Source organism: Pelobates fuscus, chromosome 3, assembly GCF_036172605.1.
Source record: "Pelobates fuscus isolate aPelFus1 chromosome 3, aPelFus1.pri, whole genome shotgun sequence".
Taxonomy (NCBI): Eukaryota; Metazoa; Chordata; class Amphibia; order Anura; family Pelobatidae; genus Pelobates; species Pelobates fuscus.
This window is the reverse complement of record NC_086319.1, coordinates 52,999,790-53,058,302: the sequence shown is the minus strand read 5'-3', so window position 1 is coordinate 53,058,302 and position 58,513 is coordinate 52,999,790. Positions and strand designations below refer to the sequence as shown.

At 41.9% G+C, this 58,513-nt stretch overlaps 1 protein-coding gene across 1 annotated transcript; it reads left to right on the top strand.

Annotated features, from left to right (window-relative positions):
* The first annotated feature begins 10,286 nt into the window (after positions 1–10,286).
* GNS (glucosamine (N-acetyl)-6-sulfatase) lies at positions 10,287–53,420 on the top strand. Its single transcript, XM_063447064.1, has 14 exons — positions 10,287–10,565; positions 19,244–19,303; positions 20,217–20,420; positions 33,168–33,233; positions 36,063–36,161; positions 36,988–37,155; positions 37,683–37,765; positions 38,504–38,622; positions 43,607–43,710; positions 47,370–47,471; positions 48,133–48,240; positions 49,154–49,264; positions 49,496–49,656; positions 50,277–53,420. Exons 1-14 carry the CDS (start codon positions 10,416–10,418, stop codon positions 50,362–50,364), a joined length of 1,623 nt encoding a protein of 540 aa, XP_063303134.1. The 5' UTR covers positions 10,287–10,415; the 3' UTR covers positions 50,365–53,420.
* Positions 53,421–58,513: the final 5,093 nt, after the last annotated feature.

Below are 58,513 nucleotides of genomic sequence, written 5' to 3'. Positions count from 1 at the left end.
ATACACAGCACTCAAACACCCATCACAGTCAGCACTCTCACACCCATCACACTCAGCACTCTCTCACACATCATACACAGCACTCTCACACCCATCACAGTCAGAACTCTCACACACAGCATACACAGCACTCTCACACACATCGCACTCTCACACCCATCACACTCAGCACTCTCACACACATCATACACAGCACTCTCACACCCATCACAGTCAGCACTCTCACACACAGCATACACAGCACTCTCACACACATCGCACTCTCACACCCATCACACTCAGCACTCTCACACACATCATACACAGCACTCTCACACACATCATACACAGCACTCTCACACACAGCAGTCACACACATCCCACTCAGCACTCTCACACCCATCATACACAGCACTCTCACACACAGCACTCTCACTCACACCCATCACACTCAGCACTCTCACACACATCATACACAGCACTCTCACTCACACCCATCACACTCAGCACTCTCACACACATCATACACAGCACTCTCACACATAGCAGTCACACACATCACACTCAGCACTCACACACAGCACTCTCACACACATCATACACAGCACTCTCACACCCATAGCACTCTCACACTCAGCACTCTCACACACATCGCACTCAGCACTCTCACACACATCGCACTCAGCACTCTCACACACATCACACACAGCACTCTCACACACATCACACACAGCACTCTCACACACATCACACACAGCACTCTCACACACATCACACACAGCACTCTCACACCCATAGCACTCTCACACTCAGCACTCTCACACACATCGCACTCAGCACTCTCACACACATCGCACTCAGTACTCACACACATCGCACTCAGCACTCTCACACACATCGCACTCAGCACTCTCACACACATCACACACAGCACTCGCACACCCATCACACTCAGCACTCTCACACCCATCACACTCAGCACTCTCACACCCATCACACTCAGCACTCTCACACCCATCACACTCAGCACTCTCACACCCATCACACTCAGCACTATCACACACATCATACACAGCACTCTCACACCCATCACAGTCAGCACTCTCACACCCATCACACTCAGCACTCTCACACACATCATACACAGCACTCTCACACCCATCACAGTCAGAACTCTCACACACAGCACTCTCACACACATCGCACTCTCACACCCATCACACTCAGCACTCACACACATCATACACAGCACTCTCACACCCATCACAGTCAGCACTCTCACACACAGCATACACAGCGCTCTCACACACATCGCACTCTCACACCCATCACACTCAGCACTCTCACACACATCATACACAGCACTCTCACACACAGCAGTCATACACATCCCACTCAGCACTCTCACACCCATCATACACAGCACTCTCACACACAGCACTCTCACTCACACCCATCACACTCAGCACTCTCACACACATCATACACAGCACTCTCACTCACACCCATCACACTCAGCACTCTCACACACATCATACACAGCACTCTCACACATAGCAGTCACACACATCCCACTCAACACTCACACACAGCACTCTCACACACATCATACACAGCACTCTCACACCCATCACAGTCAGAACTCTCACACACAGCACTCTCACACACATCGCACTCTCACACCCATCACACTCAGCACTCACACACATCATACACAGCACTCTCACACCCATCACAGTCAGCACTCTCACACACAGCATACACAGCACTCTCACACACATCGCACTCTCACACCCATCACACTCAGCACTCTCACACACATCATACACAGCACTCTCACACACAGCAGTCACACACATCCCACTCAGCACTCTCACACCCATCATACACAGCACTCTCACACACAGCACTCTCACTCACACCCATCACACTCAGCACTCTCACACACATCATACACAGCACTCTCACTCACACCCATCACACTCAGCACTCTCACACACATCATACAAAGCACTCTCACACATAGCAGTCACACACATCCCACTCAACACTCACACACAGCACTCTCACACACATCATACACAGCACTCTCACACCCATAGCACTCTCACACTCAGCACTCTCACACACATCGCACTCAGCACTCTCACACACATCGCACTCAGCACTCTCACACCTATCGCACTCAGCACTCTCACACACATCGCACTCAGCACTCTCACACACATCGCACACAGCACTCTCACACACATCACACACAGCACTCTCACACACATCACACACAGCACTCTCACACACATCACACACAGCACTCTCACACACAGCACTCACACACACAGCATACACAGCACTCTGACACAGCATTTTTGTCTCCGGGTATCCATTTATAGAGACACCAGAGACAAATTGCAAGGAGAGACAGTGCAAGCATGTTATTAAATTTGCTTGCACTGTGCAGAACAAATACAGGGCTTTTTTTCTCATGCTAGAGCTCTTCAGCAGAGCTCTGTGCATGGTCGCCCTGGAAGAGCATTGAACCAACATGCTCACTTTGAGAGGGGGCGTGCTTGTCATTGGTGATGACAAAACACACCTTCTCTGCCCCGCCCCCTCCCCTTAGTGGGCCGCTGTGATAGAAAAATGCCCGGGCCGAATTTTTCTCCCAGTCCGGCCCTGGGCTGGTATATCAGCTGGTATACACAAAAGTTTTATTAATGTTTGTACATTAATTCAAACCAAAAATAAGCGATCCATAAAGTGTAACAGAAAACGGATTTAAATAGCAGTAAACTTGATTTGTCCTGATGAATCCATTGATGTAGAACAGATATCCAGACTGCTGCAAGAACAATTTGGATAAATGTATATGTATTTATAATGATCTCTGTTTTTGGGTATTATAGCAAAACGTGCAGCCTCAGATAATCATTTGATCTGAGTGCGTAATAAATTGGATAAATAGTTAGACACATTCTTCTAGAATTGTTGTATCATCCTATATAAGCAGTTGAGCAAATCCACCTTCTCTTTTCTGTATTTAGGGCAAACAGGTGAGTCATAGCGTTTAAGCTGGAATTGTTTTCAGTAGAATAGAATGCTTTACGTGCTGTATGTCGATTTATTTCCTGGTAATATGTGACTGGTAATAGTTTGGGTAAATTTAGTCTTGTGGTTAATATGTGCTCTTGTTTCAATAAAGGGATGAAGTCATAGATTTAACCATGTCTATCCCTATAGTAGAGGGATTGTACGGGAGCTCCAGTACTTTGGCTGAGAACCCCTGTTAAAAGTTCTCAGTGACTGGAGAATAAAGGGGTGGAGTGAATAAAGCCCTTTCCCTTAACACCAGACGACACTTGATGGGGAAGGGGAAAAAAACACATGTATATTGTCACAAAGCACACGTTCCTATAGGGACAATCACAACAGGGGGCCATCAACTTTTCTCAAAGTCCTTGCTGGACTAAAGACTAAAACGTCTACTATCAAGAAACTATTATTTATGAGGATTATCACACGGACGTATTTCTTGTTTGTTCCAAATATATATTTATTTTTTTATATTGTCTATTGGCGCAGCTCTTTTGTATCTTTTTATCTCAGTGAGCATTGATGGTTCTTCATCTTCCCCATATCCCCTCCATAAAGCACTCTCCTGGGCAAATGGGTAACTGAGCAGGGACGAGCGGTAAGTTGCGCCAGGCAGTCGCCTCGCACTTGGTCGATTTAGTTCCAGGTAGTTAGTGCCTAATCCAGTTGGAGAAGTCCTGGCTGCCTCGGTCCCACACAGCATAGAAAATTAGAGCACGTCGCTATATAGTAATGGAGGTGGCAGGGAAAGTGAGTCCTGCACCAGTTAGTAGCATGAACAGAGCAGGCTCCGCCAGAGTGATCACAAATTGTCCTCATCATAGCATAAAGAGGAATATCTAAGTCAGCTAACAGTGGGTTCCTTGCTATGAATGTGCCAATTAAGTGTAACCAGTCTTCATACTAACAGTAGGATATAATGGCGTGGATAAAGCAATGGATATCAAGATGTATATTGATCATATCTCCCCAGAGTGTTAATCTTATAGATAAGTCCCTAATTGGAACCTCAGTTCAACTACAAGATTACTTTAAGAGTTAATTGCAGGGCTTTACACCTATCGACCAATGTTGGCAGATATGCACTGATTTCTTAAGAAATTAAAATATTTCAGTCTTCTGCATCTTTGTTGTCTATTGTGCAATGATGTGTCAGGCTCTGTTGCCATCTGTATTTTCTGTCCTATGACTTTTGTTATATTATTTTGAAATCGCTGTATAATTAAATATTGTTAGAAAAGTTTAATTAAATAAAAAATATAGAAAAAAATATATGCATTGGTTTTGTTAGTCAAATTTTTATTGAGGTATTCACGTAAAATATATCACAGTGAAAGTGAGTATATATCTCAGTATGTGTACAAACAAGCTATAGCATAGCTAAGTCAAATGTATACAGAGTAGCAATACCTCATTTTTCAATAGGGAAAAAGGTTGTAGGTGAATAGAGACATTGCATAATGTGGCATAATAAAGTAGCCCATGAGGCAATAAACATATCTTATTTGTTAAAGACATCGTTGCATGGTGCATGGGCAGAAAAGCATGTAATAAACTTGTAGGCAGTAAAAAGGTAACCTAGGCTTAAAGAAAAAACTGAAAATAAACACAAAAGCTATATAAATGTTCTTGTCAGGTTAAAATAAGAGCCCCCTTATGATTTGCTTGGACCATCACTCATCCTATGCCACAACCAGGCCACTTTGGGAATCTTGCTCCTTGGAAAATGAATTGCTCAGCATTACCCGGCACAGGGGTGTTCCATTACTCCAACTCTCCTGACCCAGGCAGTAGTGAGAAGTGGTGCCAATAGTCTACTGATCGTCCCTCCTGGTGGTGGGATCACGGTCCTGTGAGAGTCCCATATTGCAGAGATCCTCCCGGGAATGTAAATGGCAGCATGGAGTTACTTCCATCTGGGTTCCCAGCCCAGAGAGAGAATATTTGGCTGAGATAGTGCCTGCAGCCTGCCGGTAACTTGTAAGGTGACCACTTGGGCACGATAAATATGTTGGAAAAATTCTCACTATGGCTGCAAATTTCATTGGAAAGGTTGATTCCCAACTCTGTTCTGCTTTTCCCGCTATTTAATGCAGTAGAGCTGACGATGAGACGTTCTTGGATCAGCCATCAGGAATGCTTGAGCGAGAGTGTGTAAGAGATGGTAAGTAAAGCTTCCCAAGTGGAAAACAGGATAACCCCCACCGATCCAATCAAGATGCCTCAAAGATCAGCCCACTTAGCCAACGAGACTAGGCTGCAGAATCACGGATGTGAGGATCTCTCAGACCGGTGCAATGCCAGACAAAGTAGCACATTCATAGGTACCAGTTGCTAAATTTAGTTATTACAGCATTGTAGTTGCGCTAGAATGGAGGAGCTACAATTTAGTGCATCCATTCATCTTGGCAGTCAGGCCCTGCCCTCCATACATTGACTTAAAAATAAATAAATTATTTTACGTATAGTTGTTTGCAAGCAAGGGTTTATTTGGGCACATTAGTTAATGGTTTGAGAAGGGTGAAGCAAGTATGGTGCCAGGAACACACTTCATGGATATATCAGGTTGTGTGATCAGTAAATAATTGGAAACCTGGGAATATGCGTCAGGTAGGAGACTGGAAACGTGCCACTTATTTCCAATCCCTGGAGCTTTTTCTTTCCTTTGTAGTAGTTGTTCAAACACTGATAAGTGTGCATTATTAGTTTTTTTGGAAGCAGTAAGTTGAGTTTTCTGTGCAGATCTTGATAGTGTTATTTGTCTTGGAACGTATTATGTACCGCAAATGACGTATTTTATCATTTATCAAAGACTTTTATAGATAATTTCTAACTTTATAAGAACTTAGATACCAGGAAATACTTAAAAACAAGAGAACTCAGGATTATTCACTAAAGTGAGAATTGTTGGGAATTCAAAGTGATTTTAAAATGTAAGGCCAAGTTAACCAATTGGAAAAAATCCCTCAATCAGCTATGCTTCCATCTAAGTTACTTTGTAGCAGCACACACAAGCATCTGAACCACCGTAGCGTGCTGAAGTCCTTTATGTGTGAAGAGTGTGTCCTCTTTATTTATTTTACAAAAAGTGCAGATTCCAATAGAAAGTGGCACTTATATGAATTAACATTGTTACATCCCCTGGCTGTCAATCAGACAACTGGTCTTGTTACTTCCTGGTAGCTTAGCTCAAAGCACCTACCTTGCAAAAAAAATTCTCATTGAGCTACATAGGGAAGTCTGTGATTGGACAGCCACAGAAAGTCTGGGCGGAATTAGAAGGAGATGGCTTGCTAATGCAGACAAGAGAACTGCAGCTTTTAAAGGCTGTTTTTAGACTTGCCACAATGAAAAAAATAAATTATAAAATGCATGCATGTTTTCATTGAAGGTATATCTACTAAATGTTTTTAAAATGATCTTCATGTAAGGGGTGTGGGGGAGACGGTGGAGGTTGGCACTTGAGTGTCCTTTTAAATTTGAAATTCCCATTGATTTCCCATCAATTCTCAGTTGAGTGAAGAATTCTGTGGATGTGATATATTCAATAACAAAGACATTGTGAAGAAATGACAAGTGAATAGAATATTTTAGGGCAAAATAGTTGAAATGGAAAATTCTCCAAGGCATTTATATTTCCAGCTAACTGAATATATATTTGCCATTCACTTCTCTTTTTTTCTACAACTTACTCATCATGAGTAACTCGAGTGGCGGTGCTGACCTCTGCGATGGACGGCATTACTGAATTATCATTACTCCAATATTAAGTCTTTTTGACAACCTTCTGGCGATAATCAGCTTTTTTTTGCCTTTTGGTGTGGGTCATTGACCTTGCACAGAGGCTGGTGCCATTTTCCAGGAAGACTAAACCCAGGCTTGGCCTGCAGCTCCTACAATGGAAGCCTAGCTGGAGACCAAGTGAGGAAGATGGCCATCCTCTTATATTGCAGCGCACTGGTCTTCTAGGCTCCTCAGCCTCCTGCTACACCAGGCCTTTGGACCTGTGGTGGATATCCTGGTCCTCGCAGTGGAGGCTGCCTGCTAGCTTAGGTGAAGGATTGTGTACTGAAACAGCGGTGCACATGTGCATGTTGCAAGATAGCCACGTGGCTGTGTGAACTGAGACCTTACCTACAGTCCGAAAATGTTTTATCAAAGTTTGACTTTATTTGTGCAAAATTCTGATCTTAACTGTTCAAAGACTGGTCCTGACAAAGCTTAAAACGTATTAAAGGGTGATAAAAGCCAGCAGGGAAGGAAGTCTTGGGTGCCTCTACTAGGCATATCTGCCACATTAAGCTGTGTTTTGCCACAGTGGAGCCCACTAGTGGGTTTTCACCATTACACCATCCACACCTGTGGAGGGTCTTTGGGAGTAGACAACAGAGACGCCAAAACTGGTGTTCTTGGTTCCTTCAAAGACCTCCTGGGAAGAAGGACTTGAGAACAAGTGGTGATAAAGTACTGGCTCATTTCTAGGCCTGGGGCTAGTAAGGTATCTTTCCTTCACTTCATCGCGCAATGATTCTTTATGGGTATTTTATAAGCTGGTCTTACCCCTACCTAGATTAGGAATTTGTTGACAGTTTGCTATCTAAGCCTCGCTGACCCATTTTTTAGGTCTTCAGTTAGTGCTTACATTTTTGCACGTTGGTTTTTCTTTTCTTCAAATTGTGCATACAAATTTCATATGAAGTCTTCCTGTGGTCTCCATATTATTCTCACAACTTTGTTCCTCTACTATTTTATATTCAGCAAATATTTGTTTTTGCTGTTTGGAGGGCTTTTATGTTTTATACAAAAAAAAACCTCAATTCCTGAGCTCGCTTCTCAATGTCACATTATATGTACACTGGTCAGTCCTATTAATGTTGATTTTTTTTTTATATCTGTGCTATCTGGCACTTTGCTTGTACGTGTGAATTGAACAAAAATAAAGTAAAAAAAAAAATAGCATTTATTTATATCATTGGACAAAAATACATGCAATACATCTGTAATTATCTGTTCAGAGCAACAAAGTGAGTTCAAAGTGATTTTTGAATTGTAACACCAAATAGCCAGTCTATGAACAGTTCTCAAATCAGCTATGCTTTCAGTATATTGAGCTAAAATGGGAAATTTACTTTGAACGATCTTTAAATTTAGTTTGGATCCTGACAGTTTGCACTTTATTGAAAAACCCTGATAATTATCTGACCTCCAGGCAAATACCACGAGTACTAGATTTTTTTTAAATTGATTCAACAATCATTTATCATCAAATACCCAAAGTAGCAACTGTCTTTTTTTTTTTTTTAAACAAATGAGTTCTTATCGTCTTAATTTTGAGAGATCATACTTGAGGAGAAAACTGCACAAAATATTCTAGGACGTGCTGCAGCAAAAAAATGTTTTGTACAGTTTGCCAAGTATCACAAGACCTCTTTTCTCATGTGGCATGGTGAGTAGCTCCCTAGGGCACCAGAGAGTTATAGTACGGTTGGTGAAAAGCCATCATAGGTAAACATTTTTTTCCTGTTCGCTATTGCCACTTTCTTGTTTTGCATAGACCAACATTTCTAAATTTGTCAGTTCTGCTTTTTTTTCGCCATAAATAAAAGAACATATATATAAGTTCTCTCTCACGCTCCTTGAATAAAGCTCTTTAATAACAGCCTAATTTCTCACCCACCCACATATAATATTACAATAAATAATAGCACAGCGCTTCCAGGATGTGATTTATTGTGTCAAACTGCAGACATGACACACACAGGTAATGTGCAGTTCAATGTTTTGACTCTACTGCCCAGCGTGCCCATGCCGAGAGACGGCCCTGCGTTTATTTTAATTTATATAAAACTGCAACTGCTTTCTAAATTTACACACAGCTGCCTTTTTTCTGCAGTGCTCCAAAATTCGTTTTCAGACTACTTGTCATTGCTCTTTTCGCAAAAAGTAATGGGAAAATAAAATGGATGGCAAAGGCAGAATAAGGAATATCTGGAGGCTAACAATAGAATAAATAGGCGCAGCAGACACTTATACATAAATCCCGCCTTTTCTAATTTTTCTTATTTTTTTTGACAGAGGACACAATAATGGAAACTGTTTTCCCAATATTTGTGGACATGCATGTGGCTGTAATGGTATTTTTTTTTTCATGTTATGCCGTTAGGGGTATATGTCTGCAATTACTTAATAAGTAAGTTTACTAAGCCAAAAACTATGTCACCAATGCTTTTTAGTCAGACGTAAGCTACACAATTCATAGTTATTTATTCTGAGAGTTGCAGGGTAACTAAGTTTGACATTTTGTAAATGAATGGAACACTATAGTGTCAGCATGGCAAACATGAATTCCTGACACTATAGTGGTAAAATAACTGTTTAGGTGACTGTCTCCCTTGCCTCCCTTTGAAGATGCGATTTTAGTCAACTTTTTCCAGCCACATGATGGTCTCATTGTGGCTAGCCTCGCCTCTGTGGCTGAGATCATCAAACTTGACAATCTCAGCCAATCCAATGCTTTCCTACTGCACCACTCAGTATCTCCTCATAGTGATGCACTGAATGAATGCATTTCTATGGAGACACTGTGCAGCACTGAAACAGGAAGCACACCTAGTGGCCATCTGAGAGACTGACACTAGAGGTGATACTAGGCAGTAATGTTAAGGTAAATGTAATGTAAACACTGCCTATTCACATTGAAAATCCTGAGGGGACTGACTATAAACACCAGAAAAACTACATTAAGGTGGAATTGTTCTGGTGACTATAGTGTCCCTTTAAGCAAACAAACTTTGAATTAAAACCCTGATTATTTTCTTTTTCCAGATCTATATACGCAAATCACAATCTGAATGGTAAAAAAAACAAAAACAAAAAAACTAAAATAGCTAAATTGTGATTTTAGTTGAGTTGGTGAATTATTCCAGATTAACTATTTTTGTTCAAAGATTGCGATTTAGATATTATGTTACTACCATTTGGTGTTCAGTGAGTTAACCCCCATGTGTTTTTACCGGTGTACCGAACCTGCTCTGCACTGATGTTGGCACGGGGTGATGGGAGTCAGTCCAGAGCAGGTAGGCACAGCAGGTCTCTGCGCTCACCAAACATTCCACACACAATACATTGTATCAAGATGGCCCGCCCACTCCTTCTGCCTCTGCTCTGGTTTTTCCTGTTCCCCTTTCTTCTCTCCTCCCTTCCTGTTTTCACCAAACATGTGACTGTTCTGTAAGAGAACAGCTGACCAGCAACATTTAACTTCCTCATTACCAGGAGATTCTGCAAGTCTCACAGTACTCCAGGCAATGGAATAAGGCAAAGGCAGGATTCCTGAGCAGCCCACCATGTCTCCCCCACCATGTCTCACTTTAAGGACCTGCTTGCTGCTGCTGCTGCTGTCGGTGTGCTCACTGGGCAGAGTGGAGGGGGCAGCTCGGAAGCCTAACATCGTGCTGATTCTGACAGATGATCAGGATGTCTCCCTGGGTGGCATGGTAACTAGTTTAGGAGATATTTTGTATCTGGTTTTTTATGTTGCACAGAGGGCAGGGGGTGTGGGGCAGAGCACATGTATCAGTTTATTACACTTCTGTTTACTTGTGTTCCTGTCCTTTCATTATCTGGACTGTGCATTTTATTTTTTGTTTTGTCAAGCATCCCCCAGTCACCATGTGCTTTAATAATACCCTACCTGGTTTGTCCTGTTGCTCAGTTTAATATGCCAGGGTTTATCACGTGATCAGATCTCTTCCTTGTTTATAGTGCATGGTCTGAAAACTACATTCCCCTTCATGCTCTGCTGAGCATTTTGGGAAATGTGCAGGCTTGGATTGTGCTGCTGATTTGTAGAATACTAGGCAAGATCATGTAACTCTGCCTTATGTCTACAATACTGATATTTTATTATTAAAATGTATTATTTTAGAGCCATATGTCATTATCACCGAATTAATTGCCTTTAATAAATAATTGTGCAAAAGTTTTAATCTGAGCCGGGTAAGCAGTATGACAGAATACAGCTAAACTATTGTTGTGGAAAATCTGTAGTAATGTATAAAGTGCGTGGGGGAAAAAGAACGAAGACATTAACCTAAATGTGACGTAAACGGATATTCCCTAAAGCTTGAATTGTTGGGAATACAAAGTCACCTTCAGATTTTAGGCCAAAAATAGCCAATTTAAGGGAAAAATTAAAACCTCAGTCCGCTGTGTTTCTAGTTAAAGGGACACTCCAGGCACCCAGACCACATCTGCCCATTGGAGTGATCTGGGTGCCAACTCCCACTACCCTTAACCCTGCAACTGTAATTATTGCAGTTTTTTATAAACTGCAATAATTACCTTGCAGGGTTAACTCCACCTCTAGTGGCTGTCTACTAGACAGCCACTAGAGGGCACTTCCTGGTCCATAGCACAGATTATCTGTGTTAGAGCGTCGCTGGACGTCCTCACGTCCTCACGCTTTTCAATGCTTTCCTATGGCGAGCTCTAATGCACATGCGTGGCATTGCCGTGCATGCGCATTAGGTCTCCGTGGCTGGCGGGCGGGATCAGTCTCGCCCACCGGACGACGTAATGAGGAAGAGGAGGAGCGGCGGCGACCCGAAACCACTGCTGAGGGACATCGGCGGGGGTCTCAGGTAAGTGACTGAAGGGGTTTTTACCCCTTCAGCAACCGGGGATTGGGATCCGTTTTCCAGGCACTGGAGTGTCCCTTTAAGCTATTTTGACCTACAACAGGCTTCCCCAAACTCCAGCCCTCCAGATGTTGCTGAACTTCAACTCCCATGATTCTCGGCCTATCTATTTCATTCATAGAATCATGGTAGTTGTAGTTCAGCAACATCTGGAGGGCTGGAATATGGGGAAGCATGACCTACAATTTGAAATTCACTTAGAAATGACAGAAATTAATTATTTAATAATCATGATGGCCTCAGCGTTTCCTCAGTGCTCAGCTCCCATGTATATACTATAAATACCAAGTTAGCTGAGACAGTCTTCTATGTCAGTGTTCCCCAACCCCCGGGCCGCGGACCGGTACCGGTCCGTGGATCAAACGGTACCGGGCCGCCCAGGGGTGTGCGAGCCTGCCGGCTAATGCAGGGCTGGCATTGCCCAAGTGCCAGCCCTGCAATGTGCCTGCGGACCGGAGGGGAGATCAGAGATCTCCCTCCCCGGTCCGCAGGCACTGTGCTGGCAGCCGGCAGGGGAGAGAGAGAGGACCCAGGAGCTCTTACCTGCAGCTCCTCCGGGTCCTCCTCTCGCGAGATTTGGAGCGTTGCCGCGGTAACCACGGCAACGCTCCAAATCTCGCGAGAGTGAACTCTAGCCCTGTAACTGGGCTAGAGTTCACCTCACCACCACCGGACCACCAGGGAATACCCACCGGACCACCAGGGACTAAGAAATGTCCCCCCTCCTCCCAGTAAAGGTAAGAAGGGAGGGGGGACATCAATATATTATTTTTAATTAAATAAATAAAAAAAAGCCTCCCTACCCTCCTTACTCCCCATACACACACTGCCCCATACACACACTACACACACAGCCCTACACACACTGCCCCATACACACACTACACACACTGCCCAATACACACACTACACACACAGCCCTACACACACTGCCCCACAAACACTGCCCCATACACACACTACACACACAGCCCCACAAACACTGCCCCATACACACACTACACACACAGCCCCACAAACACTGCCCCATACACACACTACACACACTGCCCCCATACACACACTACACACACTGCCCCCAAACACTGCCCCATACACACACTACACACACAGCCCCCATACACACACTACACACACTGCCCCCAAACACTGCCCCATACACACACTACACACACTGCCCCACAAACACTGCCCCATACACACACTACACACACTGCCCCACAAACACTGCCCCATACACACACAGCCCCACAAACACTGCCCCATACACACACTACACACACTGCCCCCATACACACACTACACACACTGCCCCCATACACACACTACACACCCAGCCCCACAAACACTGCCCCATACACACACTACACACACTGCCCCACAAACACTGCCCCATACACACACTACACACACTGCCCCGCAAACACTGCCCCCATACACACACTACACACACTGCCCCACAAACACTGCCCCATACACACACTACACACACTGCCCCACAAACACTCCCCCATACACACACTACACACACTGCCCCCAAACACTGCCCCCATACACACACTACACACACTGCCCCCATACACACACTGCCCCATACACACACTGCAAACACTGCCCCCATACACACACTACACACACTGCCCCACAAACACTGCCCCATACACACACTACACACACTGCCCCCAAACACTGCCCCATACACACACTACACACACTGCCCCGCAAACACTGCCCCCCATACACACATCGCCCCAAACACACACACACTGCAACTCTCACACACACTGCCACCCTCACATACACACTGCACCGCTCACACACACATACACACAATTTTGAGTCTATGTCTTTATGTGACTGTGTTTGTGATTTTCTGACTATGTATGTGTCTGCGTGTTTTTTTAATATATGTGACTGTTTTTTTTTTTTTTTGTCTTATTAAATCAAAACAAGCGGGCCACGGAAAAATTATCAAATGTTTACCGGTCCGCGGCGATAAAAAGGTTGGGGAGCACTGTTCTATGTGATTGGAACAAGCCAGTCGATGTAGTGTCCTAACGAGCCGTGCGCGAACATCTGCAATGTGCTGTTATTTTATTTTAAAACTTTTTTACTTTATTTTATTCTGCTGTTGTCCTTTGTGGGGAGAGAAAGTGCCTTATCACCAAGAACCAGTGGAGATAGCTTGAATAAGCTCATTATTCACGTGCTTTTACAGCCAGAGCCTGCTTCCTAAGGCTCTGCAGATCGTGAGTGACCCATTACCTCTGTTTTCACTCTGCTTTTTAAGTGTAACAGTATTATACTATGCTTTTTTCTTGAATTCTAGGTCGAAATCAGGATTCACTGAATATAAGTATAATCTGTTCATTATTTATTTTCTGTTGCACCTCCCTAAATCCAATTTGCTATTTTCTATATCTGCAATGTGCTACCCACAATAAAAATGCAGAAGTTTACTTAGACTTTACTGTAAATGTGAGTTTCTCTATGCTGCCAAGGTATCCAGGATAGAAGAACAAAATTAATTTGGAGATTAATGCAGGAGATATATTGTACCTGCTGCAGGCAATCTAATTACCATTTATTGTACTTTTCCTGTTTAGTGCAGGACATATTGATCAGAAGTAGAGGCAGACAATAAAAAGTGTATATGCTTCTTTACGTTATGCCACGGCACACTGTGCTTGGCCAGGGTTATTCCACTAAAGTGAGAATTGTCAGGATTCAAAGTGAATTTTTAAATTTAAGGCCAAAGCACCCAAACTGGAACCATAGGGGACTTCGAGAATTTTTGCAGTTCTCTATTTTGACTTTAAATTTGAAATTCACTTTGAATTCCCAACAGTTCTCACTTTAGTAAATAACCCTAGTTGTGTAGAATTGGGAAAAAGACAAAAGGGATGCATAGTAACAAAGTGTCCTAAATCTGCAGGGACAGTCCTAGTTTTGTCACAAGCCAGAAATAATATTTACCTGGTGTTCCTTGAAGGAACACCATAGTGCCAGAAATACATAGTGTTAAATACCCATTTTGCCCTGTTAAATAAAAAAATAAAGAAAATCCTCACCTTTATTCCAGATCCACATGGGTACGCCGGTGCTGGTTCGCCCCCACTTCACTTTCCTGGCTGAGATTATTAGAATTGATTATCTCAGCCAATCCAATGCTTTCCAACAGGAAAGCATTGGGAGGTTATTGCACATGTGCAGCAAAATATCAGGCTGCATCAATCAACAACTTTTCATAGAACCAGTGCATCTTTCATAGAACCAGTGCATCTCAGTGCATCTCTGTAAAGAAAGTTCAGCTCCTCCATCCAAAGCGTGGAGATGCTGAACGTCAGTGCTGCACTTTGTGTAGCACTGACCCATGATGCACTTCTAGTGCCCGTCTGAGTGACTGCCACTAGAGGTGTTCCTAGTCAGGTAGAATAGGCAGTGTTTACATCAAAAAGCCTGCAGGGACAGACTGTACTGTCCCTTTAACCCCTTAAAGGGACACTCCAGGCACCCAGACCACTTCTGCTCATTGGAGTGGTCTGGGTGCCAACTCCCATTACCCTTAACACTGCAACTGTAATTGTTGCAGTTTTTTTATAAACTGCAATAATTACCTTGCAAGGTTAAGTCCTCCCCTAGTGGCTGTCTACTAGACAGCCACTAGAAGGAACTTCCTGGTCCCTAGCACAGATTATGTGAGGACCTCCAGCGTCGCTCTATTCCCCATAGGGAAGCATTGAAATTAATTTTCAATGCTTTCCTATGGGGTGCGCTAATGCGCATGCGTGGCATTGCTGCGCATGCGCATTAGGTCTCCTCGGCCGGTGGGCGGGATCAGTCTCGCCCACCGGCCGACGGAGGAAGAAGGAGGAGCAGGTAGCGACGTGGGACATGTCGCTGCCTGAGGTAAGTGACTGAAGGGGTTTTCACCCCTTCAGTAACTGGGGAATGGGGGGTGGGAGGGAGAGGGACCCTCCAGTGCCAGGAAAACGGATTGTTTTCCTGGCACTGGAGTTTCCCTTTAAGGACACATGACATGTGTGACATGTCATGATTCCCTTTTATTCCAGAAGTTTGGTCCTTAAGGGGTTCAATTCAAGCATACAGGGAGTGCAGAATTATTAGGCAAGTTGTATTTTTGAGGATTAATTTTATTATTGAACAACAACCATGTTCTCAATGAACCCAAAAAACTCATTAATATCAAAGCTGAATATTTTTGGAAGTAGTTTTTAGTTTGTTTTTAGTTTTAGCTATTTTAGGGGGATATCTGTGTGTGCAGGTGACTATTACTGTGCATAATTATTAGGCAACTTAACAAAAAACAAATATATACCCATTTCAATTATTTATTTTTACCAGTGAAACCAATATAACATCTCAACATTCACAAATATACATTTCTGACATTCAAAAACATTACAAAAACAAATCAGTGACCAATATAGCCACCTTTCTTTGCAAGGACACTCAAAAGCCTGCCATCCATGGATTCTGTCAGTGTTTTGATCTGTTCACTATCAACATTGCGTGCAGCAGCAACCACAGCCTCCCAGACACTGTTCAGAGAGGTGTACTGTTTTCCCTCCTTGTAAATCTCACATTTGATGATGGACCACAGGTTCTCAATGGGGTTCAGATCAGGTGAACAAGGAGGCCATGTCATTAGATTTTCTTCTTTTATACCCTTTCTTGCCAGCCACGCTGTGGAGTACTTGGACGCGTGTGATGGAGCAGTGTCCTGCATGAAAATCATGTTTTTCTTGAAGGATGCAGACTTCTTCCTGTACCACTGCTTGAAGAAGGTGTCTTCCAGAAACTGGGAGTTGAGCTTGACTCCATCCTCAACCCGAAAAGGCCCCACAAGCTCATCTTTGATGATACCAGCCCAAACCAGTACTCCACCTCCACCTTGCTGGCGTCTGAGTCGGACTGGAGCTCTCTGCCCTTTACCAATCCATCCATCTGGCCCATCAAGACTCACTCTCATTTCATCAGTCCATAAAACCTTAGAAAAATCAGTCTTGAGATATTTCTTGGCCCAGTCTTGACGTTTCAGCTTGTGTGTCTTGTTCAGTGGTGGTCGTCTTTCAGCCTTTTTTACCTTGGCCATGTCTCTGAGTATTGCACACCTTGTGCTTTCGGGCACTCCAGTGATGTTGCAGCTCTGAAATATGGCCAAACTGGTGGCAAGTGGCATCTTGGCAGCTGCACGCTTGACTTTTCTCAGTTCATGGGCAGTTATTTTGCGCCTTGGTTTCTCCACACGCTTCTTGCGACCCTGTTGACTATTTTGAATGAAACGCTTGATTGTTCGATGATCAAGCTTCAGAAGCTTTGCAATTTTAAGAGTGCTGCATCCCTCTGCAAGATATCTCACTATTTTTGACTTTTCTGAGCCTGTCAAGTCCTTCTTTTGACCCATTTTGCCAAAGGAAAGGAAGTTGCCTAATAATTATGCACACCTGATATAGGGTGTTGATGTCATTAGACCACACCCCTTCTCATTACAGAGATGCACATCACCTAATATGCTTAATTGGTAGTATGCTTTCGAGCCTATACAGCTTGGAGTAAGACAACATGCATAAAAAGGATGATGTGGTCAAAATACTCATTTGCCTAATAATTCTGCACACAGTGTACACAAAGTACTCCTGCAGGACAATACATATGTCGCAAGCCTGATTGGCTGACTAGTAACTCTATCCAGTCGCACAAAGCTTTGAACTGGAACACCCGATTTGTAACCCACGCCTACCCCCCATCCTTCCCAGTTATTGGACTGTTCTGGGGACGGCCACACATTTGTTTCAATCAATTTAAAAAAAACAAAAAAACAAGTGGCTGCAAATTGAGGCCTAATTTTTTTTTTAACATTTCTGTAGCAACAATTAGGTAAATAGAAGTTCCAAATTTGGTTAATTATCAGGCAGCAGGTGATCTAAATCATACAACTGCAGTGGGATAACAGAGCCCTACACTCAAACATTAGTTAAAATCATTGATTACTTTATTATTTAATGAACAATACAACAGAGTTGGCTGGTATGAGCACAGGCTAAAGGAAAAATCTAATTATCTCCTTGTTTTGGGCTTTACCGCCCTTTATTCGTAGGCTTAATAAACACTTTTGCGTTTATTGACATAACTGTGAGTTAAAACTAATTTGCAAGTGACAGGTTTATTCTCTGAAGTGTGCATTTCTGGCAATATGATATTTTTAGGAAAAATGCTAGCCAAACTGAAAACATTAGCAGATTACGGACATTGTGACATAAAATCCCCCTTTGAATTTATGACCGTGCACACGTTGGTGAATACCAATGCAAGCAGTGAAAGGTATGCTAAGGCAAAGAATTAAGAAAACATAAATCTGTAAACCCCAATGATTTGTACCTTTTTTTTTCTAACTGGTAATATTTTAGCGGATATTTGCAAAGCAAAATGTATATGAAATTTTCCATTCTATCCATGAGGTTTATTTATTGGACTGGGAAACGAGGAATTTGGTTGTAGCCTAAAATAGCTAATCCGGAAACATAGCTGAGTTTTTATTTATTTTATTTTTCTAACAGTAAATTTAGCCTTCTTTTTTTGGCCTAAAACGTTCAATTCCTCCTCATTTCACCACAGCTCTCACAGAGTTATTTACTGAAATGAGTCAGCTACGCTTTCAGTTTAACTGCTGCGGCCTTAAATTTGAATTTCACTTTGAATTCTAACGTTAGTAAATAATACATAATGTCCTCCGTTCTATTACTGCTGAATAGACACATAAAATAACAATTGTGGTCAACTGCAAACCATAGTGCAAAATGCCTACTATAATATTAAAACTGTGACTATAACCACCTCGGAAAACCTCCATATCTGCTGTTTTTGTCTAATTTTTCACAAGTTCACTTTGACTCACAGTTTAGTAAATAGATCCCATTTTCTGTGTATCTCAGAGTTCACTTATGCCTCGTTTCCACTGAGCGGATTGGTTCGGTTCAGTTCGCTATTTTGGGTGTTTCCATTATGAAAGTGGTCCCTACAAGCGAACCGTACCAATCCATTCAGGGTCCTGCTTCCGATGTAGGGCCATAGAAAATGGAACGGTTCGGTTAGGGCGGAGCTACTATACAATCCATTGATTGGTGGACAGGAAGATTATTTTTTGTAAACCCAGCATGGCCCTGAAGGTCTGACTTGCAGTGGAAACGCTCACCAGAATGGGCTGGTCCATTCTAAACCTTCCAAACTGTACCGACCCGAACCGATCCGTTCAGTGGAAACGAGGCAATAGTTTGCTGGTGAGTAATCGTCTGTTTGCAGAGCCCCTGCATTGCTTTCTGCTTCGTGACAATACAATCTAGAAGGTTCTCTGAGTAATCCATCCGTGCGTCCATCACATTTAAATATATATATATATTTTTTTATTAATATTATTATTTATTAATTAATTTTTCTTGCCTTTCTTTTTGCAGACTCCATTAAAGAAGACCAAGGCGCTGATTGCAGACCATGGTATAACCTTCAGTAATGCAGTAAGTGCTTTCCAGCCAATAAAGAAAGTATAGTAAGAACACTTTACATTCCACAATAAACACCTTTTATTACTGCTAACTTGTAGGGCTTCACTTGTTTACTTTCCTTACTTTTTTTATTTTATTTTTTTAAGCAGTTCTAAAGGCAAAAATTAGTTTGTTTCTGAAACTGAATGTAAGTTCAGTATGTTCATATTTTACTGTAGAATGATCACTCAGATCGGACCAGTAATGGTTATTGTCACTTGAAGTGTCACAAACAGCACCATAACTACTGCTCTCAGCCTATGATTGCCACCCGAGGTTCGACAGATATGTGGAATTGTAATTTCCAAATTTTAATGCATCTGTAGAAGAGATACACTAATGGTGCATTTAAAAAAAAAAAAAAAAAAAAAAAAATTTTTTTTGTCAAATCACTACAAAACAGATCGACAAAACTAGTTTGCAGCATCTATAAGCCTCTGTAATGTGTTGTGGTTATGGTGCTTAAAGTTTACCTTTTTAAGCATCTGCAAGTTTTAGAAAACATTTTTTTGCATTCTCTGTTTTTCTGAACATTTCTTTTTTTTTTTTTTTCTTCATACGACTATAAAATGTGAAACTAATGCTACAAGACGAACATTTTGTTAATCAAAGCAATGGACCCTTTCTCCCATCTTCTAGCAAGTGCTCGTTAGTAATTTAGCTAATCACCGCAGTTGGCTTGGAATCCATATTTAACGGAGTGCTTGGTTTCCCTCCTGCAGCATTTGAATTTTACATATTGCAAAGCAGAACTTTTCATGTGCCGTAATACAGCATCATGCTGATGTCCTATGCGGGAAAAGTGGATTTTTAATATAAAGTTTCATGTTCTTTAAATACTCACGTGGCTTGTTTAACTGTTTATAAAATCTTTTCTCGTTTACAGTTTGTTGCCAGTGCCTTGTGTTGTCCCAGTAGATCTAGCATCCTGACTGGCAAGTACCCGCACAATCACCATGTGATAAATAACACCATAGAGGGAAACTGTAGCAGCAAAGCCTGGCAGAAGACTCAGGAGCCGTATACCTTCCCTGCATTGCTCAACTCCATTGGCTACCAGACATTCTTTGCCGGGAAATATTTAAATCAGGTACGCGTTTTATATGGATACAGAAACACGACATGAGCACTATAAGCAAGAGGGATGCTCCCCAAACTTCGGCCATCTTATTTGTTATCTATAAAACCACCAATAGCATTTATTCTCTTTTTAACGGACACACTTAACTGCTTTTATGCATGATACTTATGTGTATTGTTCCGTCAATTTTACGTTTGTGGGGAAAATTATGATTTGTTAAACCTTTTAGTGAATAGATATTCGTGTGATCTAGTTAAAGGGAAACTATAGCGCCAGGAAAACAAAGTTGTTTTCCTGCTATAGTGCCCCCATCCATCATAACCACCCCCTTCCCACCCATCATGGTGCGGAAGTGCTTTTAAAAAAAAAAGAAAAAAATAAACTTTTTAGCACTTACCAGAGCCCAGCGATGGTCCAGGCTCTGCCTCCGCTTTTTCGCTGCTGACGCAAGCCGGCGGTAGAGACCTAATATGCATGTGCGGCAATTGCTGCACTCGCATTAGTGTTTCCCCCATAGTAAAGCATGTACAATGACGCTGGATGTCTTCATCCTCACTAGTCAGAGTTGAGGGAAAGATGGATGGTGCTAAATATAGGGATATTCTTGAGCAAAACCTGTACCACTCTGTGTTATTTGAGGCTAGGACGGAGGTTCACCTTCCAGCAGGACAATGACCCCAAACACACTGCTAAAGCAACACTTGAGTGGTTTAAGGGGAAACATGTAAATGTGTTGGAATGGCCTCGTCAAAGTCCAGACCTCAATCCAATAGAAAATCTGTGGTCAGACTTAAAGATTGCTGTTCACAAGCACAAACAATCCAACTTGAAGGAGCTGGAGCAGTTTTGATACCGGAGAAACTGACGGAAGCCAAGCACAGAGAGAGGGACACAGGTTTCTTCAGGAAGGAAGAGATTCTTTATTGGATCACCGATCGGGACTCAGAGGGACTAGCGTCACCAAAATACAACAAGTTCTGAGCCCCGGACAATAGTGCAGGCTCCTTATATAGGCACATAACTCCTCCCATATTAAGCTCCACCCGCACATTCTCTTAACCAATCAACACAAATAAGAATTAACTTCCTGTTTGACCGCATGGCTTGTCCAGCACAATGGAGGAGGGGAATACTATATCCTGTATTCTTGCACATGCTCCGTACACTACTGATCGTATCTTGCCTCGTGCAACCAACTGATCGATACGTCAGCATCGTACACATGCCACGTGGTAATCTCGGCCTACTAAATTTATTTTTACCGAGATTCCACCACATTCCCCCCTTTGATGCCTCTTGATATTTTACAATTACTTGAGGCATCACTTAACCTTAGTTTGCTTACACCGCAAGTTACCTTGAACCAGACCAGACTTATCTTATGATGTGAATCTTCAACATTCATCTTCCTGCATTGGTTCTCCCTGATCTAGAGCCTTATATTTATATATTGCCATTATCTGTGCAGCAGCCTTCCTCTCTGCTATATTTCCTATCAGGCTTTGCACAGACCTAACTACTAAGGGTATAAGACACGGCAGGAGTAGACACAACATTAAAATCAGTAGGACTCCACCTACCACTGCCTTAAGCCCTCCAAACCACTCATACCAGCTACCAAACCAACTACTTGGATTGTACCCTTTCCATACCTGAGTAGGCACATGCGCTAGTTTAACCATATGGCTAGTAAGCTCAGCTATTGCTTGCCCTTCGTCATCTATTTGAAGACAGCAATTGCTCAGGTTAAACTTCCCACATACACCTCCCTCTACTGCCAAAAGGTAATCCAAGGCTAATCTATTTTGGTAGACTGCTGTCCTCATCCTGGTATTATGCTTCGCTAGAAGATTGAGCGCTTGTGATGTCTCGTTAGTAATAATCTCAACCACCGCCTGTAATCTTTTAATACGGTTGAGCATATAAATAGGGGTTCTATAACCAGAGGTACCATCTTCTGCCCACGTGGCTGGCCCATAATAATCTATAATACGCTGGGGAGGCCATTCATTATCTTCCCAGGCGCCCATCTCTATGGGTCCCCTTTTCTTCCTATGATTCACATCATACACTTTAACACCTAAAGTCTCACCTGTTTCAATAGGTAACAAGAAGAAGAATGGTTTGAGCATACCCAACACACATGCCCCTTCCCAGTCCTGTGGCAACTCCGAATAGGCTTTCTTACCACAGATCCAGTACAAATTTGCTGGGGCTCTCCAGGTAGATGTGATGGATAGGTCAAACCACACATCCTTTAAATTGGCGTATCTAGCAAACGGGTTAGATGGTTCTGAGACATTTGAAGCCGACCACCAAGTTGTATTCTTTGTATCATCATCATAAGCTTTTTGCCCTAGACAAGTTAATTCTCCTACAGAAGTATTATACATTATTCCTTTCCTTGCTATGCAAACATAACCTATGATGGAGGTCTTTAATCTCCACTCAGATTTACCTCTAACACTCATATGATAATCGGCTTGTGAAGATATTAATTGTTCAACTGCCTCAGAACCGGACATTACCTCCTTTGCTTCCCAAGGCCATTGGTCTCCCATGTTAGTACCTCCACACACATAGCAGTTGGTAACATTAAGACTACCGGCAATACTTTCAGCTAAATCAATGAACAGGTTTTTAGCGTTATGGGGGATCTTATTATCTATATTCATCTCTTCATAAAAGGAATGGTATACTTGATGAGTTTGGGAGGATACCGTATCAGTCTCTATCCCTATAAACAATACTGTCCCAGGATCTAAACCCGTCCCATATATTTGAAACCCAAATAAATTGCCATACTTGTCTAAGAACTTGTCGGGGTTATTTATAAGTATATGGACTGGGTTGCATTCCATAGACGTACAATATGGGCTAGTAGGCAACTTAGTCACTATCATGTCCTTGTCTACTGTCTGTCCCCAAGTTGCCCACCCCACACAAGACCAATATGGGCAAAAGTTATACTCTCTATTTGGGCATCTGGGACTCACATATTTATTTTTATTACTGGGACAAATATATTTATCATTAGACCCATACGTCCTCTCCCATCTAAGATCCCCACATACATTCCACGGCTTTCTACCACTTGATATCGCCTTACATGCATCAAATAGCAGAACACCCGAAGAATGTACGGATTCTAACACCGTCTTATTAATTAGGGTCCCCTGAGGATCTCCATTCCTGAGAGTCAACCAAATTGTACGAGGTTGATACTCCGGACTGAAGCACTTAGGTTCTCCTACTCCTAAATGGCACACACTATATTCTATATTAAGGTATCTACATCTTGATATATCTCCTTTACACTCGTATTGTGAATGCCAAATTAGGGTTTGGGAAATATGGTTACCTGTTCTCGTAGTCTTAATGCATACCTCACAGCTAGGAGTGTCGGTACCTCTACCTTCCTGAATATAAAAACACACATAAATAAACACTATCAAAAACACATCTTTCGCCGTCATCCTCAGTCTTCGTCCGTGCGAAGGCACCTCAGCTTCCAGGATGTAAGGGCTGCAGGGAATGGAGTTCTGCTCGTCTTCACAGGAGTCCCTTCGAGACTTTCCCTGGCTTATATACTATATGTCGGTGAGCGGACAGGCTTTATTATGGCCGTCTAAAAACACTCACTTCACCAAATCCCTGTAACAATAAAATTTGTAATCCACAAAAGTTCCTCGTTACTCCGACTGAGTAGTGCGTTTTAACCGGATCTTGCAGGGATTCTCTGGATCTGCTGTAACTTGCCAAGAATCGACTGCTGCTGGTTTAACCCTGGAGTGATGTATCCACGGAGTCACTTCGGCTACTTTTATCACTGTAGGGGTAGACAAAAGAACAACATAAGGACCTCTCCACTTGGGCCCTAACGGTACATTATTCCACTCTTTAATCCACACTTGATCTCCTGGATGGTAACTAGGAACTGGGGGATAAATATTCACAGGTAATCTATCTTGTACCCATTTCTGTACCTCCTCCATAGTCTTACCCAACTCTACAACCTGCTGCCGGGTAATTCCTTCTCCCAACTGACTCAAATCCCCCCTTAAGTTACCAAGTACGGGAGGTGGTCGCCCATACATGATTTCAAAAGGAGAGAGGCCCATCCTTCTGGTGGGGGTACTGCGGATTCGCAATAGAGCTATGGGTAAGAGAACGTTCCACTTAAGTTGGGTTTCCTGACACATTTTAGCCAACTGGTTCTTAATAGTTCTATTCATTCTCTCTACCTTACCAGAGCTCTGCGGTCTATATGCAGTATGAAGCCTCCACTTTATACCAAGCATATGAGTCAGTTGTTGTAGGCACTGATGAACAAAAGCTGGACCATTGTCCGATCCTATAGAGCAGGGTAGTCCATATCGGGGTATTATTTCTCGTAGCAGGAATCTCACAACTTCTCCTGCTTTCTCTGTACGAGTAGGACATGCTTCTACCCAGCCTGAATAGGTGCACACAATTACCAGCAGGTAACGATGTCCACCCGATTTAGGCATCACTGTAAAGTCTATTTGTAGATCGGACATGGGGAGTCCCCCCATAAACTGGACTCCTGGTGGCTTTACTGGTCCTTGTCTTGCATTATTTTTAGCACACGTTACACATCTGCGTACAATGGCCTGAGTCAAGTTGGACAATCTTGGTATGTAGAAATGTTTCCTGAGAGATTCTTCTGTACTGTCTCTCCCAGAATGTGTCCCGTTGTGATAATTTTGGACAATTTCTACCGCTAGTGATGCTGGAATGACTATTCTTCCATCTTCTAGCTGATACCACTTGTTCTCCAAATACTTTCCCGGTTCAGTCTTTAACCACTCCTCTTCTTGAGCTGTATAAACTGGAGTCCATTGAGACAGTGGAGTTGGTATAAGAGCAGCTATATGCCCCACATATTCCTGTCTTCCTGATTCAGCGGCACGCTTAGCTGTACTGTCTGCCATCCGATTTCCCTTGGTTACATCACCATCTCCTCTCAGATGCGCTCGACAATGTATGATACCGACTTCTTTCGGCTCCCACACTGCTTCCAATAGTTGTAGGATTTCAGCTGCATACTTGATTTCTTTGCCTTCTGAATTCAGTAGTCCTCTTTCTTTATACAAAGCTCCGTGGGCATGAGTGGTTAAAAACGCATACTTGGAGTCCGTATAGATGTTCACTCTTAAACCTTCAGCCAATTGTAACGCTCGTGTTAGTGCTATTAATTCTGCCTTTTGTGCTGATGTTCCTTTCGCCAGTGGCCGAGCTTCTATCACCTTGTCTATTGTTGTTACTGCATATCCTGCATAGCGGATCCCTTCTTTCACATAACTACTGCCGTCGGTGTAATATTGAACATCAGGGTTCTGGATGGGAAAATCACGAAGATCTGGTCTACTTGAAAATACTTCATCCATTACTTCCAAACAATCATGTTGACTTTCAGTAGGTTGTGGCAAAAGGGTAGCTGGATTTAAGGTGTTTACAGTCTCTAAATGCACTCTTGGGTTTTCACACAACATTGCTTGATACTTGGTCATACGGCTGTTACTAAACCAATGATTTCCTTTGTAATCCAACAACGTCTGTACTGCATGTGGGACTCGTACATAAAGTTCTTGACCCAGAGTGAGTTTATCGGCTTCAGCTACTAGCAGGGCGGCTGCAGCTACGGCTCTTAGACAAGGTGGAAGTCCGCTGGCCACTGCATCCAATTGCTTAGACATGTAGGCAACAGGTCTTTGCCATGATCCCAAGTACTGTGTCAATACTCCCACAGCCATTCTTCTTTGCTCATGTACATACAGGTAGAATGGTCGTGTGTGATCAGGTAGACCTAATGCTGGGGCACTCATCAAAGCCTTCTTCACATCTTCAAATGCCGTTTGTTGTTCTTGTGTCCATAAGAAGGGGTCGTGCTCTGTACCTTTGATAGCTACATACAGAGGTTTTGCCAGTATCGCGTAGCTGGGAATCCATATCCTACAGAAGCCCGCTGCCCCCAAGAATTCTCGCACTTGTCTTCTATTCTTGGGTATCGGTATTTGGCAGACAGCTTCTTTTCTCTCTGGCCCCATAATTCTTTGACCTTCAGAGATATGGAATCCCAGATATTTGACAGTTGGCAAACACAACTGAGCCTTCTTTCTAGACACCTTGTATCCTGCCTTCCAGAGAATGTGTAGTAGATCGTGCGTCGCTTGCTGACATATTTCTTTTGTAACTGCTGCTATCAGCAAGTCATCTACATATTGTAACAATACACACTCTCCTGGGATGGACTCGAAATCCAGTAGATCTTGACTTAGAGCTGAACCAAATAGGGTAGGTGAATTTTTAAACCCTTGGGGCAGTCTTGTCCAGGTCATTTGGCATTTTGAGCCCGTTACAGCGTTTTCCCATTGGAAAGCGAAGATACATTGACTTTCTGCGGCAATTCGGAGGCAAAAGAAGGCACCTTTGAGATCTAAGACTGTGAAGTAAGTAGCCCCGCCCGGAATTAAAGCAAGCAGGTTATATGGATTGGGTACAACTGGATGTATACTAACAACCGCATCATTGACTGCTCTCAAGTCCTGCACAGGTCGATACTCATCTGTACCGGGCTTTTGAACAGGCAGCAATGGGGTGTTCCAGGGGGAAGTACAGAATTTTAGGATACCATACCGTATGAACTTATCCAGATAAGATTGGATGTTCTTCTTAGCCTTCTGCGGGATGTGGTATTGTCTTAGGCTCACTGGATAAACCCCAAGTTTTAGTTCAATTTTAATAGGTGGAATATTGCGGGCCAGTCCTGGTGGGTTGTTCTCTGCCCAAACTCCTGGTATGTTGAATAAGGACTCATCACTCCTAGGGTTTTGGCTAGTCAACACTGTATAAAGTCGCCACTCTTCTTCCTTTGGTACGGATAATGTCATAATACCTGAAGGTCCATTAAACTTTAAAGATGTTGTTCCATTTGGTAGGAACGTAATCTGCGCTTGTAATTTAGATAGCATATCACGTCCCAGCAATTGGACTGGACATTCAGGCATATAAAGGAATTGATGTTTTACTACGTGGCCTCCCAATGTACAGAGTCGACTTTTAAGAACCGGTTTTTCAGCACTTCTTCCAGTTGCTCCTATCACAGTAATAGTCCTTCCAGATGGAGGAGCAACTAGATTAGTCACCACTGAATGTTCAGCACCAGTGTCCATCATGAACGCACTCCTTTTTCCCCCTATTGATACATCGACCATAGGCTCCGCTCGACCAAGGGGGATGGAGCCCGGTCGGTATCAATAGTCCTCCATGACCGTGTCAGCCAATCCTACAAAGTCCCTACCTTCTCTATCGCGGGACCTTTGCGCTGCTGGAAAATACCTGTCTTCCCTAACACTTCCTCTGTTCCCATTACTCCCTCTATTACCATTACTCCCTCCGGGGCCTCCTCTACCTCTCGCTCTGCCTCTAAAGTTTCCGTAGCCTGCCCTAGGTCTGTCTCTCTGACTGTTCTCTTCGCGGACACTCATTTCTCCAATGCCCTTCTTCCTTACAGTATGCGCACTGATTTCTACTTAGAGGTTCCTCATTCCACTTACTATCGCCTCTATCTGGGCCCCGTCTATCTACGCCTGCGATCGCTACCGCTAGCATATCTGCCTTTCTACGCATCTTGCGCTCTTCCTCTTTCTTACTTTCTGTTTCCCTATTCATATACACCTTATTCGCTACCTCCATTAGTTGGGTGATTGACATACCTGCAAACCCTTCTAACTTTTGTAGCTTGCGCTTAATATCTCCGTAAGCTTGGCTGACAAAGGCGGAGTTCACCATTCGGGAATTATCTGCGTCTTCCGGATTAAAGGGGGTATACAAGCGGTATGCCTCCAATAATCGGTCATAAAAGACACTGGGCGCTTCATCGCTTTTCTGAATCACCTCAACTGTCTTCGACATATTAATAGCTTTCTTTCCTCCGGCTTTCATGCCAGCAATTATAGCGTCTCTATAGGCTCTGAGTTGGACCATATCAGCACCGTTTACATTCCAGTCGGGATCGGTGTTGGGATAATGTGTTGCGGCCCATGCTGCTGGATTGGCTTGGTTCAAAGTACGGGCTTTATCCTCTAGCGCTTTAATGGCCGCTTGATTTATTCTTGTCCTTTCCTCATTGTTAAACAAAGTCATTAATAACTGCTGGCAATCAGCCCATGTCGGGTTATGTGTCTGTACTATTGAGGTGAACAGATCAGTCATAGCTTGTGGTTTCTCGGTATACGAGGAATTGTGGGTCTTCCAGTTTAAGAGATCGGTTGTAGTGAATGGGACATATACGAAGACTGGGTCAGCATGTGCCATTTGACCTGCGGCATCGATATAGGCTGACCCGGGATTCAGGCGAAGAGGCATCTGGTAATGTCTTAATTGTTGGGTACCGGTCAGTTGTCGGCAGGGCCGGCCTTAGGCATTTTGACGCCCTGTGCGAAAAATCTTCACAGCGCCCCCCCCCCGTCATCCATGTATGCTGTAATGTTTGTGTTGTCTGTGTATGTGATAGTAGGTGTGATGACTGTGTGTGATATGTATGCTATGTGTGATATTTGTAATGGGTGTATTAACAGTGTGTGATATGCGTGTATTGGTTGTATGTGACACACACACACACACACACACACAGAGTCAGACGGCCATACACACACACAGGAAGACATCCACCCACACACACACACACACACACACACACACACACACACAGGCAGACAGTCATACAGACACACACAGGCAGACAGTCATACACACACACACAGACACACAAAGGCAGACAGTCTCACACACACACACACACACAGACACACACAGGCAGACAGTCAGTCATACACACAGACACAGACAGTAATACACACAGACACACACAGAGGCAGACAGTAATACACACAGACAAACACGCAGACAGTCATACACACAGACAAACACGCAGACAGTCATACACACAGACACACACAGGCAGACAGCCATACACACAGACACACAGAGGCAGACAGCCATACACACAGAGGCAGTCATACACACAATCACACACACAGAGGTAGACAGTCATACACACAGAGGCAGACAGTCATACACACAGACACACACACAGAGGCAGACAGTAATACACACAGCCACACAGTGGCAGACAGTCATACACACACACACACACACACACACACAGGCAGACAGTCTCACACACACACACACACAGGCAGACAGTCAGTCATACACACAGACAGTAATACACACAGACATACACAGAGGCAGACAGTAATACACACAGACACACACAGAGGCAGACAGTCATACACACAGACACACACAGAGGCAGACAGTCATATACACACACACACACACAGACACACACACACACAGGCAGACAGTCATACACAGACACACACACACAGGCTGACAGTCATACACAGACACACACACACAGGCAGACAGTCATACACAGACACACACACACAGGCAGAGAGTCATACACACAGACACACAGAGGCAGACAGTCATACACACACACACACAGACAGTAATACAGACAGGCAGAGAGTCACACTCACCTGACAATCCCACAGTTACCTGTGGAGTTCATTGTGGAGGCAGTGCAGCTCCTGGTGACTGTTTGGTGGGGAAGCAGGGACTCCTTCCTGCTTCCCCTGCAGCAGTTTTCCGGCGCTTTTAGCTCCGCCCCCGCCGCACGGTAAGCTCCGCCCCCGCTGCAAATTTAAAAAAAAAAAAAAAATAATTTTTTTTTTTTTTTTTTTAAATCCACGGCGCCCCCTGCTCCATGGCGCCCTGTGCGGCCGCACAGCTCGCACACCCCTAAGGCCGGCCCTGGTTGTCGGGTTTGTATGGGGCTACGTAGAGGGGCGTCAGTCATGGGTTCCAGTCGGGGAGAGATAGGGCATGGGGATGTGGGAGCTTGGTTTTGGGAAAAGGTAGTAAATAAAACACTTCGGGTCGAGCTAGAAGAAGCTTGACCGGAAGTCTGAAGTGGCGCCAAATCAGGATATTCGGATCTAATGGGGGTTGGCTCTGGTTCCGGAAGGGGAGATTTAGTACGAGAGGGGGTGGATTCTGTACTGGAGGAGGAAGCGGAAGTGGATGAGGGCAATGAGGGGAGGGGTGCAGGACTTCCTGCATTTGCGTCACTTCCTCTTAAAGGAAAGTAAGGGGGCGGCAAAGGGATCTCGGACTCAGGGGGCGTGTCCAAAATGGGCCTAACACCAGTCCTAGTGGACAAACAAGTCCTAGCCACCATGAGGCGACATTGCTCTTCGTGGCATGTCTGAATCCATTTTGGCGAGTCATTTACGACCTGTCTCCAACAATCAATATAAGGAAACTGGCCGTAAAGTTCAGGCCTACCCGATACAGCCACGTGTAAGCGCTGTACCAGAGTTGGATCCAAACTGCCACGTGGCGGCCATGCCGCAACCAAAGTAGGCCACTCCCTAGTACACAAAGTGACCAAACGTACAGGAGACATTTTAACCCCAAAATCACAAGTTTTAAATCCCTTTTTAAAATTCTTCACCATACAACCTAAGGGATCCGGAATCGTTGACTGCGACGCACCCATACTTAACAATGGAACGTCGTCGACAACGAATACTATACACGCGTACTATTCAACAGTCACACCCGTTTCCTCTGGCAACAGCACCACGTGGTACGGTTACCAAGTGAAACGTACACAATAATACAATAAACACTCAGGGAATTCCCGTACACACACAGCTGTTACACCAGTCACTGGATAATCAATATTATGCCCTTTGGCGAAACTATACAGTCACCCACGCTATAATTCTCTATATGTGAATTACCCGTCTATAACACACCCCAGTAACATCGTCTTTTACAAATAGCGGTTACAGTACGGTTAGCATAGGTCAAAGCACAAGTTAAGGTCACAATACAATTATTAGTGGTTATGGTGTTAAACATGCAATAGACGACAGTGATTAGTACTTATATACAGTGTCAGTAAATATACAGGGTTATGGTACCGTGCACTATAATACAGCAACACACTATTAACACTCTCGCTAGACGGCTGAGCTCGCGCTATCTAACAAGATATACACTTTACTAAACAATCTTTATCACATTTACAATTCCCAACTAAACTATTGGCCAGTACCTTGAATGGACTACCTAAAACTATATACACCCGTTTTGGTTAGCCACACTGCCCAATCACCACATACAGCGAGCTAGAGGACCGAATTTACACAGACTCCTCTTAGTCGATAACTATCAAAAGTCTAGTGGGTTCCAAATTTACACGCCTTCCCACTTAGCCCAGATAGGTTGAGAGCTAGCGAACCGAATTTACACAGACGCCGCTTAGTCTCCCGGTCCCTCCGACCTAGCGAACAAAATATACACCCTAGAACGCTAGTCTAGACAAGACACCGGTGTCCGGCTAGGGCTATTTACACCAGAGCCCCGCCTGACTAACAAAATCAAACGGTCTGACTAAAGAGCGTTCGATCGAGCGGTGCGCCTTCGCTCCTTCCCTCCGACAGAGGGGGCAGATACACAGATTTAAACCCCTTTGGGCCTACCGCACAATCGGTATACCCCTAGTGGGTTCTGCCGTCTAAAACAGCAGTTGTCTTACCTCCTCGTTCCTGAACCTGAGTTCACACTCATCGACGGGGGCACTTCTCACGTAGAGGCCGATGATCTCCTGGACAACGGACCAGTGGCGCCGAGACGAAGGGAGGTCCACGCAGAAGTTCAGGGGTGCAGCCGTAGAGAACGTGGGCAAAGATAGACCGTCTCACGCCTCTGCCTCTCAGCTACCGTTGAACGATGAGCTTCCCGGCCAATGCACCAAATGATACCGGAGAAACTGACGGAAGCCAAGCACAGAGAGATGGACACAGGTTTCTTCAGGAAGGAAGAGATTCTTTATTGGATCACCGATCGGGACTCAGAGGGACTAGCGTCACCAAAATACAACAAGTTCTGAGCCCCGGACAATAGTGCAGGCTCCTTATATAGGCACATAACTCCTCCCATATTAAGCTCCACCCGCACATTCTCTTAACCAATCAACACAAATAAGAATTAACTTCCTGTTTGACCGCATGGCTTGTCCAGCACAATGGAGGAGGGGAATACTATATCCTGTATTCTTGCACATGCTCCGTACACTACTGATCGTATCTTGCCTCGTGCAACCAACTGATCGATACGTCAGCATCGTACACATGCCACGTGGTAATCTCGGCCTACTAAATTTATTTTTACCGAGATTCCACCACAGTTTTGCAAGGAGGAATGGGCATGGGCAGAAATCCCAGTGGTAAGATGTGGCAAGCTCATAGAGACTTATCCAAAGCGACTTGGAGCTGTGATTGCCGCAAAAGGTGGCTCTACAAAGTATTGACTTTAGGGGGGGTGAATAGTTATACACATTTACTTTTCTGTTATTTTGTCCTATTTGTTTGCTTCACAATTAAAAAAAAAAAAATCTTCAAAGTTGTGGGCATGTTCTGTAAATTAAATGATGCAAATCCTCAAGCAATCCATGTTAATTTTCCAGGTTGTGAGGCAACAAAACACAAAAAATGCCAAGGGGGGTGAATACTTTGCATGGCACTGTATGTAAAGATGAACAGCTGTCAATCTGTATAAATAAATAATGGAAGGTTTGTAGTGTGTTAGTATATAGTGAGCATTTATGTGCTGTGCATGAAGCCATTTTGTGTTTCCTGTTTTATATAGTATGGAGCAGAAGATGCTGGAGGGATCGCTCATGTGCCCCCAGGCTGGAGTTATTGGTATGCTCTGGTAAGTAGATTTTCCAGACCAGTTTGTGCAATGTTGTGCTAGCCATTAGGCCACAGAATCATGGTGCGAATCCCTTGTAAAAAGAAAAGCTTTTGGACTGTTGAATGGAAAATTTCCAAAATTTTCCTTTTTTTGTGTGTGTGTGTGTGTGTGTGTGTGTGTGTGTTTTTTATTTTGTAAAAATTTTTTTTTAGTATAGTCAGAAACATACAGCTTTACATCTTATGTCTGCTTAACCCCTCGTTAAGTTTGGATTATTCCTATCTTAAAGGGACACTCTGGACCCCTAAAGCACTTTACACATCGGATTGTCACGATGACACCGTTTTTTTTTGTTTTTTTTATATATGAAGTGATATATGATTATCTAAGGATTGCAGTACACAAGTCGTGACACACTGCACCATTTCTATTTAAGTATTTGTTTTTCCCTAAAGCACCCTAGCTTGCTGAACTGCTTTAAGTGTGAAAAGTGTGTCGCCTTTATTGGACAGGAACCGAAAGTCTAGGCTGGGTAAGAAGGGGAGGGCAGCAAATGCAGCAGACAACAGATATATATACCTTTTGCATGCTGGTTTTAGATATACCCTAATGAAAAAAATGCATAATTTTAAATGTATGCATGTTTTCATATGGGGAGTATCTACTAAACAGTGATTTTATTTATTTTCATTTTAGCAGGGGCTATGAATGAGTGGTTTTGGACTTGAGAAGGTTTTGGACTTAATTAATAATAGTGTTTATTCGCTAATATTACTTTTTTTTTTTTTAATTTTTTTTATTATGTGCTGTAGTCTTCTGATGTTAATTTTACTGTGAGCATTTTTAAATGGACATTAAAAAAAATCCCAAAAAGACAAAATCTGGGCAGATCTCTTTAATTATGAAGACAAAAAAAAAAAAAAAAAAACATGCAGAATTATTCACTAAATTGTAAGATATTCATACAGGACTTTCAAATTTAGCACAAAATGGCTGAATTGGAAAAATTCTATTAATTAGCTATGTTTACATTTTAATCGTTTTGGTCTTAAATATACAATTCCCTGGTGTATTCCCAAAACTTTGGTTGAAAAACTTGATAGTGATACTATGCATGTAAACGTGCACAAGTAATCCAAAGTTTGGTAGGGAAAGATTAGTGTACCGAAGGTAAATGTTTATGCATAGTGTTAATGTGGTTGCTATGAAACTTATAGAATTAGTCTCTACATAGTGAGCTATTGTGTGTTTTTGTTTTTTGTTTTTTGAGCATTTCACAAGCCGCATTGGTAGCTGCTCTGTGTATCTGCTTGGTACACTGTCAGCAGTCTGATATGCACTGCTTACAGAAGGAACACTGACCGTCACCCTCTGAAAATAGTTCCATTGATGTCATTATTGCTGTTGAAGTAATTTAAAAAAAATATCTTTTAAACTAAAGGATTAGAACAATTAAAACTTAAACAAAAAAAACATAGGTTACAAAATATTACCGGTAAATGTTTATTTTTCCTAATGGATCACTGTTACGATGTATTACCCAGCATAATCTACAGCTTCTTAGACACACAAATCAACTGCTATTTTCTCAATAATGGTGTTAGTGGGGGGCCTCATGTATGAGTGTCGCCTAAGGCCTCGCCAAGTCTAGAGCCGCCACTGCCCAGCAGGCCCACCTTTTCTCAAACACTGGGCGACAAAATCTAATTAAAGTCCACTTTAGGTCCAAGCCAAACATTTTAGTGATCTGGAAATACCCAGCTGTCGCAATGTAACCTCGGAGGTATTTGTTTAACAGATAGCTAAACAGATGGAATGTCATTACGTTAACATCTAGCAAGTGTTCCTATTAACGTGTAAGTGAAGTCCTGAATCAGGTGTACTGCTAAAGTCCCACTGCACAATGACATAATTTAAAAAAAGTCTTATTGTATTAGGCTTTGCATCGTAAAAGGGCAGATTTCAAGGTTTAACTGCTTCCTACATGATGGGTAAAATTAGTTTGGTAAACGTTTTTATTTATGAAAAGTATTATTGCAGATTTGGATTTTTTAATTTTTTTAAATCACACATTTAATGCCCCTGCACTTAAAGGGGCACTGTAACGGCTTCATCTCATTGCAGTGTTTATAGTGTTTGGTGTCTAGACTAGTCCCCAGCAGCCCGTACCCTCTGTGCTGCTATATCTAATGAAGAAACCTTTAGCAGCAATTGGTGGCTGTGATTGGCTGAGGGTGTCAGCTGGCTGCTTTCCTGTAAAGGAATATTCTAAACACCATAACTACTTCAGCTTATTGTAGAGGTTATGGCGCAATCAGTTTATGGGAACTGCGCCCCTGGTTATTTACACCTTAGTTGACCGAACTGGATATCTCCCAGTCACCCATAACCCATAGGAGTCCCTACAGTGAAACTGCGCTTCCATATTACCAAATATGAACACATCGCAAGTATGGCTTAGAAACTGAGAGCATTGAGCTGTCATTGATGTCCTGGTTGGACAGAATCACACTTAATAATGTGGAAAATACATTTATTATCAGGGAGAGACAGAATATGGGTGTTGGTAAGAGCCTGCAGTTTTGTCAAACTGAGTGACCGCACCATAACCACTACAATGGGCTATAATGTTAATGGCCCTTTAAAAAAAATGTAGGGACTAGTTTGCCTGAAACAAAATATTCATAAATTATGAGATAGCGAGAGAGCCTTTTTGACTTGCTAGCCATGCCATTTTCCGTGTCCGCGATGGCCATCTTACACACTTCACACTAGAATGTCCATTTGGTATTATCATGCAAAAAATCTGAAATTTATGTTTTAAAATGTAACAAATTATTTTCATAGGAGAAAAATTCCAAGTATTATAACTACACTCTGTCAAAGAATGGCAAAGCTCAACATCACGGGGGAAACTATAGCCTGGATTACTTGACGGATGTCCTGGTAAGAAAAATATTGTTTAATTTAGATCACAAAATAGAAGCAAAATACCTGTTCTAAACAATAAAGGGGCATCTCCAACAATGCCCATGCTCTCAATCCCTTTTCATCAGCAGAAAAACGTGTACCGTATTTAATTGTGACAGATGTCCCTCATGTGAGGATAGTCTGTAAAGCGCAAATTTTTGGCCCACTGCTGTAAACTTACTGTGAACACATTTAAGTCCTGCCAGTCTCCTTAAAAAACGTATGTGTGCTATGACCACCTATGCATTGGTTATAGAGCACCAAATAGCAGTGGCAGCTTCTTGATCGAAGGAGACCTCGGACTGCCACTCTGGGGTTGAGAAGGATTTCTTTCTTCTTTCTTCGTTTGTTCTAAACCGGAATGCATTTAAACTGTTTTTTTTTTTTTTTTTTACTTTCCTTTGGATCAACATCTAAAACGGATGTGTGAGGGACTGAACTTGAGCCTATATGACTATGTAACTGCCCCTCATCTAGTTAATACTTGTTCACCATCTGGTGACACGTTGTGCAAGGTTAGCAGAAATATGTTCCTCCTGTGATATCATCTTTCTTATATGCAAACATTATCTTCTACTGTGCAAACAAGTCTTAAACAACCTCCAGGATTTCTCTGGTATAGCACCTGCAAGCAACTTTAATTTTTTTTTTTTTTTTTTTAAATCCAATAAAGCTTCTAGCAAGCCAATAGTGGCCTTGAGGTATCTGCTATCACTTTGCCCCTAAATTGGGCCCTTGTTATCACTTTGCCTATTTATTGCATAGGAGGTTGGCTCTGATGTATTTCATCTTTAATTCACAGGCCAATGTTTCTTTGGACTTCTTGAATTACAAATCAAATTATGAGCCTTTTTTCATGATGGTTTCAACACCAGCCCCGCACTCCCCATGGACAGCGGCTCCGCAGTATGAGAAAGAGTTCCTTAATGTCAGCGCTCCCAGGACCAGCAATTTCAATGTTCACGGCAAGGTAATGTGACTATATTTATCGAACCCTCCAAGCACCATTCAAGCTTATGATACTTGTATAGCTTATGTTGTGAGAGGTCATTTGTCCCGTTGTCCTAGTTACGTATAAATGCCTTAATTTGTGAAAACTCACTGTGGCTGTAAGCCCACCACCTCCGTATGTCCCATGTGACTGTTATCAATCTGTACATCAGTTCCATTAATATTTTGAAACCGATGGAGCCAATTTCTGAGATACAAATCCCATGAAGCAATGCTAAGCAGAGATTTGTAAGATATGCTCAGCACCCCCCATTGAAAATGATTGGATTGGCTGGGATTTGTCAACAGGTGTCATCTACTTCCTAGGCTGTTCTCACCGCCTGTCAAATGTACATTGTATTTCGTATCTAGTGCTCTGTGCATTGTACGGCTCTGTAATTTTCCTTATAATGACTTTGGGACAACCATAGCATAAAATATACTTATAAACACAACACGGTGTTTCTATGCTGCTAAGTCATGCTTGTATTCTGTTTGTTGTTTCAGGACAAGCATTGGTTGATCAGACAGGCCAAGACACCAATGTCCAACACATCTATGCAATTCTTAGATAATGCATTTCGGAAGAGGTAGGACTTCACATGAATGCGGCTGTGTTTCATGTTCTGTGTGTAATAGGGTTTCACCATGTTTGGTTATATGGCAATGGGGAGTTTCTAATTGACATTCACTTGCTGAACTGCATTAGACAGGCATTAAAGGGTCACTCTAAGTAACATGACCACTACAGTTTGCTGCAATGCCTAGAGTTCTAAGACTCTAGCTATTAGTATGATTTAACGCTGAAACGTTTAAGAACCGTTTGATATAAGCGGAGGACATTCCGGGCACAGGGGACAGCCTGCAAACAAGCCGTATTTAGAATGCTGAATTGAGACCGCTTAGTGCCTGTAAGACCTGGGGTTTCCAAAACCCCTGCCCTTCTAGTGTATAGATAAACTTACGTAATAATTTTAAGTAATATCCAATCCTTTGAATCTTAATTTTCGGCCCTTGGAAATGGTTTGGAAAAAAAATAAACACCTGATAAAGACACATCATGAGTAATTACTCATGATGTGTCTTTATCAGGTGTTTATTTTTTTTCCAAACCATTTCCAAGGGCCGAAAATGAAAATGAAAATAAACACTTTTTTTACCCCTAGACATACACCTATCAAGATAAATGTTCATAGGTAGATAAAGGCACTTCAGACTGTTTTGACTACTGATCATAGAATTAATGAAGCTAAAAGCTCATGGTTGGCATTAAAGATTGCATGTTTTGTCTTCTTCCCCTTCAAACATAATTATGATGTCCGATATAGATGGCAGACCCTTCTCTCTGTTGATGACCTTGTAGAGAAGCTCTTGAAGGAGCTTGAGACTCGTGATGAGCTGAATAACACATATGTATTCTTCACGTCAGACAATGGATATCATACAGGTAGGAATTTAACCAAGTTCATATTCCCTAGCAGTTAAATATCTTGTGGTTTATTTACTAAATGGCAATTAGAGGGACACTATAGTCACCAGAACAACTACAGCCTTTTGCAATTCATTCTGGTGAGTAGAAACATTCCCTTCAGGCTTTTTGCACTGTGTTTTCAGAGAGAAAGCCTAGTAATAACTCCACTGGCCACTCCTCAGATGGCTGCTAGAGGTGCTTCCTGGGGCAGTGCTGCTTAATGTTACTGACAGTCAGTGTCTCCACCCTCTGCATGTAGACACTGAACTTTCCTCATATAGATGCATTGATTCAATTCATCTCTCTGAGGAGATGCTGATTGGCCAGGGCTGTGTTTGACTTGTGCTGGCTGTGCCCCTGATCTGCCTCTTTGACAGTCTCAGCCAATCCTATGCCCTCCTATGTGAAAGCATTGTGATTGGCTCAGAACCCCACTTCTGATGATGTCAGCCAAGCAGGCAGATCAGGGGCAAAGCCAGCAGCAGCAGACTGGAGTAAAGATACAATGTTGCTATATTTAGGGACGCAAGTGGGGGTCAGAGGGGCTAGATGGTGGGTTCTAACACTATAGGGTCAGGAATACATGTTTGGGTTCCTTTAGTCAAACTACGACTAACGTTGTGTTGGAATATTTTTTTTTCCAAATTCGCCATTCTGGACTAAAGTTTGTAGTTCAGTTATCACGTCAGTTGGATATTTAATGAATAAACCCTGTTCTAAGGGTATATAGGGATTATATATATATAATTGATTTGAAGATAAGGAGATCAATAACATTAATACAAACTAAGATGTAGTGTTCTCTAATTCACAAGCACTATGAGCGCCTCTGGAGGTCTGCTTAATAATGGACATTGACTTCCAGAATCCCTATTGCAGGAGAGTATAGTATGTGGCAATTCCCAACCAGCATTATTGGGCTGTGTTGTATTCACTTTCAGCGGGAGAGCTGTTAAGCCCAAGGGAGAATTAAGGAAGCTCGATAACCCTGAAACATAAGCGTGTTGCGTTTGGGGAGCGACTTCGAGTAGTTTCACATTACGTAAGGATGTTAATGACCCATAAAGGTCCCGGAGGACATATGGAGGGGAGAACAAAAACCGTAAAACAAAGTGCAGAGGTACAATATTACATAAAACAAACTTAATGGTAAGCTATAGGTTATCATAGGGAGGCCATTCAGTTAGTCGCCTCATCCTGGGGCCATTGAGCTTGCAGGCGTAAAGACGGTTACGTTGTCAACGTCCCAGTTGTGTGTAGGTCTGTTTGGCCTGGAAGTAGTGATAGCAGCCAGTCCCAGAGATTGCAGGAAGCTGTTGGCATTGGACACTGAGGTGAGTCTGTGCCTTTTGCCATTTCTCTCTGCCACAAGCGCCCGTGGGGTTCCCCACCTGTATTGAATTCCTGCTGTTCGCAGTTGAGAGGTCACCTCCTTCAATGTTGCACGCCACTGCAGTGTGGACCTGCTGAGGTCTTGAAAGAAGCACAGCGAGTGCTGTTTAATAATGAATGGTGATTGACCTTTGAGTTTTCCTATAAATGAGTTCTGGTCAGTTTGTGACCGAAAACATACTATGACATCTCTTGATCCAGAGGATTTGTTTGTAAGGCTCCCTGTGGGGCGATATACATCTAGTAGCGTTCCTTTATCATGTTTGGGAGTTAGAGTAGTGGAGATTGGCCTCCTGATGAACTGTGGGAGCTCGCAAAGCATCTGGGATCCCCCAGATTTTTAAATTGCGCTGTCTAGCCATATGTTCCAGCTCTCCCACTTTTGCCGTCAGCTCTGCACATGTAAGGGATACCTCATGTAGCTGAGCTGCTGAGGTGTGTTGTTTGACTCTGATGCTGCAGACAGTTTCCTCCCTTGAGTTCATACTGCCTGCCAGAGTGCTGAGGTCTGTTTTCAGGACCGCCATTTCCGATGCAATGTAGGCCTTGATCTCCCTCACCATCGCGATGATGTCTGTTTTTGTGGCCCACTGTGTGTCAGACTGCCGTTGGGGAACCACTCTGCCACTTCGGGATTGTGGCTGAAGCTCCTCTGGTTCTGGGTCGTCCTCCTCTGAGGCTGATGTGGATCCGCGTGGTGTATCTGCCATTTTAGGCTTGGATGGCTGGGTGACTAAGAAGCTGATATCCCGGGTATGGCTCCCGCTCGAACCCGGAGACTTGCGTGAGTGCTTGCCCATGGTCTCCAGTTCCAGTTAGTGCTTTGTAACTGAAAACTAGCTCACCCAAATGAGACAATTGTAGGTTTCAAGACTGTTCTGTATGGGAGCTCGAGGTGCATGCGACTGCTCCGTTAGCTAGTTGGCTCTGCCCCCAACCCTGTTATAGCTTCATGAATTGTTTGAATGTTCCAGTGACATTTGATAAGAATCTCTGCAGGTTCTCCTGCATCTGCCACTCCTGGGTTAGATGCTGTCATATTAAAAAAACACAAACGTAAAATCACCCAGTACTTACCAGAATCTGATATCTTTATAACTGCAAGTTTGACCTCCAGTGACAAACTATTTTGCCTTATTATGTTAGTACTGTGTTTAATGGTGTGTGATTTATGAACATGATCTCACCGCTTCAATCTTTATTGTAGATGCCTTTTATCTGATACGGCCAGGGCCGGCCTTAGGGGTGTGCGAGCTGTGCGGCCGCACTGGGCGCCATGGAGCAGGGGGCGCCCTGCGGCCGCATAGCTCACACGGCAGGGGCGTATTAGCCGCGAGGCAAACAAGGCATTTGCCTTGGGCGGCATTTTCCAGGGGGCGGCAAAAAAAATGCCCAAGGCAAATTCTGGGCGGTCGGGCGGCGCTGGTGGGCGGCTGGCGAGGGAGCACTTCCTCTGAGCTGTCTGCTCAGCTCCCTCGCGCGCCGCACAGTGAGGCTGGGAGGCGGAGCCAGAATATGACGTCATATTCCGGCTCCCAGCCTTACTCTGAGGCGCGCGAGGTAGCTGAGCAGACAGCTCAGAGGAAGTGCTCCCTCGCCAGCCGCCCGCCCGCCCGCCAGTGCCGCTCGCCCAGCAGCAGCAGCCACTGGACCACCAGGGAGGAAGAGACACCCCCTCCCCCCGCAGCATTCCCAAAGGTAAGGATGCTGGGGGGGGGGTGTTTAAATAAATTTTAAAAAATGTGTTAATGTGGGTGAGTGTGTGTGTGGGGCTGTCTGTGTGTGTGTGACTTTCTGTGTGTGGCTGTCTGCCTGTGTGTGTGTGTGTGTGTGTGGCTGTCTGCCTGTGTGTGTTTGACTGTGTGTGTGTGTGTGGCTGTCTGCCTGTGTGTGTTTGACTGTGTGTGTGTGTGTGGCTGTCTGCCTGTGTGTGTTTGACTGTGTGTGTGTGTGTGTGTGTGGCTGTTTGCCTCTGTGTGTTTGTGTGTGACTGACAGCCTGTGTGTGTGGCTGTCTGCCTGTGTGTGTGTGTGTGTGTGTGACCGGGTGTGTGGGAAGGGGGAAGGAGTGGGGGAGGCGGAGACGGGAAGGGGGGGCGCTGTGAAGATTTTTCGCACAGGGCGCCCAAATGCCTAAGGCCGGCCCTGGGTACGGCTATATATAGACTAGCTTACCTGCCATTTGCCCTTGGAGAAACAAAATGTTACAGGTCATCAAACAATTTTCTTCTCTAATTTCATTGAACAAAGACACCATTGTTCAAAAGTCAACCTTATTTTATTGGTCCTAAAAGGGCACAATTTACTTGAATGTCACACTATGCATAATGGAAAGTTACAGTCACCCTTCCAAAAATGGAATTTGGAGCACAAAATGACATAGATATTAATAGTGATCAACAAGTGTGTTTTTTTTTTTTTTTTTTTTATAAAAAAATAAATAAATAAATAATAATTTAAAAAAAATATATATATATCGGCACTCTAGGCTTTGTTCATCCGATTTATTCTTTGTTAATCCAGAGATGTCAACATTTCAGCTCCCGATTGGAGCTTTCATCAGGACACATGATGAAAGCTCTGATCGGGAGCTGAAACGTTGACATCTCTGGATTAACAAAGAATAAATCGGATGAACAAAGCCTAGAGTGCCGGTATTTTTTTGAATTTCTATATTATTGTGACTTGGCACCGGGTATTTAACTTTTTTTTTTTTAGTAGGCGTGCAAGAGGTTTACTTTTTTGTTATGTATATATGTGTATATATATATGTGTGTGTATTTTCTGCAACCCCCTACTTTGCAGCTTCTGCCCTAAGCTGTTATCAATGGTTTAAACAATCTTGATGCTCCCTTCATTTTTAGCCATCCTTTATACATAGATGGGGGATTATGGGACTTTCATTTCAACTCTTGGCAGTAGTTCCATTAATCACATTGGACTTCTGGCTGAACTGATAGCAGAGGTACCATAACTGGTATCTATCCTGCTAGTTCCATTTACAATGAAGCACTCCCATTCTGCCAATGGCACTTTTTACAGTGACATAATTTTCTAGCAAAATGTGATCTGCACAGAGTGTTGTGTATAGTATGGGGTTCTTGCCTAACTTTGGAATCCCCCCCTCACCCCCATAAAAACACATCTGCTGTTAAAAATCACTTCACGCAGGAATATAGGTTAATACTACTGTGTCTCTAGCAGGGTTATTTCTGAAAGTGAGAATTTAAAGTGAATTAAAGTTGAACTTCAAATTTAAAGGAACATTGTAGCATTGGGGAAAAAATGACTGTATTCCTAACGCTACGCTTTAAGGCCAGAGTAGTCGAATTGAAAGCTTAGCCAACTTGGAGAATTTTTCCAGTTTGCCTAACGTGACCTTAATGTTGAAATTCACTTTAAAATCTCCCTGTAGTGAATAACCTTGCAACTGTTACTGCATGTTTTTACTGTTCATTTCTCTTTTGATAATGGAAAAACAAAAATCCAATATTTTCTTTTTATATGGTAATTCAGTAGAAAAGTTTGAATAGGGACCCTTTGTATCATGCATTTTGTTTGTATTGCAGGGCAATTCTCACTGCCAATAGACAAGCGCCAGCTGTACGAGTTTGATATCCGAGTTCCACTGCTTGTTCGGGGACCGAGTATAAAGCCCAATCAGATATCCAAGGTAAAACGCAGAGATATCAGTGATCTACTACTGTACGCTATGTAGCATTTAGCGGTTATTAATACCATGCTTATTAAGTCTCTATAGAGACTATCAATGACACCATCACCCGTACTGGCATGACTGGTTCTAGTTTGCAATTTGCCCAATTGGCTCTATTGTGTGTGTGTGTGTGTGTGTGTGTGTGTGTGTTTGTTTTTTTTTTTCTTTTTTTTTTTCTTCTCTATATTTATATTTCTTCTCCTATGGTTTTGTACTGTTAGTAATGTTGTACCATTACTAAAAATAAAATAAAATAAAAAAATAAAAAAAAATTAAATGACACATAGAAAATCCTGTTCTATTGTACAAGACAATTGTGTCCTTAATTACTCGTAGATGATACTTCATAAGTTCTATAATAAAAGCTGTGTTATGTGCATCTCATTTGGTCTAGCTAAATGAGGACCTTTTTAAATTTATAACATGGTACTGCTTGCAACCAATGCAAACCCTTCAGACCCGAATGGAGAATCCTTCTGTCATTACCTGCACATTGCACTTTTCGTCTGAATAACTCAAGAGTTTTTCTTACATTCTACATTTTAATTCCGCTTCTAAAACGGTGTTATCACCTACTTCTGATTGTCTCTTCTTTAATGTATAGCTTTAAATTAGAGGGGGAAAAAAGCCACCCCGTAAATATAATTACCTTTTTAAAGGCACACCCAAGGCATTTAATGCAAATTCACTTATTGCCTATGATTTGTTTTTTTTCGTTTTTTTTTTCATTTGAGATGAAAAAACTGAGTAAGTACAGACTACTCTCTGGCACTAACCCCTGTTGAAAAATCTCTAGTCTCATACAGATGAGTGGGTTTTATTGAAATTTAGGGATTTAAAAAAAAAAAAAAAGGTCAATTGCTGTTATTAAATATTAAGTTTGGACTATATGGTGGACTATAGTTCATCAGACCTGCACATTCACTTGATGAGGTTGATTTGATTGAGGTCGAGTTATATTCCACAAAGGCGGTTTTAGGAAGCGGTTGTTTCACTACGCCACTACATTGGGTAAATATTTTTTTTTTTTTTGTCAATCTTTATTTTATTGAGGCGTATATGAGGGGTACAGAATACAGAGTACAGAGAGGGAAATGCAAGGGTATACCACAAGAGATACGTGTTGATACAGCTGTAACAATGCTAATTACATTTCCGAAATAAATGTGCCTCGTTTTTGTTTTTATAAGTCGTTAAACAGAAGCGTATATTGAACATGTTATGTTAAAATGCAATCTAAAACAACAGTTAGGTGTATCACGCTAGGTAGGCTAAACAGCGCAAACGACATGGTTGCTTAAGTTAATGTTAAGGTTAGGTCACATGCTGGGCAGGGTTCAACTGTGAATATCCTGGTCAAGTCTGATTGGGAACACGCTAAATATCACACAGTAGGCCCCTCAGGAAGTTAAATAATCTTTACATGCTAGGTACACGCTATGACCAAAGCCCTCATAGTATGTTGCTTAGGTGAACTATTTAAAAACTTCCTATTAGCCCCGGGATCAAGCTATACATGAGTAGTTTAAGGGTACTTGCTTAAAATTAAGGTGAGAAATAAAGAAGAACATGGAAAATAGCTCCCGCATGCATTATGCAAGAGAAGCCCTCTAGGAGACATTTAACTGGTAAAGGCAGAAAACGATTACATCATTAATCATTGGGACTATTCATGTCCCACTGCAGAACATCACAAAAACCAGTTTAGTCTGTCAAGTAGCCTTGTTACATTCTCTAGACATATCAAGCTTATAAATCTGCAAATAAGAGCTCAAGACATGAGTAGCAGGTGACATAGCCCCTTGTGGACGGTACAGCATATTACATTTAGGCTAAGCGTGACATACAATTATTAAACTTGTGTGAACAAGACAAGAGAGACGTTACACATTGGGGCTGTGAGGTTTACTTAAGTGTTAAGTCAGTCTCAGTTGTGGAGGTTGTGATAAAATCTGGGGAGCGTCCTGAACTGCAGAGGCAATGTGTATGGGCCTCCATCATCTCCTGGGGTGCTTGTGCCCAGTCAGCCTATGCCTCGTTTATAAGAGGGCTTTGGGTATGCTTGAGTGTCCCGTGGTGTGGGTGCCGTCGTTTTCCTCGGCCACCTGCCTGTACGCTGATCTGCACTGATGTTGCCGGTGTACAGTGTTTTCGGCTGGGTGAGTGGAGCGCTCTTTGGCTGTGGCTGTGCGTGATGTGGTGTGGTAGGCTTTCTTGTCGGTGGTAGCGTTGCGGTTCTCTGTCAAGCCTTGGGTCTGGTGATGGCCCTTGGGCCTTTTCGGGTCAGCCTCACCATGTGCCTACGATGAGTTGGTTTGCGTGCACGCGGGTGGGATCTCCGTCTGCGGCGCCATCTTTGTGATTGTACCAGGGGATTGCTAAAGTGGCTGTAGCTGGGTTTTCTGCCAGGCGAGTACGCCGGTTTTGCAGTCTGTTGCTGTCCGCTCTCCAGGCTTGCCCAGATGGTGTCTATTATGGCTTCAAGACGTGCCCAAGTAAGTTGCCATTTTGTGTCGCTGTGTTCACACGTGGCGTCCGCCATTGTGCGTTCCCCTGCTTTTGCGGGCAGCCCGCTGAGAGTAGTTTTTTTCACCTGTATAAGCCTTGGTGCCAGGGGTGGCTGGACCGGGATCACCCCCGCTGGTCCTGAGGGGGGGGGGAGCGGGTATGCAATAGCTCGGTACCCCCAGCTTTTGGACGAGGAGAGCGGCCGTCTCCCCTCAGCTCCATCTGCCGTGGGCCGCAGCCCGCCTTCCTCGGTTCAGGATTGCAGGAGGAACTCGGGTCTGGTATCCTCGGGTTCGCCAGGGTGCCCCCATCCTGGGTAGCAACTCCCGGCATGGTTTCAAGCTTAGTAGCGGCGAGCATTCTCCTTGTAGGCAGCATGTTTGTCGGGAGCTCCTCCGCCATGCGACCGATCGGCTTGCAGGTCAGGCCCCGCCCCCTAGGTAAATATTTTAACTCCCACCAGCCTCAGCCAGAATCTGAGCATGACAAGAGTTGTATTCCAGCAGGTGCATTCAACTTCTTGCACTCACTTTGATGGAACACGAATTGCCAATAGAGTGGTGTGTGTTGTGTGGTGGTTTTTTTTCTTTCTTCTTCTGTTCTCCTACACTGGAAAAAAGTTCTTTATCTCTGGGAATTAAATATTTTTTTTTTTTTTTTTTTTAAAAGGAATGGATTTTTTTGCACCATAAGCACCTCAGTAATAGGAGGTGGTTATGGTGCTTAATGTGACCCTGTTAATGGAATCAATACACTATACATAGATCATTTTTCAAACTAGAAATGTACAGGTATATCCTCACGACCATTAATTCATTTGTTTTGAGTTTTTGTTTTTATACCAGTTGTATATTTTTTGACTTTTTTTTTTTTTTCGCTCTGTGAACATGAAATCGAGGTAGGAATGCGGTTTATTTGGGCTCAGCATTTGAAAAATGTTCTCCCTAATATACTTACTTCCAAGAATCGATTTTAGAGACCAGAGCAACTACAGAATCTGCGTGTTTTCTGGTGGTGTTTTTATTGTTTTAGGTTTACTTTTATTATTTCCCTTAATTCACCTTGTAAATATTTCTTGGGTTTTATAATTCTCCTCCTTTTCTCTCTAGTCACTTGTTGCAAACGTTGATCTGGGTCCAACCATTCTGGATATCGCTGGATTTAACCTGAATAAAACACAGATGGATGGCATGTCTTTTCTACCAATTTTGGCAAGTATACCATTTAAATGGAACACTAGTTCATAAGTGAGTTATTCTTTATTTTTGCTTACCTCTCTGCTGTGAGAGAAGCAGTAATTTGCCAGAAAGATACAAATAAGAACCATACTGGATTCAAGTATACGATATTGGCACAAAAAGAAAAAAGATTAACAGGGCTAAAAAGGTTAAGCTGGTCATCCTAATGCGTTACGGACCTATGGGTTCTTAAATATAGGAGTCTGCAGTTTGCCTTTTTTCTTTTTATGCCTAATAAATGTTGGTGTGATTTTTGAGCGTTTGTTGTGGTGTTAAGTTTTTGTTTTTTAACCCCTTAAGGACCAAAACTTCTGAAATAAAAGGGAATCATGACATGTCATGTGTCCTTAAGGGGTTAAAGTAATGCTCCGATTTCTCTAGTATTTGTAGTTCTTGTGCCCGGTGTCTTGTTTTTTTAATTGGTAAGGGGGGTTTTCATGCCTCCCATTACCTATTAAATGTTTTATAATTTATGCTCTTTGTCATTAGCAGCATGTTTGGATTATGTAAGCCAGGTTCCAAGTGTTCTATTTTGATCAGTACTGGAATAATCGATCACTCTGTATTATGATGTCCAGTCTTGCCTGGGTGAGAACATGAGTGAGCTGACTTAGTGTTTGTTTTTGTATTTCAGACCGGTGCAAGTAACGTGACGTGGAGAACAGATATTTTGGTTGAATATCAAGGGGAAGGCCTTAATGTTACAGATCCAACTTGTCCTGCTCTGGGTCCTGGTGTTTCTGTATGTATCTGCTTACCCTACATATTATATTGTATTATATAGTTGTTTTCATTTTTCCTGTGTATACTGTCTGTCATTTAAAATGTACCCGTGTGGTTTTCTGGCACATTAGATCACTCCTGTTTGTTGTACACTTTGTACACCATGCAAGGTTTGGGAATCCTTGTTTATTGACTGCAGCCTATACTATCAGTACATTATCGTGAGCGTCTATGCTTGTCTTTTTAACCATCTAAAATGTGCTACACACAATAGGAAGCACCTTGTCGGAGTGACTGCCACTAGAGGTGTCCTAGGAACCAATGTAAACAGAACTTTTCCCTGAAAAGGCGGGGTTTACCTTGAAAAGCCTGCAGGGACAGCCTATAGACTCCTGAACCACTACATTGGGCTGTAGGGGTTTTGCTGGCTATGGTGTCCTGTTGTACAGATTTTACAGCAATCGAAGGGAACTTTATAGTTCCCCCCCCCAAAAAAAAAATTTTTTCCTGACTATAGATTCCCTTTGTTGGGAGTGGAGTAGCTAAAGAGTCCTTACGTTTTTTTGCAGTCCTTTGGTATAAATTGGTGTTTTGCCTTTTTGCTGTGATTATGCACCATGCTGCACACCAGGAGGCATATGGACAGGTTGAGAGGGCTTTCGTGAGTCAGGTGGCCTTGTGTTGTTGTCAGCAGTCACACTACGATTTCACGCGTGTACCTGCACTTGTATTCGTGCCAGTCATGGACACAGTCACACAGTCGAAATGAAGAGCATATAAACCTTGCAGTGTAACTCGCGATTAAACATTAGTTCAAAAACATTCAATACGTTCAAAAACATGCAATATGTAAAATAAAGAAACAAAGTGAGAAATTCCAGCACAATTCTATTATAAGATGCATTGTACAAATTGTGTGTTTGTTTCCGCAGCAATGTTTTCCAGACTGTGTTTGTGAAGATGCATACAATAATACCTATGCCTGTGTGAGGACAATTGCGCCAGCCTATGACTTGCAGTATTGCGAGTTTGATGATACAGAGGTAAGAATGTGTAACAATGTCTGTCCAACAGCAGAATTAAATAAACCGTGATGTCCCTAAACTGGTTATTTGGTTATTGCTTTTTATTAGGCACTTTGCCCTTGATAATTCTACGCCCAACGTATTTTAATGATAGTATGGGACATTAGTATTATTTATTGTAATCGGAATGGACCAGTTGTAGGCATGTGTAATATATGTGTAAATACACAGTTTCATTTTGAAATGCAGGTCTTTGTGGAAGTGTACAATCTAACAGCTGATCCCAACCAGCTCACCAACATCGCTAAAACCATAGATCAGGAGATCCTCGAGAAGATGAATCGGCGGCTGATGATGCTTCAGTCTTGTTCTGGTCCATCGTGTCGAACCCCAGGAGTATTCGATCCGAGGTGATTCACTTTCTATCTGTTAGTCTGGACAGGAGCCAGCATTGTGCAGTGAGCTTCAATTGGGAGACACTGAATCATTACTTAAAAATAAACATAGCTTCCATTAATATGGAGTGTTTGCTACAGATTGGGGAAAGATGGTAACGGTTCATTATTTGTTTCTTTTTAAACGAGAACCATTATTTTATTGAAAATGTACATATATATTATTTAAACGTATTTATTATAATATATAAATTTTTATTTTTTTACATTTTTTATATATTGTGCTCCATAACCTCACCATTTTGCCCCTTCCTTCCATCCGGCTATGTTTACCTTCTGAGAGTTGTACTATTGCTTTGAGCATAAACCAACAAGCTTGGCAGTGCTATTGATACAGTAGATATCAGTCCCTGATTTGGCGAGAGCTAATGGCAAATCCTGCACAGCTTTATTTATTTATTTTCCTTTCAGAGAATGAAAGATTTATTTTTTTTTCTTTATTTTGAATCTTTATTTTTTTTGTATTTTTAATTTTTTAATTTTTTTTTTTAGAATGCACTAAAATGTAACTGGTCCTATGGTTCTATGGTTCTATGGTTCTATGGCAATGAACTAATCCTTTCTTTCTCTTGTAGATTCAGCTTTGATCCCAGAATGATATTCATGGATGCAGGTTCACAAGGCCGTATTCGCCAGAAGCTCTATAGAGTAACCCAAACCTGATTCCGAATGGCTGACATTTTGATTGTTTTATTTTTATGGAGTAACTGAGCTGCTCTGGTTTGCGTTACGAGCGGCTGATTTCATAGAGACTTCAGTAGGTTGGCTCTTTTTTTCTATTCTGTGCAGGACCTAATCAGTAGTTACTTCTTCATGATTTTGTCAGTTTTAACACTTTGGCTGGCGACCACATGGTTTTGCTGTTTTTTTTTCTTACTTGATTTGTTACGTGGTATTGTATCCAAGTCACTATGGTGGGGTGCCCTGACCCCATCGACCAATCTGTCTGCAATACGGTTTATAACTTAAAAGGCCCATCCTTTTCTGTGATAAAGGGAAATCCTGTAGTGCAAAGATACATTTCTCTGTCATTCTAAAAATCAAAGAAAGATATATTCAGATATGCTGGGGGAAAACACTGATTTAAACTGTGTTCCATTCATTAATATTTTTTTTTTTTTTTCATCGTCAAATTTATATCTTTATTTTTTTATTTTTTTTGGAAGGGGTGATTTAAGGGTTGGTATTTTGAATTATTGCCCAAAACGCACTTTAACCCTTCTAATTAAAAATATATATATGTATAATTTTTTTACTTTTTATTTATTTTTCTTTTTTTCATTATTATTTTATTTTATTTGTTGTCTTTTTTTCTAGCGTCTCCACAATGTGAATATGAAATAGTGTTCTTCAATGCAAGGTTTATCCATATGTTTTATGCAACTTGTTATCTTAACAGATGTGCATAAAACACAATATTGTAAGATTAGATTTATTCACAAATCTTGGAACTTGTGTTGAACTGACAAGCGGTTGACACATTTTTGTGGCTTAAAATTCAGTAATTTTCCCCCATCAGCCAGCCATAATTCATGGTCTAGTGAATAAAACTGTGATTTACCTTTTTAGTATCTTTTCATCTTTAATATGTTTAAGTGAAATCATTTCCAGCCGTGTTGCGGTCCCATTTCCTTAAAAGAGAAATTGTATGAATTGTAAAATTTGGGATTTAAGAACATAGATCGTGTAAAGCTGTTGTGTGCAGTATTCATTGGCACTGTAGAATTACTGCTTTATAAATAAAAAAGGGATTTTGTTTGGCAAATTGAGAAATCCAATTGCAGATTTAATAATTATGCTTGGTATTTCTATTTAGACTTTTTCTAAGTCAATCTGTAGTTTGCCTTATCTTTGCGCGACTCAAAGATCAGTGGCAAATTAACAAATTTAATTAACAAATTAACTGAGCACCATAACCACTTATCACCAAAGTGGTTATTTTGCCTGGAGTTCCTTAGTGATGTCCAATGGTTTGAAAATGGTTTAGCATTGAATGATGTTTAGTGGGAGTCCATGACTTTGCCCCTAACCCACACGTTGAAACGTACGGCTAAGGCGGAATGTAACCCGTTATTAGCCGTACCAATTGATTCTAGAGAAGCAGTGATTAGGCCGAGAGGTGATGCATTAGCCCAACCAGCAGAGTTGCTAGATTAACACTACTAAAGTAGGGTTAAACCATTTCAACATGAACAGTGTGATAGCTTCAGGAGACTCCAGGCACCATAACCACTCCAATGAGATGAAGTGGTTAAGGTGCCTAGAGTGTCCTTTCAATACTGTAATCCTGAAGATAAAACAGATCATGCACTTTTGATTAAGTGCCAATTTTGCATAATTTTGCACAGCACTCATTTTAACTTTCGTCACGAAATATACACTTTGAATATGAAGGAATAGTGTCTTGCTTTTAAACTCTTTCAAATGCTATTCAGCATAGAAAGCTTAGCGGTACTGGTTGATTTTTGTTTATTTTGTTTCTGCCATTTCATTTTATTCTTGGGAATTTTGCAAACCACTACAAATTAATGCATTCTACTATTTTCTGTGCTATTTTAAGCCCGTTGTAATAACTCCAATAAATTATGAATATTTTCATATATTCTGATTTAAGTTTGCTTTGTATTTTGGTAACATATGGTATAGACTAAACTTGTGCACAAATTCACTTCAGCTGCTACGAACGAATCAAAGTCCTTTTTAATTTACGCCCAAACGAATTAATCCGGCCAGGATTTAGCTGTGGGATCTTATTCGATGGATAAGACTCCACAGGTGAATCCTTGACGACTCAATTTGTTCAGGTGCAGATTAAAAGGAATTTGGTTTGTTCATACCAACTAAACAGAATTTATGCACAAGGCTTGTATAGACTGGGGTCACTGATTGTGTGAATTGCTTACGTTTTAAAAGGATCGGTGTCCAGAAAAAAAACCAAAGGATTTATTGCATCCGCCGTGTAAATATGTTTTATGTAATCATCTAAAACTGCTTATTGACAAACTGATTAGATAACTTTTATAAAGTATGACCAACTATCTTAATTTTCTTTATTCACTGTGCACAAACTAAGCCCGATTGTTGTAATATAAAGCCATAATTTTGAACCACGTACCTAGATGTCTTGGAATTGGCAGTGCCAGTTTGTGAAGTCACTATATTTGGCCAACCTGCATGTATTACATGTGTAGCCAAACATATCCGCATCCTGTAATGGGGTAATGCCAAGTTTGATTGAACTGAACATCTTCTCAAATATTGGAAATCTGAAGTCTGTTTCAAAATGTAAGGCCGAATTTTTTTTTATTTTTCTATTTTGGCCTCTAAATTTTGAAGTTCACTTTTTTTAAGAATAGCCCTATAAGTTCACAATTTAAAGAATGAGGCGCCCCACCTCTTCACGCACAGGTGCCCTGTAAGTGGCTTAAAAGGCATATAAATCACTTTGAGCCTTTGAAGTGGTTTAAGTAGTAGTATTACAGTTGGTGTGTTTATCTCCCATGTTACAATTAGATTAGATGGGGGAACTTGGACCGAGAGGGATTAACACAGTATGGCCATATGGTGGGACTAAATCCCTGTATTTGTTACAGATGTGAGCATTGAATACATGTCGCTCTTAAGTTTTAGTTTGGAGAAGCAAAAAACTACCATGAGACTGTAACAGGTGAAGGGCCTTTGGTTTTGTAGCGTTTGCACATGTCCATACGATTGGGGGGGGAGGGGGGGGGGGGGGGAAGAATGTAGAACATTCACTAAATTAATATATACACAAACTGCTATGTAACGGCAATATTATAAAACATAAAATAATTAAATATTATTAAACAAATTGCTTAATGCAGATAGATTAAAGAGACCATTTTATAAAATAAAGTTTATCTCCTAGCCCACCAGTTTGTGTTTGTTGCAATCTTCTGTTTTTTTTTAGTAGAATACAGAGATCTTGAGATCTTTTTGGGATTCAGACAAACTTATTTATTTTTCTTTAAATCATGTTAAATACTTGGACACACTACAGGGTTGTTCAGTTAAGTTTAATTTGTTGGCACATTTAATTCCATTTCAACTATTAGGCCAGCCAACATAGACCCGAAGAATGGTACTCAATTTGGTTGTTTTGGTGTAGAATTTAAGCAACCCTGTAGATTAGGTTCAGAGGCTCCATAATCCAGTTTACTAGTAGGATGCTGAGCAGCTAATGACCCATCCACCTTACCTATAGTCTCACAGATTACAATATATTCTTGGTTAAACCCAGACTGGATTTACTTTCCATACCCAGAGGTGTTCTAACAGGCGAAATCCAAGTGAGGATCGTTTTAGAATATTCACAGAAAACTGGACTCATAGGGGCTTAATTGTTAAACTGTGAATTGTGGATAAAGGAAACCTCCCCCTCCACCCCAAAAAAATCTTAGGCCAATATAGCAATAAGAAAAAGTATCCGTAGTGTTGTTGGCCTAAAATCACTTGCTAATTCAAAATATTCCATTTAGAAAATAACATGCTAAAAATCTTCCAGTTTACACACAACTTTCTGTACTAGTTAGTGGTTCTCCAGTCCACTTGGGTCCATTGGCATACGTAATTGTATTCGGAGAGTGTGTTTTCTTTAACCCCTTAAGGACACATGACATGTGTGACATGTCATGATTCCCTTTTATTGCAGAAGTTTGGTCCTTAAGGGGTTAATGATATGCTAGCCAATAATTTGTAAGCATACTTTTGATATTTTTTTTTAACTTTCAGTGTTGCAAGTTACATACAGTTTCTAGTCTGTCCTTGATGCTTCCTGGTGGTTTTATTCATTGTACATAGACCCAACGCTGCAATAGGATTTAGATACAAAGAACGGCGCCATGTGTCAGACCATTAATTCAGGCTTACAATATATCAGTAAAAATATATATTGTATCACTCTGATAGCGCAAGCTGCCTTATCTAGATGGGGCAACAAGCTGGCCCCCTTAAGGTCGATTAAAGTATCATGGGCATCGTAGATCTACAAATGTTAGGGGGGCTTCCTTTTTGACCTCCCTTGCATGTTTATTCCCTGCAAACTAGACAGAGGAGAGGGAGAGACTGATATAAGAAAAAAACTATTTTAGAGGGTTTTATAGCTGCTAGATGAATACATTAATTTGATAAAAAAAATACATTTTCTTGACATTGTTTTCCTCTTCTGTGTTGTCATTTTATGTGTGATCTTCCAATTATATTGTGACCTGCTTGGAGTTTGGCCATTTTGAATAGAAAGTGCCCTTTAATTGACCCTGTTCACTGCTGCACTTTTTCAATAAATGACAATTATTTCTGTGTATTTGTTATTTTTTTTTTAATGTATTTTTTAGCTAAATATACAGCGTGTACCTGTTTGTTCTCTCCTATTTCAGGGTTATTCACTAGAGACAAAAATAAGACTTTAGACCAAAATAGATTAATTGGCCATAAATGTGAGATTCACTTTGCATTCTCGATACAAATTATTTAACGTACTGACTTAGCTATAAGAAGAAGTGAGCAATCAATCCCCATGGTGAATATTACAAATCATTTTTTGGGGAGCTAAAAACAATTGAAACAAATCGCATTATCTCAGATCACAAGATAAATGTTAATTAGGGATATTTACTAACCGGGTTATTTACTAAATTGAGAATTAACATGAATTAATAGGGAATTTGACATTTAAGAACAAAAACATCCAAAGCGAATCATTCTTAAAGTCCATGCTATTTTGAAATTCCTATTTTGCACTAAATTTTGAAATTCACTTTGATTTCTTTGAATTCTCCCCTTCGTAAATAATCCTTTAACCCCTTAAGGACCAAACTTCTGAGATAAAAGGGAATCATGACATGTCACACATGTCATGTGTTCTTACGGGGTTAAAGCGGCTGTGTCATTTTCGGTGACATATTGCAAGTTTTGCAAAAACCCTGTGTGTGTCTGTGTTTACAGCACTATTGTTTATGGAGCATCCTGCCACAGCATCGAAAGATATTAATCGAGATGGGTGGAAAGTGTGGTAGGTCGGTAGCTCCACTTTTTGTCAAGATTTGCCAAGCAGAGGATTTTACCATAAGACAAAGTAGTCCCTAGTGTGTCTTGTATATCTTTTATCTGTATAAAATGCTCCCCTCCCCCCCCCCTTTTTTTTCTTGCGCCACATCTTATTTTATTTAAGGACAACACCGGAAACACAATGGTAGTGTCTGTCGAATGCTATACAGCAGATAACACTCCTCTTTTTAAAGACTAAAAAGGGAAGGCAAACGTCCTTCAGCCAGAGAGGGGGGAAAAACATGGTAAAGGGAATTGACGTGGGGAAGGCACTAAGCAGCCGATCAGAGTCTGTGCTGGCTCTGGTAAGACTCCCATGGGTGCCAAAGCTTCTGGAAAGCCGGTAATATGATGAAATGCTCCTTTGTTCCAGGTGACAGAGCCGCTTTAAATGCTGAATTGTAGAGAATGAAAATCTGAATAGCTGAGTTTAAGCTAAAATAATAATTGTCTGTAGCTGACTTGGAAAAATAAAATTCTAGATCCACTAAATTGCCATTTGGAATTTTCATTTTACAATTCAGTTTAGGGAACATTGAATGGAAGTCAATATTTTGACCAAATTGTGTCCAACCATGAATAATCCGTGTATTATAGTGGGGAATTTTACTATTTTTTTGGTATAATGCAGTTTGCCATGCAGCCTCAAACTAGCTGGATAATTTAAATGTTCTAAAGTGAATGTGCGTGTAAACAGGGCACAGGTACCCCCTCCTTCCCCGCCTCTCTAAATCATCCCATTTCTCCTCCAGGTGGAATGGGGCTATTTAAAAGTTGCACTACTGAAGGCAAAAGAAAATTACATTAGGCTTGCCAAAATGGTAAAAAGCGAAAAGTTAGCATTTAGTAAATATATATATTTTTAAAAACCACAGTTTAGGAAGATATACAGATCTATAAGATTCAGCAGAAAGAGGCAAAGCAAGTTATAAGCGCTTCCAAAGCACACACAGAAGAGAAAAAAAAGCACAGTCCGATAAAACATATTTTAGATACAAGAATGCGAAAACAAACGTAAAACAAGCATTAGTAAACAAACAGACTAAAACCCAAAGAAGGAAGGTATGTAGAAGTTAATAGTGTAGCTGACTGCCTCAATAAATATTTTTGTTCAGTTTTTACAGATGAAAATAAGGGAAAGGGACTTCATTTAGGAAAAAGTCATTTGTTACATATATGTTTACAGAGGAAGAGGTTCTATTTCAGCTGTCTAAAGTAAACACAAGTAAGTCGATGGGGCCTGATGGAATACACCCAAACTTATTAAAAGAACTTAGTGGTGTACTAGCAGCAAACCGTCAACTGATTTATTTAACCAATCATTAACGGGAATAATCCTAAAAGATTGTAAATTAGCGAATGTTGTGCCAATTCACAAGAAAGGCAGTAGTCTGGTAACTATAGGCCAGTAAGCATTACTTCAGTTGTAGGGAAGTAATGGAAACCATGTTAAAAGATAGGATTGCATCTAAAATAATGGATTTCAAGATCGGAGTCAATATGGGTTTACTGCAGGGAGATCATGCCAAACGAATCTTATTGATTTTTTTTTTTTTGATTGGGTAACTAAAATAATAGATTGAGGTGGTGCAGTAGACATTGCTTACCTAGATTTCAGTAAGGCTTTTGACACTGTTGCACATTGCAGTTTATTGATAATCCTTGCGTTTGGATTCCAATATTGTTGAATGGGTAAGGCAGTAGCTGATTGACAGGCAACAGAGGGTTGTAGTCAATGGAGTATATTAGAAGCATGGTCTTGTCACCAGTGGGGTACCTCAGGGATCTGTACTTGGACCCATTCTGTTCAATATTTTTTTTTTTGTGATACCCAGGAGAGAGAAGCCAAATGGCTAATTATTTAAGTAAACTAGCAAAATGGTCAGAGCTGTGTCAACTTACCTTTTAACGTGTCTAAGTGCAAGATAATGCATCTTGGGTGTAATAACCCAAGGGCAGAGTTTAGACTATTCAATACAGTCCTAACCAACATCTGAGGAAAGGGATTTAGGGGTAATTATTTATAATGACTTAAAGATAGGCAGACAATGTAATAGAGCAGCAGGAAATGCTAGCAGAATGCTTGTTTGTATAGGGAGAGGTATTAGCAGTAGAAAGAGTGAAGAGGGAAAACACTGCCCCCAAATGCCCAGGTAAATACCTTGTTAGCCTGGTGGCAGGCGGGAGGAGAGGGAGCACTGATTTGTGAGATCTCCCTGCTCAGCTGCCTTGCGTGCCGCAGAGTGATGCAGGGAGCCAGAATATGACGCCCGCCTGGAACTCACTAGCCGTCTGCCTGCCTGCACCCCTGCCTCTCTCCCTGACCAGCAGCCACACTGGACCCCAGGTGAAAACTCCACCCAGCTCTCCCAAAGGTAGGGAGGCTGGGTGGATTTAAATAAAAAAAGAAAATCTGTGAGTGTTGGGGGGAAATGTGTGTGTCTGTCAGTGTGTATCGTTCAGTGAATGTGTATCTGTCAGTGTGGGTCTGTGAGGGAGTGTTTTTGTGTCAGTGAGTGTGTGCTTGTCAGATTGTGTCAAATCAGTGAGTGTGTGTGTGTATCTGAGAGTGTGTGTTAGTCTTTAATAGAAAAAGGTGTGGCCTTGGCAGGAAGGGGTGGGGCAAATTTAAATTCTGGGGTGCCCGAGTTCTGTCATGCCTAGGGCAACACAGTTCCAAAATACACCACTGGGTAAGACTTCACTTGGAGTATTGTACGCAGTACTGGAGACCGTATCTCCAGAA

Bases quoted from the DNA above. Each gene is read 5' to 3' on its own strand.
- GNS (XM_063447064.1), top strand. From the start codon at position 10,416: ATGTCTCCCCCACCATGTCTCACTTTAAGGACCTGCTTGCTGCTGCTG. The intron at 36,162-36,987 runs GTAAGAAAAATA...TTTAATTCACAG, and splicing joins ATTACTTGACGGATGTCCTG to GCCAATGTTTCTTTGGACTT. The intron at 49,265-49,495 runs GTAAGAATGTGT...TTTGAAATGCAG, and splicing joins GCGAGTTTGATGATACAGAG to GTCTTTGTGGAAGTGTACAA.